General features: G+C 41.9%; 7 protein-coding genes across 10 annotated transcripts in view; 3 read left to right on the top strand and 4 right to left on the bottom strand.

Moving 5' to 3' along the window:
* The window catches only part of LOC112262754 (60S ribosomal protein L6), a 3,047-nt gene extending 1,595 nt beyond the window's left edge, over positions 1-1,452 (bottom strand). The window contains exons 1-3 of the mRNA XM_024438497.2: positions 1,277-1,452; positions 952-1,050; positions 531-674 (exon numbers count right to left, since the gene is read on the bottom strand). Of these exons, the coding sequence (XP_024294265.1) occupies positions 531-674; positions 952-1,050; positions 1,277-1,423 (390 nt within the window). The 5' untranslated portion in view covers positions 1,424-1,452. The remainder of the gene's footprint in view (positions 1-530; positions 675-951; positions 1,051-1,276) is intronic.
* A 2,435-nt stretch (positions 1,453-3,887) lies between these two features.
* On the bottom strand, positions 3,888-9,486 carry acaa2 (acetyl-CoA acyltransferase 2). Of its 2 annotated transcripts, XM_024438494.2 has the most exons (11): positions 8,952-9,486; positions 7,971-8,025; positions 7,149-7,315; positions 6,930-7,058; positions 6,510-6,626; positions 6,226-6,373; positions 5,832-6,007; positions 5,498-5,627; positions 5,304-5,374; positions 4,971-5,125; positions 3,888-4,752 (listed from the first exon to the last, which is right to left on the bottom strand). In XM_024438494.2, the coding sequence occupies exons 2-11, from the start codon at positions 7,984-7,986 to the stop codon at positions 4,668-4,670; spliced, it is 1,194 nt and encodes a 397-aa protein (XP_024294262.1). In that variant the 5' UTR covers positions 7,987-8,025; positions 8,952-9,486; the 3' UTR covers positions 3,888-4,667. The 2 variants fall into 2 exon arrangements, with proteins under 2 accessions (XP_024294262.1, XP_024294261.1); XM_024438493.2 differs by lacking the exon at positions 8,952-9,486 and having other exon boundaries at positions 7,971-8,115.
* On the top strand, positions 8,310-12,861 carry mrpl40 (mitochondrial ribosomal protein L40). 2 transcript variants are annotated; one of them, XM_024438496.2, is made up of 5 exons: positions 8,310-8,369; positions 11,167-11,250; positions 11,394-11,549; positions 11,925-12,006; positions 12,162-12,861. In XM_024438496.2, exons 1-5 carry the CDS (start codon positions 8,362-8,364, stop codon positions 12,387-12,389), a joined length of 558 nt encoding a protein of 185 aa, XP_024294264.1. In that variant the 5' UTR covers positions 8,310-8,361; the 3' UTR covers positions 12,390-12,861. The 2 variants fall into 2 exon arrangements, with proteins under 2 accessions (XP_024294264.1, XP_024294263.1); XM_024438495.2 differs by lacking the exon at positions 8,310-8,369 and adding an exon at positions 9,707-9,907.
* A 13,490-nt stretch (positions 12,862-26,351) lies between these two features.
* ufd1l (ubiquitin recognition factor in ER associated degradation 1) lies at positions 26,352-37,103 on the bottom strand. Of its 2 annotated transcripts, none has more exons than XM_024438491.2 (12): positions 36,947-37,103; positions 36,410-36,542; positions 36,146-36,178; positions 35,903-36,024; positions 29,307-29,437; positions 29,131-29,203; positions 27,889-27,957; positions 27,707-27,775; positions 27,568-27,618; positions 27,343-27,431; positions 27,109-27,193; positions 26,352-26,949 (listed from the first exon to the last, which is right to left on the bottom strand). In XM_024438491.2, exons 1-12 carry the CDS (start codon positions 36,947-36,949, stop codon positions 26,878-26,880), a joined length of 930 nt encoding a protein of 309 aa, XP_024294259.1. In that variant the 5' UTR covers positions 36,950-37,103; the 3' UTR covers positions 26,352-26,877. The 2 variants fall into 2 exon arrangements, with proteins under 2 accessions (XP_024294259.1, XP_024294260.1); XM_024438492.2 differs by having other exon boundaries at positions 26,352-26,946.
* Positions 37,104-37,250: 147 nt separating this feature from the next.
* cdc45 (CDC45 cell division cycle 45 homolog (S. cerevisiae)) lies at positions 37,251-47,520 on the top strand. The gene is made up of 18 exons (XM_024438490.2): positions 37,251-37,451; positions 37,670-37,729; positions 37,834-37,926; positions 38,044-38,181; positions 39,117-39,266; positions 39,837-39,895; positions 40,423-40,471; positions 42,266-42,327; positions 42,424-42,474; positions 42,613-42,732; positions 43,252-43,383; positions 43,641-43,739; positions 44,272-44,433; positions 45,822-45,960; positions 46,292-46,375; positions 46,533-46,651; positions 46,798-46,874; positions 47,148-47,520. Exons 1-18 carry the CDS (start codon positions 37,401-37,403, stop codon positions 47,210-47,212), a joined length of 1,710 nt encoding a protein of 569 aa, XP_024294258.1. The 5' UTR covers positions 37,251-37,400; the 3' UTR covers positions 47,213-47,520.
* A 13,915-nt stretch (positions 47,521-61,435) lies between these two features.
* On the bottom strand, positions 61,436-63,174 carry LOC112262748 (claudin-4). Its single transcript, XM_024438489.2, has one exon. The coding sequence runs from the start codon at positions 62,948-62,950 to the stop codon at positions 62,297-62,299; it is 654 nt and encodes a 217-aa protein (XP_024294257.1). The 5' UTR covers positions 62,951-63,174; the 3' UTR covers positions 61,436-62,296.
* Positions 63,175-64,705: 1,531 nt separating this feature from the next.
* Positions 64,706-70,422, top strand: part of zgc:63587 (septin-2) — a 44,503-nt gene continuing 38,786 nt past the window's right edge. The window contains exon 1 of the mRNA XM_024438487.2: positions 64,706-64,856. The gene's annotated coding sequence lies outside the window, so the exon portion shown is untranslated. The remainder of the gene's footprint in view (positions 64,857-70,422) is intronic.

Raw genomic sequence — 70,422 nt, 5'->3', positions numbered from 1 at the left:
AATGCTGCTAGTGTCCTCTGGCAATTGAGCCGCACTTAAAAGCTGACACCATAGCAGCAGGACCTGCTGGGTGAATTCAGTGTGTGGGCGCAGTCCTGTGTGTGGGAACTACTGTAGTATGCCAGCAGTATGCCTGTGTGAGGCTTGTATGTGTGCGTGTTTCTATGTGTGGGCAAAAGGTGAACTGATTTGTCAGTGTGGGAGTATCAGGCAGCTTATCACATGTAGGGCACAAAAGGGCAGCAGAGCAACAAGGGGTTTAAATTCATATGCACAGCACACAATCTGCAATATTATTGTTTGCAAGATAATTATACAGTGAGTAAGCTTCAGTGTGTGAAAGCAACAGATATGAGTAAGAGCATTGTCATGAGTTTGGCCATGAGGGTTCTCACCTTCCTGCACTGGCATCAAGTTAGCAGGACAAGGACAGTTTAAGGTGGTGGGGCTGGAGTGGGGTTATGGTATGATCCAACTCAATGACACATGAATGTGTGTGCATGCATGAGTATTAATGCATGCGATCTAACCTTTCCGCGGTGGCGTCCAGTGAGCAGTACAAGCACGGTTCCTGGGGTGATGGTGGCACGCAGGTTCCTCTTATGCTGGCTGAAGGGCTTCTTACCATGGTTCTTCAGTTTACGGGCCACATCCTCTGTGGGGTAGTAACGGGGCTGGGGGGCAAACGAGTCAAGGGATATTACACAACTTCACAAGTGTAGAATTAAGCAACGCCACATCAGACCCAACTGTATGCAGTATATTGAACCGATGAAAAGTAAAAAATCAGCCTTTTATGTATACGACAGACCAAATCCGTCTCAAACCGGAATCTTCATCTGCTGAATGTGGTAGTGAGCTATAAAATCCAGCAATGGTTACAACGACCCAAGAGAAACTTGATGCCAACCACAATATAGGAAAACATGTTTGAGTGAGCTAAAGACTCACCATTTTGCGCATCTTTACAACACGAGTGCCTCCATTCTTGTCACCGCCAACAGTCTTGGTGATGGTGGATGGGGTCTTGACCTTCAGCTTCTTCTCAATCTAAAACAAGCACCGACAGCACATGTTGAGGCTTTCCGTACACTACACAAATGACTTGACATTAACCAACATCTAGTTTTTAATAAACCCTTAACCTGTTAGTATTTATTAGGGATCCCCATTAGCTGCTGCCTTACTCTTCCTGGGGTCCAAACAAGTTTAACAGGTTCAATCTAGAGAACCAAAGTGACCGCTTCCCCCAGTCGGTGTGCCTCCCCTCTCTTACCTTGGTCTCAGTGGTCTTGGTCTTTCTCTTGTACATGGCCCTGCGGGCATACATGGCGGAGCGAGAGTAGCGACCGATGCCCCTGGCCAGGACAGGGTTCCGGCTGCAGTGAGCCTTCTTGGCCACCTTCTTGTCTCCCTCTGCCATCTGGGGAGACGGGGAACAGAATGGGTTAAACCCATGGATAGTTCAATAGAAATATTGCTCTAATATAGATTTATAAGATTATAGTAATTCCATGGTCGAACATTCATTACTAGTGGATCATGAATGACTCATGCTGGTTAGTTAGCTACTTTCAATATGGTGGTGAAACAGAACGTGACAGCTAGCCTGATGTTAGCACACCAAACCTATCTGCTAAGAACATTGTGGCTTCAGATAGTCAAGAACGAGTAACCAAAATACTTGGCTGTAAACTATGGTCAAATTATAGAGCAAAATCAGCAGGCCCCATCAATGGATGATTGCCTGCCACTACAACACTGGCATGCCATGAACATTTCTGCAACTTGGTAACATAACAGCACAAGTGTGCAAGTAAAAACGGACATTTCAACAGACAAGTTAATTAGGCATTTCACAGAATTGACAAAACACCTTAAAATGACTGGAGAAAGTGTACACGCAAGCATGAGCATATACCGGCATGACAAGTCGTAGCTAACGTTACGTTAGTTATACCATTCACCTTAAGCTAGAAACCAAGCCAAATGTGAGGGCCAGTGAATAGAAATTAAACATGCGTCAAATCTGAAATCTGCTCAATTACAACGCCTTGAGATATGTAGCAGGCTGTGGGCCTACGCTTACGAAACATAACGCTATTTATTTACAAATCGCACACACACAAAACAACCATATTCAAACATAAATACTCTTAAGGACATAATCAATAGCCCCGTATAAATTGGATGCGGTTATTTGGTGCATTTTGTATGGATGAACACCGATTTTATTTATGCAGTAGTGTGGTGAGAAGCCATTCTTACCTTTGCTATGAAAAAAAGACCGACATCCGGGGAAGTTACGTATATAACCACGTTGCATTTGACGTTGACGTAAACGCAAACAAATCTTGGCCCTTGTAGTCCTTTGAGAAACTCATTTTTCAATAAAACAAAAAAATGTATAGTCAATAAACATTGTAAATTAAATCTATGAATGCTGTATTTGTCTGGTAAGAGGAGTAATGTTCATATTTGTAATTTATGGACAAATCTACATTATTTCCAGCAATCATCATCAAGTAATGATGAGCTGTCTATGAAAATATTTGCATCTACAGTCTCATAGGACCAGTTTCTAGGACCAAGATTACGGTGGCGTTCCAGGTCACCTTCATTGCAGACACACTGCAGAGTAGCACATTGCTATATCGATGTGGATCCTGAGATACATTACATGACCAAAAGTATGTGGACACTTGCTCGTCAAAATCTCAATCCAAAGTCATGGGCATTAATATGGCGTTGGTCCCCCCTTTGCTGCTATAACAGCCTCCACTAATGGTAAGGCTTTCCACTAGATCTTGGAACATTGCTGTGGGGATTTGCTTCCATTCAGCTACAAGATAATTAGTGAGATTGGGCACTGATGCTGGATGATTAGGTCTGGCTTACAGTCCGCGGTCCAATTCACCCCAAAGGTGTTTGATGGGGTTGAGGTCAGAGCTCTGTTCAGGCCAGTTAAGTTCTTCCACACCAATCACAACAAATCATTTCTGCATGGACCTCACTTTGTGCATGGGGGCTTTGTCATGCTGAAACAGGAAAGGGCCTTCCCCAAACTGTTGCCACAATGTTGGGAGTACAGAATCATCTAGAAGGTCATTGTATGCTGTAGCACTAAGCTCTCTCTTCACTGGAACTAAGGGCTCCACCCCCAGACCATTATTCCTCCTCCCACCAAACTTTAGTGTGCACTATGCAAACCCTTTCTCTATGCACCCAGTAGCATTCTCCTGGCTTCCGTCAAACCCAGATTTGTCTGTCGGACTGCCAGGTGGTGAAGTGTGATTCAAGATGCCAGAGAATGCATTTCCACTGCTCCAGAGTCGAATGACAGCGAGCTTAACACCACGCCAACCGACGCTTGGCATTGCACATGGGCTTGCGTGTGTGGCTGCTCGGCCATGGAATCCCATTTCATGAAGCTCCCGACCAACAGTTCTTGTGCTGACGTTGCTTCCAGAGGTAGGTTGGAACTCGGTAGTGAGTGTTGCAACCAAAGAGAATTTTTACATGTTACGGCACTCAAGTTCCTTGAGATGGTGTGGCCTATATCTCGCAGCTGGGCCGCTGTTACCCATAGACATTTCCACGTCACAATAACAACACTTACAGTTGACCGGGGCAGTTCCAGCAGGGCAGACATTTGACAAATTGACTTGCTAGAAAGCTGGCATCCTATGACAGTGCCACATTGAAAGTCACTGAGGTTTTCAGTAAGGCCATTCGATGGCCAATGTTAGTTTGTCTGTGGAGATTGCATATGTGGCTGAAACAGCTGAAGCCACTACTTTGAAGGGGTGTCAACTTCAGGCAATAGACAGTGAAAGACCTAGTAACTACTACATGATACTCCATAAAGAATCACCAACAATCTCACATTAATTTGTGAATCCCAGGTTTTCACTTTAATCATTAAAAAAATAAGAGCTTTACAGGCAACCTTACATCATACACACACACGTCTCACATATATATCCAGTAGATAAGGCAATGGTGATCCATGCAAAGGAGTGATAATTCAAGCAAGAAATTCTGGATCAATTATGCAGTTACTTCTCAATCCACAGAAAGCAACATTGGTTACATCAACTCAATAACACTCACCTCAACTATTCATATACTACAGCGAGATGTAAATGGTATGTCCTGCTATGAGCTAGCATTGTCTCCAAGGCAAACAAAGACTTACAAAAACAGGAGTTAGCCCTTCAGATTCACAAGGCCTCTTTAAGCAGATTGTTCATGTATGGCAACCATACTGTCTTTTAGAAAAAGGTAACAGGAATATGAAACATCCAAGAAAGGAAGTTTAGACATTTATGTTCCTAAACATACAAATACCATTGTCTATGTTCAGAGAAACAGCAACCATTTTCTGGAGTAATTGAAGTCTTTGTATTTTTTCTGAGTGTAGATGCTGGAGTCATGTCTAATTTGAAGTGTGGGTCAAATGTACAAAGAGCCTAATTTTTATTTATTTTTTACATTGGAAAGTGGATATTCTTACATTAAGTCAATACTAAGAAAACTCTACCTTGGACAAAAACATAAGGTCTTACTCGAGTGTGTATATGGCATGTACTCTATTGAGTATATAGGGTGTGGTGTATGTTAAGAGTGTGGATGGTATTCTAATTGTGGATGGTTTGCTCGGTTCCTCAGTGAGTGTTCTCTATGATTATGGCGATACCCTGACCACCACCGATGCAAGCTGATCCCACAGCATACTTTCCCCCAATCCGCCTGAAGGAGAGAGCAAAACCACAAAATGGAAATCACTCACCTGTGAGATAATATGAATTGCTCAGCAATTGAATAGCGTTATTTAATGGTTTAGCTCCTGTATGCTGAGGTATAGAACAGCCCTTAGCCGTGGTATATTGGTCAGATACACTGTTTGTTGAACTACATAGAATGATAAGTAGTGCTCTGAGTAGTAAGAAGACTACTGGTGTGGTTACCTGAGCTCGTGGACCAGGTGAGCAGTGATGCGTGCTCCAGAGGCTCCCAGGGGGTGGCCAATGGCAATAGCCCCCCCATCAGCATTACTCTTCTCTGGGTCCAGACCCAATGCCTTGGCAACGGCCAGGTACTGAGCAGCAAATGCCTCATTCACCTGAGAGACAGCCAAGGTGAGAAAGAAGACATGAGAAGTCAGAGCAGGAGAAAGAGAAACAGTGAGAAGGAGGAAGTCAATTCTATAAGGTGCACTACAAGAAGGAGATTGAGTAAAGCAAAACAATATCTGCGATTTCCTGCACCAGTTCCTACTTCATGAACTTAGACAAGCATACCTCCACCAGATCCATGTCTTGGAGGGTGAGACCTGCTTTCTTCAGGGCTTCTGTGATGGCTGGGACTGGGCCTGAGGGGGAAAATGACAGAATCTTACCAACAAAAACCACTAGATGGCCATGCTGGAAAGGACTATATTTGGCTGTATCATATGTTTTCATTAGGTACATGAGATATGTTGCCAGTCACCCACCGATTCCCATAATGCTTGGGTCACAGCCAGAGACGTGATAGGCCACAATTCTTGCCAATGGGGTGAGCTTGTGCTCCTTCACAGCTTCCTCACTGGCTATCACCACGGCAGCAGCGCCATCAGACACACCCTGTTGAAAAGGAGCATATCTTGCAAAACAGTACATTCAAAACTAGCACAGGATTTAAACCTAGCACACAAAAATGATCTGCATGCCATTTAAAACCGGTGTGTTTGGGGACAGACTGAATGTGATACTCCGTTGGCAAGCGCTGGTAGGAACTGGGTGAAAGGGCTTGGACCCAGAAGTGAATCGGTTTTGTTAAGAACTCACTGATGCGTTGGCGGCAGTAACCGTTCCTCCCTTTTTGAAGACAGGGGGTAGCCTAGCCATCTGCTCCAGGGTGGTCTGGGGACGAGGGTGCTCATCCTGGGTCATGGGTACTTTGCCCTTCTTTGCCTTCACGTCGATGGGTGCTATCTCTGCCGTGTAGTGGCCCGCCTCATGGGCTAAGGTTTAGAGCGCACACAGACAAAGTCAGTGATGTAGTCAGCCTTCAGATAGAAATATGGAAAAACTGTTCATTGTCATGACAAGATACAGAAGTATTTCTGGTTTACCGAGGACAGATAATCAGGAATTCCTTATTAAAATCAGGACAGTCTTCATGCCTTAAGTAAGGATTGTAAACATGTAAGCTTAGTTATGGTAAGGGTTGACCTCTAACCTGCCTTCCACCTCTGCTGGGTCTGGTGTGCATATTTGTCACAGTCGTCTCTGCTGATCTCATATTTCACTGCCAGGTTCTCTGCTGTGATGCCCATGGGGATCTTAATGTGCAGGTCAGTAAGCCCTGCCCACAGAGTGTCCTCTAGCTGAGACAAAGAATACAGAACACATTAGTTTAGTCCTTGGCATTGGTTTAGAGCAGCTGTTAAAGGGCTCTTGCAGTCAAAAATTATCAAAACCACACATTTGGTTCTTACCGCTCCTCATTTATTAATTCAATACCTTGAGGTCGAGTCCGAACTTGGTTCCGAAGCGGATGTTGCGGACAGCGTATGGCGCCTGGCTCATGCTCTCCGAGCCGCCACACAGCACCACCTCTGAATCCTTCAAACAGATTTCCTACAGAGACATACAGGGTCTTAAAGGGGACAAACGCACAAGGCTGCAAATGTTCCTAAGCAATCAGCAGAGGAAGAAACCATGCACCTACAATTGACCTGCAAACAAAAGGGTAGGTGACACTGCAGCAGAAAGAACTTTCCTGGGGTCTCTGTGACTAAACTTTGTATAATATATATCTTTTTTAATTATAGTGTACAGTGGGCAGGAGTCCAGTTCAGACAGAGATACATTAAGAAATCCTCAGTGGAGAGTAACAGTGTAGACTATGTAGAGTCTTAGTGCTTAGTGTGTCTACTGTACCTGAGCACCATTGATGATTGACTGAAAGCCAGACCCACACAGGCGGTTCACGGTGAGAGCAGGCACTGGAATGGGCACCCCACACCTCAGGCCCACGTGACGGGCAATGTATGGAGCATCTGCAGAGCTCTGGAGAGAAAGAGAACCTGTCTTATTAAGTCAACTCTCACATTTCCTTCCTAGAGCGTTTATCCTTGCCCTTTGGAGTTTTAGACACACCTGCATTACGTTTCCAAAGATAACACTGTCGACAAGCTCAGGTGCAACTCCCCCAGCAGCAAGGGCAGCCTTGGAGGCATGCTCTGCTAGGTCTGTTGCACTGTGATCCTTCAGCACCCCACCGTAGGTTCCAAACGGGGTCCGCTTAGCAGACACAATAAACACATCTGGATGGAGAGAAAGAGAAGTCTGTGTGAGGTGACTAATCAAGCTTTCCTGCAGCTAGCTTTGGACATGGTTTGAGTGACTAAACAGTAAACATATTGGACTTAAAGGCTGTCTTGCCTACTCTCACTGCATAAACGTTTGAGAGTGCTATCATAAAACTCCACTGCAGTGTCATTGCAATTCTCATGCAACTATGAATAGTGCCACGGTCACCTTCACCCTACATTCATTTTCAACTCAACTAGCCTTTAGAAATGAAACGATAGAGGCAACTGTCAGTTGTTGAATATGTGCAGGGCAGACACTTGACAAGAAATACACAAGTTTACATGTAGAAACAGACTGACAACTGTCCTTTATTCATTCATTATGAATAACGATCACAGCTGGAGAGGCTAAACGGTGACAACTCTAAAGGGGAACACAATGTTTAAATTCACAAATGTAGGCTATAGTCAGTAGTGCGCAACTAGCCATGAACAATCGTTTGAACTTTGTCGACTGTCTGGAGCTTCTAGTTATAATTTGGCAGACAGACAAGCTATCCACGTTACTACGCAGACACCTTTGCAGAGCAAGATAAACATGTTAGCAGAAAACTAAAAGCATGCATTTCGTGGCGCTTGGTTTATGAAAAATAACAATATTACTTACTTCTGAGCAGTGACATAACGTTGATTCCTCCTTACGTCCACGAAGGTCAATGTATCTGTTTGAACCGGGAGTCAATTTAAGGGCGCTTTTATGACTAACTCTGGCAATCTTGGGTCGTCACTAGTTACCACAGTCACAAAGTCATAAACCCCGCCTATTTCTACAATTTATATTCTTAAAGGGTGCTTTAAAACCTAACCTTAACCACACTGCTAACCGTATGCCTAACCTTAAATGACAAAAAGCACATTCTTGTTTTCATGATTTTTTTTACCATATAGACCATTTATACATTGAGGCTGTGGTAACTAGTGGAAATTTGACCTTTTGCCTAAATAATGTGTATCTAATCATTGAGACAACAACATTCGACAAAATAACTCCGATCAACATGTTTCTGTAAGGAAATGTTAAATGGTTACTTGTACAATATTTATTCAGTTATGTAGCTATGTTTACTTGGAAAAGTGTCTAATGTTACTGACAAATTGTATCTCTGATGTAACCAGTGCAATCTGGTCTCGGAGCATATCTTGTTATTCTTTATGTAAATCAAGGACACTCCGTTTAGTATGATATTCTCCTTTCGTATGGTATGTATTAATTTGTGGACGTCGTGGATGTGGATGTTACGAATGACAATTCGTATTATATCTTACGAATTAGCAAAACGTACAATATGTTACAAATATACTAAGCACATGATATATTACGAAAATTCAAAATGTGCAATATGTTACGAACTAGCTAAAAGTGTTATATATTACGAATTTGAAAGACTCAATGCGTTACAAATTTGCAAAATGTGCAATATTGTAATGAAACAGCAGGGAGCCGGTCTCTAACCCTCGACCTTCTAGCCCGAGGTCCCCAGGGTCGTTACAATATGTTTCGAATTTGCAAAACGTATGATTATGTAGCGACCCGCAGAGACAGCTGTGTGTTATGTGTTAGGCTCGTAGGTGGTTGTGTTTTACTTACCAGTACCCAGTGTTCGCGGGGTCCGAAATGCCAATCAACCTGCCATATGCCAATCACGGGAATGCCTGGAATGTTCTGATGCCGGGCATCCTGGTGGTTGGCGGAGTGGCATGGAGGGGGGTTGGAGCATTGGATGTTAAGACCAGGTTTAGCTTTTGTTCTCTCTCTTATGTCTGGCCTTCACAAAAGAAGGCAACTGTGGATTATCTTTCATTTATTTTGCGTGGGCTACGGCCAAACAGTAGCCTGTGTAAAGTTGGGTTAATAAACCGTCAATTCGTAAACTCAAGCCTCAATCTGGACAATTGTTCCTTAATGATCTAGTCAGGTCATTACAATATGTTACGAATTCTAGCTAGGTGGCTAGAGGTTAGGGTTAGGTTTAGCCAACATGCTAAGAGGTCCCAAAGTTGGGTCCCAGTAGGTGGCTAGAGTTTAGGGTTAGGGTTAAATTTAGGATATAGGTTAGGTTTAGCCAACATGCTAAGAGGTCCCAAAGTTGCTGATTAGCAAAAATTTGTTGCTAACGTTTGCGTTATACACCCACCCACTCACCTCAACCAACCACCTAAGTAACCATCTGTTTTATGCAACCATACTAAACGTAACATATCATACTAAACGTAACATATCATACGAAATGGCGTGTATTTACGTGCATAATAATACGACATGCTCTGAGACCGAGTTGCAACGTAAAGTGAGCGAGGCGAGCTACAACAATGGGATCGAAAGTGTCCATCTGAAGCTCGAGCTAAATTTACGTCTGTTTCAAGTTGCACTTCCGTCCTGCGGCTGTCAAGGGGACCGCAATGATAAAATGTGTTGATACACATGAATAACTTTCATCTGATTTGATTGAATAGTAATCATAGTATATCGATCATGTCCATTGCTGTATCGCGTGCCCTGTGTAGGGTATTGTCCCGACAGACTGCAGTGCCAACTAACGTTAGGTGAGTTGTCTCATGCAATTCTGGTTAGCATAGGAAAGCTAGCTAACGTTAGCTACAGCAGTTGGAACATGTTTTCTTTTCTCATCCAGCTGTATGCTAAAACCTAAGCCAGTTAGCTAACTACGTTATCTATTCACTGCAGTGGAGTTCCACCAGGTTCGATTTAGGGTCTGGTAGTGTTCAGTTTATATATTTTACCTATTGGCAGTGTTATCAGAAGGCACAGTTTTGATTTTCACTGCTACGCAGACAATACACACATTTGCATTCCTGTGTCACCAGAAGATTTTAGCTCCACGGATAAATTATTAGACTGTATTAGTGATTTAAATACTTGGATGGCTCACAACTTCCTCAAGCTAAATCAACACAAGACGAGGTACTTATTGTTGGAGCCAAAGCACAGAGAGAAAATCAAGCTGCACATTTTAACTCACTGGCAATACAAATAAATACCAGGTACATAACCTAGGTGTTGTTTTAGATTCTGAACAAAATGTTGAATCACACATTAGGAATGTGACCAAAATAGCTTTTTTTACCACCTAAGGAACATTGCCAAGGTGCGACCATTTCTCTCAGGGTGATACAGAGAGACTCATCCATGCTTTTATTACAAGCAGGTTTGACTAATGTAATGCTATCCTGTCTGGTCTACCTTAGAAAGCCATTGGTCAACTGCAAAACATACAGAATGCAGCAGCGTGAATACTGACCAAGACCAGATGGAGAGGTCTCTGCACTGGCTGCCTATTAGTTTTTAAATGAATTTTAAGATAATTCTATTGTTTAAAAAAAAAAATCAATCCACAATTGTGCACCCCAATACATGTCAGACATGCATTTAAGTTATGTACCCAGTAGGTCCCTCAGGTCCTCTGGCACTGGCCTTTTAACTATCCCAAAGCCTAGGACCAAGAGGCAGGCAGCTGTTAGTTATTATGTCCCCAGCCTCTGGAATAGTGTACCTGAGGGGGGCTGAAACTGTAGACATAAAGAGTTCTTAAAACATATTTTCAGCTTTGCCTTTCCTTAGGGTGCTTTTTGGTTGTTCAGTTTGTCATTCCTATTGTTTTTTATCATGTTTGTTGTGTAGTAAATACTTCAGCTTTTATTTTCATTAGTTTTTTCCTGTAAAGCACATCACATTGCATGTCTGAAATGTGCTTTATAAAGCTTGACTTGATCTGTTACAGTAGCTAGCTTGAGCTAACTAGTAGTTCTCCCCTTCCTCTGATTTGGTATGTTGTTCTGCACAGCTCTTTGATGGGAGTGGACGGTCATGTCAGTCAAGGTCCTTGGTTTGCATCTGTCCTCACATTGAAGACATCTGCGCCACTAAGGTAAGTTGAAAATCCTTTTGTCTATAAAGGGTTTGTTCTCTAGTGCACTTTCAGACTCTCTTTGCAGTTCCCTTAGGCACCATTTGTTATAAATGCACTACAAGCTCAACTTTCACTCATTCTGCCTGCGTGTGCTCTAACAGAGCAGAGCCCAAGAAGAAGAAGAAAGTGGACCCTCGTAGAGAGCAGATGGTGAGAGAGAGACTGAAGAAGAAATTGAAGAAGCTGGAGAGAGTTCCTCCTGAGCTCATTCCCATTGAAGACTTCACAACCCCAGCCAAATACATGGACGAGACCAGGTATGGCTCACCCACCTTTAGTGTTTAAATTAATGGAGTGGCTGACATTCCCATACAAAATCTGGGCACCCCCATGAGTTACTATGGTGGGCACACCCTACCATTGAAGTAGGCACATCCATAAGCTTGGAATATTTACTGTTGCTTCACTCCCAACAGTCAATAGTGGCTTAGTTTGAACCCTGCTTACCATAGTGATCTCCAGCAATAGTCTTAGAAACACACCAAAATCAGCTGATGGATTGAAATTGAGTATGATGCTGTGCTTAACTGATTGTTCTGTTGAGTGACACACTATTAGTGCATTCCAAATTAATTTCTCTGTCCTAATGTACACCTGAATAGGTCCCTATTCTATTTGTTCATTTTTCCTAGGGTGCGTGGTGCTCCTCAACTTCCCTTTGAGGAGAGTGAACGTCGGGCTCTACTGCTGAAGGAGTGGTCCCGCTACAAACAGGTAAATGTGATCTTGTAAGCCATTGTTGGTTTAAACTATCACTACAGTCATATTTGGAAGCAGAAATCAGTGAGCAGCCATTGACAGTACCTTCTTTGTAGACATTTTGATATACCCAGTTTCTGTGCCACATTTTGACTTTCTGCTACGAGCAGACCCAACACCGGGCAGAGATGGAGGCAGTAGGCCTGGCTGTGGAGGCCCAGAGGGAGGCTCTGGAGGAGCTGAGGCTGGAGTCAGAGGAGCTCTACCAGGCAGCACTGAGGCCAGACCCCTTGCTCTTCCCCTTCAACCACCAGGGACCCAGCTACACACCGCCCAAGGCCCAGTATGAGGCACCTGAAGGCAAATACAACAACATCACCAAAGTCTACACCCAGTGAGAGGGTGGCAGCATTAACATTGTGGGCATAACATGTGTTGACATGGTTATTACATCCCCTGGTCTTTACATGATTTGGACAGACTAAATATTTGACGAGCATGTTCATGAAAATAGTTTAGACATGAAAGCTAGAACAACCTCCCTGCCACCAATAGTGGATGGATGTCTCATTCAAAGGGTATTTCAACCGCTTACCGACCAGAGGACCATGACCCGGTCATATTCATCGTATTGACAACTGCCCTGTCATGGAACAAGTTTCAATTCACACTCATAAAGTGATTCACATTCTGTACTGTATTGTTACATTCATAAACATCATAGTTTAAATACAACCAGTAAGTAAAACATACCAGAGGGTTGAAAAAGGATTAACTTTTTAATTTATTTTTATTATATACATTTGAATGTATATAACAGACTGTAGATGAGTTATCCTGTGAAATAATAAAGACAAAGAGCCCGTGTAATGGTGTTACAGAAACACTGGCCTCCATTTCAATAGGTAGAGAAACATACAAGCGCTCACTTGAGTCTTTCCACACAATGACCTAGACAGTATTAAAAAAAGTCAGACCACTGGTGCGACCCAGAATATTGTATGGTATGGTGCTGTTACCCTTATGCCAATACAGTAATTATTTTCACCAAAATACACTCACCGGCCAGTTTGTTAGGTACACCACCCCGTTCATGAAAATGGATTGCTCCTACTTAAAAAAAATATAAAAAAATATTTGACCTTTATTTTACTAGGCAAGTCAGTTAAGAACAAATTCTTATTTTCAATGACGGCCTAGGAACAGTGGATTAACTGCCTGTTCAGGGGCAGAACGACAGATTTTGTACCTTGTCAGCTCGGGGATTTGAACTGTTCGATTGAACGTTAGAATGGGCAAAACAAGTGATCTAAGTGACTGAGTGTGGCATGATCGTCGGTGCCAGGCGCGCCGGACCCTGTATCAGAAATGGCCGCCCTCCTGGGCTTTTCACACAAGTGTCTAGGGTTTACCGAGAATGGTGCAACAAACAAAAAACATTCAGTCCTGTGGGAGAAAACAGCTCAATAATGAGATCGATCGAAGAATGGCAAGAATCGTCCAAGCTAACAGGCGGTCCACAAAGGGACAAATAACGGTGCAGTACAACAGTAATATGCAGAATGGCATCTCGGAACGCACAACTCATTGATCCTTGTCACGGATGGGCTATTGTAGCAGACGGCCACACCGGGTTACACTCCTATCAGCTAAAAACAAGAAGTGGCTCCAGTGGGCACGCGGTCACCAACACTTGAAAATTGAGCAGTGGAAAACATTGCCTGGAACAGCGAGGTCAGTTTACTTGAGTGGCCTGCCCAGTCCCCAGACCTCAACCCAATAGACCATCTTAGGGATGAGCAGGAATGAGCTGTTTTGCAACATTAAATGTACCGCCGTCCAATCTGCAGCAACTGTGCGATGCCATCGCGTCATCATGGACCAACATCCCTGTGGAATGTTTCAGACACCTTGTAGAATGCCCCAAAGAATTCAGGCTGCTCTGGAGGCAAGGGGGGTCCTAATAAACTGTCCAGTGAGTGGATATCATTGCTCAGTATATTGCTCACGCATATCTTAATTTGTATAACTTATGGAAAGACTACAAAGCACATTTTCACAATCAATACTTGTGTTATTGATCTCGGTGTAGAACGCTGTGACTTTCAAGTGTAACAGTTTAGCTTCCGTCCCTCTCCTAGCCCCTACCTGGGCTCAAACCAGGGACCCTCTGCACACATCGACAACAGCCACCCTCAAAGCATCCTTACCCATCGCTCCACAAAAGCTGCAGCCCTTGCAGAGCAAGGGGAACAACTACTTCAAGGTCTCAGAGCGAGTGACATCACAGATTGAAATGCTATTAGCACCCCGCTAACTAGCTAGCCATTTCACATCGGTTACACAAGCAGTAGAGGTACACTCTCCTAATACCATTGGAGTACACTGGACACCTCTGGGAAGAAACCATTTATGACAGAGTGGTTCTGGTGGTCCTGGAGAGCAGGCTTTTCCCCAGCCAACTGAACTAATAGTGTTTAAAACAAAAAGCATTCACACCCTCTGCAGGGGGCATTTTCAGCTAAGTTACAGAACATTCAGATGTAATAAATTGTGTAGAACAGACATTCTGTCATGAACAAATACAACTTTTACCAGCTCTATACATAACAATTATAGATGCAATGTCAATAGATTAGTCTGAATAAGCCACGGTCATGGTTTACTAGCCACAACTATACTGTGATTTAGTTTGTAACTCTACTGTGATTTAGTTTACGTAACTAAACAGACCTTAGATGCTACATTGTGGTTGGTTTGGCCATGTTTAGGGCCATGGCAGTGTTAACTCGGGATGGTTAAGACTGGGAATCCAGGGGCTTCCCCTGGTGCAGGGCCATGTGCCAGTCTCTGGGTGGATCTCGTCTCAGGTCCCACACAGGGGTGAACTTTCTCTGCTCCACCATCCGGTTCCTCTCACTCTGCTGTAATGACTCCCGGGGTAGGGGGAGGACAGGCAGAGTTGGTTAGGGGACAGTGCAAGAGAGATCTTTCACAATATCCTGTTCATAAGCAAACTGTAGCCAATATTTCTGGATGTCGATGGCATTTTCCCTGTAAATGCAGGATTGCTGGTTCCTGTGCTGCTTAGGCCATTTCAAAGTGATGATTGAGTGCTCAACTGTACCTTGGTCTCTGGACTTGGGTTCTTCTCCCACTCTCGACATGTGTAGTAGTCTTCCTTCCACTGCCAGCAGGAGGGGATGTGCCATGCCTATAGTAGTTATGGAAACGGTTCCACAGGCTTTTGCAGGGTCTGAATTCAGCCAGTAGTCATCACAGGTCCGGGGTGGCTAGGGAGATTATAATTACAGGTAATTAGTAGCCTTGGGCGGCATACCGTATAACGAGGTATTTGGAAATAGCCATGGGATGGTTTTTCAATACCGTCAAAACAATTTCTTCGTTTTTGTTATTATAAATGTGAATATTTGTTGGTACTTTCTAAGTAAATACCTGAAGTCAAATTGTGCAATATGTTAGGAGATAAAGAAGATCGCGTTCATTTCACCTGTCACATAATTTTTTATTATGAATCTTACCGACCGAGGTAAAGACAGTTTCAAGTTCGATATTCGACGGATATTCGCGCTTTCAAACCACTTGAGCCACAGAATCCAAATAAGTGTCATGATGTTGGAAAAATTGCGCACAACATTGCACAAGTTTTATTTTAACGATTTAGACATGAATTTGCTTTCCAAAGCTAATAAACATGTGGAACTGTGAGCAGCGTTTCGTAATCCTAGTTGAATTAGTTAGGGAGCGTGAACAAAGTACAAACTTTTTTTACATTAAAATTTCAATAGCTCCTTGGTCATGTGACATACTTACTTCAAACAAGGTTCAGAATGTCCACTGACTATTCTTCTGTATTGCACACCCTTTAGTTTGTCAATTTTCATCTCACAAGATTTTGTGTGAATTCTTCAAAATGTAGAATTTCAATAGCTCCTTAGTCATGTGACCTGGTGACTTCAAGCAATGTTCAGAATGTCCACTGACTACCCTTCTATATTGCACACCCTTGTTCCATCTTCGCAATAGCTATCTTTCACATGGACACTGAAAAGATCTGCAAATAGCTGTATGTGGTATGGATCAAGGTCAGGAGAGGTGTTAAAACAGAGGTGCTTAAAGGAAGGCGCACAGGTAGGCCTCATGAAAAACAGTGTTTCATATGCTCTTTTTAATCACAGTAATAGGCAGTGATTTGTCAGTCACAGTGAGCTTGATAACGTGAAATAATCCTTTTTATAGCATCACTTTCATATACTGTACATTAAGACAAATCCTTCTATGTTGAGTATTAGAACGCAGTTTACATAACGTGATAATGACTTGATATTTGAGTGCAGTCACAACAAGCCACCTGCAGACAACTTACAAAATGCAATATTGCATTTGAGGGTTTGTTTTTTCTGATGAAAATAGTTATTTGATGCATGGTCTACTATTTCTAACTGGGAAAATAAATTCCTATGTCTTTTGTGAGTAAAATCCTTTTTCCAAAATTGATTTAGGTACATTTTTGTGAAGAGGTATGAGGGTTGTGATGTGGGTCATTTAATAGTACAATAATTTAAGGGATCAATACATTCCTATATTGCTTCCACAGTTTCTGCATGAACCATCAGGCCAAGTGTTTTTGGTTGACCCTGCTGGACAGAAAGAGAAGGAGGAATCAGAACACGCTGCATTCAAATTCAGGTGTTAGTTATTCCATTGTACTGGATCTAATACATATTAGCATTTTACATACATTCATAAGTGTAATACTTTTTTATGACATACTGTGAAAAACTCTCTTGGCTGCTGGCTCTGTCACTTTCAGACATGTGCAGAGCAGACTTGAACCACAGGGGTTCTCTGTAAAGAGAGTAATCCAGAAGGCACAGACACACCCCTTGACTTTCAATTGGCACTGTTGACCTGTATGTATCCTCTCTTCATTGTGGTGCACAGTCTGGCAGTCTGACTAAAGTGCCAGAGGTATGAGGAGAGACATTCTCCTTTGTATTTATGGGAACAAATATTTCCTAACACTTTGGATCCTATTCTTGGACAGTTAGAAGACACAATGCATCAATGCAAAAAAAAGTGTATTACTAATTACTGTCCATGAGTAACCTCAACCTTGTGGTTCTATGGGTGTTTGGGCCAATAAAGTGCCAACTCAATTCTACCACTGACTAGTCTCTCATGCCCCTATGAATGGGGACACAGGGCAATAGTTTTTCATCTAAACCAGCCCTTTTTTACTGGAGTACACAAACCCCTAATTGGGGCTCTTTTCTTGACACATAGTAGCAGTTTACCAGATAACAAGTCAAGAAGAACAAAAAGTAGATTGTTGTAAGGGATTATTACATCCTGTGCTGGCCCCATTGTCATATCCATTCTGGATTCTGAGTGGTAAAATCAGAGCTGAAAAATGTCTATGTATGTGTATACCTTTTCCGCCAAGACAGAACTGCCAAAGGGGGTGGAGTTGCAATCTACTGCAGAGACAGCCTGTAGAGTTCTGTCATGCTATCCAGGTCTTTTTAAAAGTAGAAGGTCGAACTGCCCAAACAGTTTGAGTTTATACTTTTAAAAATCCACCATTCCAGAAATAAGTCACTCACTGTTGATGCTTGTTACTACAGACCCCCCTCAGCCCACAGCTGCGCCCTGGACACCATATGTGAATTAATTGCCCCCTATTTATCTTCAGAGTTTGTACTGTTAGGTGACCTAAACTGGGATATGTTTAGCACCCCGGCCGTCCTACAATCTAAGCTAGATGCCCTCAATCTCACCCAAATTATCACTCACTGTTGCTAATTAGCATCGAATAGCCCCCGCAATATACAACTTTTCAGGGAAGTTAGGAACTTATCTGGCAGACTCAACAGCCTTGGTTTCTCAAATGACTGCCTCGCCTGGGTCACCAACTACTTCTCAGATAGAGTTCAGTGTGTCAAATCGGAGGGCCTGTTGTCCGGACCTCTGGCAGTCTCTATGGGGGTGATACAGGGTTCAATTCTCGGGTTGACTCTTTTCTCTGTATACATCAATGATGTCGCTCTCGCGGCTGGTGATTCTCTGATCTACTTCTATGCAGACGACACCATTCTGTATACTCCTGGCCCTTCTTTGGACACCGTGTTAACTGACCATACAACTCTCATTCCGTGGCCTCCAACTGCAAGTAAAACTAAATGCATGCTCTTCAACTGATCGCTGCCCACACCTGCTCGCCTGCCTAGTATCACTACTCTGAACGGTTCTGACTTAGAATATGTGGACAACTACAAATACCTAGGTATCTGGTTAGACTGTAAACTCTCCTTCCACACTCATATTAAGCATCTCCAATCCAAAATTAAATCTAGAATCGGCTTCCTGTTTCGCAACAAAGCATCCTTCACTCATGCTGCCAAACATACCTTCGTAAAACTGACTATCCTACCGATCCTTGACTTTGGTGATGTCATTTACAAAATAGCCTCCAACACTCTACTCAACAAATTGGATGCAGTATATCACAGTGCCATCCGTTTCTTCACCAAAGCCCCATATACTACTCACCACTGTGACCTGTATGCTCTCGTTGGCTGGTGCTCGCTTCATATTGGTCGCCAAACCCACTGGCTCCAGGTCATCTATAAGTCTTTGCTAAGTAAAGCCCCGCCTTATCTCAGCTCACTGGTCAGCATAGCAGCACCCACCTGTAGCACTCGCTCCAGCAGGTATATTTCACTGGTCACCTCCAAAACCAATTCCTCCTTTGGCTGCCTTTCCTTCCAGTTCTCTGCTGCCAATGACTGGAACGAATTGCAAAAATCACTGAAGCTGGAGACTCATATCTACCTCACTATCTCTAAGCATCAGCTATCAGAGCAGCTTACAGATCATTGCACCTGTACATAGCCCATCTGTAAATACCTCATCCCCATATTGTTTTTTATCTTATTTATATTTATTTTTTATTTTTGATCCTTTGCACCCTAGTATCTCTACTTGCACATTCATCTTCTGCACATCTATCACTTCAGTGTTTATTTGCGAAATTGTAATTATTTCGCCACTACGGCCTATTTATGGCCTTACATCCCTAATCTTACTTCATTTGCACACACTGTATATAGACTTTTCTATTGTGTTATTGACTGTACATTTGTTCATTCCATGTGTAACTCTGTGTTGATGTTTGTGTCACTCTGCTTTGCTTTATCTTGGCCAGGTCGCAGTTGTAAATGAGAACTTGTTCTCAACTGGCCTACCTGGTTAAATAAAGGTGAAATAAAAATAAAATAAGTTAAAAAATACTGTATGTGGAATGTCTTATGTCTGTCCTACATGTAGTGTTGGTACATGTCAAATCAAATCTAAATCAAATCAAATTTATTTGTCACACACATAGTTAGCAGATGTTAATGCGAGTGTAGCGAAATGCTTGTGCTTCTAGTTCCCACAATGCAGTAATAACCAATGAGTAATCTAACCTAACAATTTCACAACTACCTTATACACAAGTGTAAAGGAATGAAGAATATGTACATAAAAATATATGAATGAGTGATGGTACAGAACGGCATAGGCAAGATGCAGTAGATGGTATTGAGTACAGAATATATATATGAGATGAGTAATGTAGGGTATGTGAACATATAAAATTGGCATAGTTTAAAGTGGCTAGTGATACATGTATTACATAAAGATGGCAAGATGCAGTAGATGGTATAGAGGACAGTATATACATATGAGATGAGTAATGTAGGGTATGTAAACATTGTATGAAGTGGCATTGTAATATTCCTCAACTGCATATATCATAAATTCTATTGCAAATAGCAGTATTATGTTCAACAACTGACATTTTCAGATATTATTTTGACAAACACACTTTGGTTCTTTCATTCTCTATTGTCATAGATTTGGTGGGCACTGTCATCTGTGATCTTTGTGATATGACTTTCTTTATTAAGCACATACTGATGAAACTGTCACTTCATTTTTTTTTCTTGAAGTCTACAAACACTCTACATTTATTCACTCTGTGATCGGGTTGGATGTTATATGCTACTTTTGTTATTGTCCTGCAAATGGTTCAGTGCCTATAATTTAGGCTGTGTGTGTAGAATGGGGCATAAAGGAAATGACCTTTACTAACAGCATACACATTTGGCTTGTGTATCCATTTGCCTGTAACTAATCAGAATTCCATTATGTTTACATAAAAAAGAGAACACTTCAAAATGAGAAGATCCTGCCATGGAAAAGACGACTGGGCGGATATAAAGTGGAAAGGAGGGTAAATAACTCACACCATGCAGCAGGACACCTTCAGCTGCGGGGTCTTTGGAATGCAGGTTTGATAGTTATATTTTCAATATTGAATGGTTAGCTGTAATGTGACAATTATGTCAAAAACTCTATTTTATTTTTTGGTATAGATGGCCAAGGAAGTTGCACAGACCTTCCCCAACATTCCCTCCCAAATTGATATGGAACCTTCAAAAACACATGGAGCAATTGCGAAAAGAAATGGATGAGGACATACTAAAAATGTCTGGTGTGCAATGACATTTAATTCAAAGTAAATGTAAATTCTTTATTTTTATGTAGTTGTGTCAGACAGCCATATGTTCAGTTCATGCCTATGATTTCAGAGTTCAACAAAGCCAACAACTGCTTCATGTGTGCCACTGATAAAGAACCTGGATGCGGCCCAAAGACTGACTGGGTTAGTAACTTTATTTAACATGTTTATAATCTTTTGACAACAGTGACGGCATGTAAGACAATTTATGATATAACACAATGGATGGCTAATTCATCATACTGCATTGATATTTGATATTACTTATAACGTGTTCCGCTTTGTTTTAGATTGAATGTTTTGCCAACGGGGGTTCCATGTGCTGTGCCTCGGAATGAAGACCAAAGAGTTCACCAGAGTAAAGAACACAAACTGGAAGTGCAGTCTTTGTTGTGGAAAATGTCTGCTCTACCCCATCCACACTGAAGAGGCTCTGACATGTACATCAACCAGGGTTAATGTCTGCTCTACCCCATCCACACTGAAGAGGCTCTGACATGTACATCAACCAGGGTTAATGTCTGCTCTACCCCATCCACACTGAAGAGGCTCTGATTACATGGATTGTATTTATCATCATTAGTCAGGGTTAATTGTCTGCAGAGACCCTCATCCACACTGAAGAGTTTGCTCACTGACATGGGGCTAATAATTTTGCAACCCAGTTTTTGATTTGTTAAAAAAGTTTGCTATACCCCATCCACACTGAAGATTGTGTCCCACATGTATTCTTCATCAAAAAATACAGGGTTAATGTTTATGCTTGACCCCATCCACACTGAAGTTCAAGGGGGCCTCTGACACTGTACATCAACCCAGGGCCTTAATGTCTGATGTCTGCTCTACCCCATCCACACTGAAGAGGCTCTGACATGTACATCAACCAGGGTTAATGTCTGCTATACCCCATCCACACTGAAGAGGCTCTGACATGTATATCAACCAGGGTTAATGTCTGCTATACCCCATCCACACTGAAGAGGCTCTGACATGTACATCAACCAGGGTTAATGTATGCTATACCCCATCCACACTGAAGAGGCTCTGACATGTACATCAACCAGGGTTAATGTCTGCTCTACCCCATCCACACTGAAGAGGCTCTGACATGTACATCAACCAGGGTTAATGTAATGTGCTATACCCCATCCACACTGAAGAGGCTCTGACATGTACATCAACCAGGGTTAATGTCTGCTATACCCCATCCACACTGAAGAGGCTCTGACATGTACATCAACCAGGGTTAATGTCTGCTATACCCCATCCACACTGGAGACTCTGACATGTACATCAACCAGGGATAATGTCTGCTCTACCCCATCCACACTGAAGAGGCTCTGACATGTACATCAACCAGGGTTAATGTATGCTATACCCCATCCACACTGGAGACTCTGACATGTACATCAACCAGGGATAATGTCTGCTCTACCCCATCCACACTGAAGAGGCTCTGACATGTACATCAACCAGGGTTAATGTCTGCTATACCCCATCCACACTGAAGAGGCTCTGACATGTACATCAACCAGGGTTAATGTCTGCCAGGGTATACCCCATCCACACTGAAGAGGCTCTGACATGTATATCAACCAGGGTTAATGTCTGCTATACCCCATCCACACTGAAGAGGCTCTGACATGTAATATCAACCAGGGTTAATGTATGCTATACCCCATCCACACTGAAGAGGCTCTGAAATGTACATCAACCAGGGTTAATGTCTGCTATACCCCATCCACACTGAAGAGGCTCTGACATGTATATCAACCAGGGTTAATGTCTGCTATACCCCATCCACACTGAAGAGGCTCTGACATGTATATCAACCAGGGATAATGTATGCTATACCCCATCCACACTGAAGAGGCTCTGAAATGTACATCAACCAGGGTTAATGTATGCTATACCCCATCCACACTGAAGAGGCTCTGACATGTACATCAACCAGGGTTAATGTATGCTATACCCCATCCACACCAGAAAAGAGGCTCTGACATGTATATCAACCAGGGTTAATGTCTGCTATACCCCATCCACACTGAAGAGGCTCTGACATGTACATCAACCAGGGATAATGTATGCTATACCCCATCCACACTGAAGAGGCTCTGACATGTACATCAACCAGGTATAAAGAGAAAGTTAGCACTGTGAAATGTTTCATACTTATTTGAAGTTAAGTGTCTGTTGACATGCTGGAAAAGATTAAAGGTCTACAATGTCTGTTTAATTTGTCAATATTCCATTTTTATTCATTGATGTACTGGCCAACAATACTGTGGTTACATGTCCAGTATATGTATTGACCAGCAAACCAACTGCAGTCTACCTCACTAGCTCACTCTCCATCCCTGCTTTGGACAATTAATAGCATGACTCTTGTACTTTGCCCTTTTCCTTTATGGTTGATATTAACGACAAAAGGAAATATTATCTGTCTCTCTCCTATTGTGTACCACTGTTAAATACTGTGGAAAAATAAAAAACAGGGAAAATAAGTACTTAGAACTAACAATAATTATAGATAAATATTAAAGAAAAGGGTAAACACAACACTGGACTGAACCCCCTAACTGTCAAACTAATATTAATGTACAATATAGAAGAGACACAACTAGAGGTTATGCAATATGGGTGTATATCCACTGCACCCTTCTTAGGTGTGTAATTGACATGACCAAAGATCTATTGAAATTTAAAACTATGAAAAATGTATGTTAAACTGCGTGATTTTACTGCACACAAACAAGAGTGTGCAATATAGAAGGGAGCATTCTGCACCACGTTTGAAGTCACTAGGTCACATGACCAAGGAGCTTTGAAATTCTAAATTTTGAAAAATTCATGTAAAATCTTGTGATGAAAATGGACAAACTAAGGGGTGTGCAATACAGAAGAGTAATCAGTGGACATACCGAACCTTGTTTGAAGTCCCTAGGTCACATGACCAAGGAGCTATTGAAATTTTACATTTGGAAAAAATAATGTAAAAACGTGTGAGATGAAAATGGACAAACTAAAGGGTGTGCAATATAGAAGGGTAGTCAGTGGACATTCTGAACCTTGTTTGAGTCCAGTAGGTCATATGAACAACGAGCTATTGAAATTCAAAAATGTAAATAAATAATTTAAAATAGTGCGAGGTGTAAATCGACAAAAAATAAATGTGTGCAATGTGTGTCTGTGTCTTTGCAATCGGGTTAGCTAGAACCAGTTTTGAAAGTTTTCAGGAGTAATGGTTAAATAACTATTGTAATTTGTAACATGTGATTTGTCACTATGTTGACAGTCCCTAACTGCTGTTGATGGACGTAAGGAAAACTACAGGCGAATATCCAATCTGAAACTTTCTTTCCCTCGGTTCAAGTTAGGTGGTGTTTGTTTACAAGAGACGAGAGACCGGAGATTTGTTGTGAGTCACTCATACTGCTTACACATAGGATTCACGGTAGGTAGCCTGTAAAAACAACTGGGCTACATTTCTATTTTTACCTCTTTCTTTTCGGTATTCGCCTTTTATGTAGCCATTGTTTTTGTCAGGAAGGAGCAAAAGACATTCAACGTTGACCCTGTTGTGTGACTTTTGTCACGGTAACTTGACAGCTGCATGTTCTAAGTTCCTCATTTTAAATTCAGACCTTCCACTACTTTCCTTCCTTCACATTCACAACAGTAAGTTAGCAGCTTGTAATAGCCTACTTGTAAATAATTACCTTGTATTTTCCTGCTATGGTGAATAAAAAGTTGGCTACTCAAAACATTGTCAGAAAGCCTATGTTCTGGTAATTATATAAGTTGGCTGGACAGAAATCCATTAATGTTTATGCAGGTCCTAAGAAACATCAGACAAATACAATAATAGAATAACATAGGTGTTTTGTGTATGTGGACACAAATGTTCCCTCTATTTTTTTCCCTCACTGAGCAAATTTCAGGTCTGCTGAGCGCAAACTTGAAAGTCGCAATTATTTTTTCTTTATTTAACGAGGCAAGCCAGTTAAGAAAATTATTATTTACAATGACGGTCAAACTCCCCTAACCCAGACGACGCTGTGCCAATTGTGCGCCATGGGACTCCCGATCACGACCAGTTGTGATACAGTCCGGGATCGAACCAGGGTATATCGTGACGCCTCTAGCACCGAGATGCAGTGCCTTAGGCCGCTGCGCCACTTGGTAACCTACATTCCCCTGCCCTGATCACAGTAGGGGCAAATAAAATAAAGAACAATGAGCTCTGTGTAGCAGGTAGAACGTCACATTGACATAACGCTGATGACAAAGCAACGTGAAGCTTATAGTAGAGCTGAAGTGTAACGCCGTATTCAAAACAACTGGGAACTCGGTAATCTCCAACTTCCGAGCGTTGAAGAAAAGAACAAAAAAAACTCAGATTGGGAAAGATCGTCTTGAATTGTCGACAACTTGAATTCCAAGAGCTCTGACTTTCTGACCAAAAGGTCACTGAAGCCCATAATTTTACAAAAAAATGTCCCGAGTCCCAGTTGTCTTGAAAGCACCATTAGCCTACATTCCCCTGCCCTGATCAGTCAACACATATGGCCTATATTTTATAGTAAGAATGAATATAATAGAACAAAATATAAACAATATTTTTCCCACAGAACTTGAGTGTCATTAACATGTGCAACTGCTGTCATAACAAACCAGTTGTATTTTGGAACAGAGCCCATGTGCTCATTGAGGTAGAAGCATTAGAATATGCTCTTCCAGATCATATAAAAACATCTGCCCTGGATGAACCTCTGTATGAGCATTTCATAAAGTAGCTTTTTTGATCAACCTTGGATGTGATCACATTGCACACAATTTCTCTTCTCAACCTACTAGCCATTTGTAGTTTAAGTTAGAAACATGTGCACACTAACCCATCATGTATTCACTAAATATAGAGGGCTTTTAAATATTTATTTGTCAAAGTCAAGAAGAAAAAAATGAAAAGGAAGTGTGCACTCCAGTGGAGGCTGCTGAAGGGAGGATGGCTCATAAAAATGACTGGAACTGTGTAAATGGAATGGCATCAAGCACATAGAAACCATGTGTTTGATACCATTCCACTAATTCCACTCCAGACATTACCATGGGCGCTTTCTCCCCAATTAAGGTGCCACCTACCTCCTGTAGTGCAAATGCCAAAGCATTTCTGTGACAATATTCAAGAACAACTCAAAGACAGAACTGCATGCATTTAAATGGAGAGAATAAATGCATAAAATGCATTTCTGTAAAGCTTTGTGATTGACAATAAATAGTTTGACAGACAACAGAATGTTCATGACTTAATATGTGCCAATGAAAGGCAACATTTATACTCATGACTTTTAAATACATTACTGCAATCATAACTAGGTCGGTTGGTGGAAATAAAAGTACAGGCTTTGTTGCCGGCAATACCAGTCAGATACAAAGAAAAGTCATCAAAAAGTTGGTGTTTTTCAGTCATGCAAAATGTCTAATGATTTAATTTCTCTGTGTTGTTCTATCCCAGTCCATACTGTGAGACTGCCTCCATCCTCACCAACCAACCATGCAGCTCAGACTCATAAATCCCTAAATTATTCGCAAGTTGTTCTTGTATCCCTTTACTGTGTTTTGTTCTTGACTCCGCACACTTACCAATTACAATATGTAGCTATTTCAATACCTATTGATACACTTTAACATTAGGCTCTATAAACCAATATAATGGAAGCATCATTCCACACACAAATAATTTTAAGTAAAAAATAAACAGATCTATAGAGTGCACATTCAAAACACTGTACTTTACTTCAGAGTTGATAAATAAACAAACGAAATAGCATTTATCTATCACTCATCACTCAAAGTTCAAGTCCAACAGGTTCCAATGTCAGAGGAGCGTTTCCAAATTAATTTGATACATATTCCAAGAAAAATCAAACCCACTCCAACATTAACAACTGTCATTCCGTTGAAAGGTAAAACAATGATCTATGATATTTATCATATTGTAGTGAAAGGAAAGGGTTGCTGTCTTTGAATGGGCTCATACCAGCAACCCTGGACTCTAACCACAGTCCCAATAACATTCATTTTTTTAAATGTGCTTTTAACATGCTTACCATGGGCAAGACCATTACAATATGATCAAAGGAAAGTAACGCCTTGTTGATTCCTGCCAAGGGAAAGAAAAAAATGAACCCAGCTCTTTTCATGACCTGCCTTTATTGGTTGCTTATGGTGGGTGTGTGAGTATGTATGTGGAGTCTGCAGTCAGTCAGTCAGTCTCTGCAGTTGAATACTGTAGTGCCTCAAAGCTTTCTGCCACCCTTCTTGCGAAGTGACTTTCCCTCACCAGAGAAGGCGATGAATTCCGAATCCTCCTGAAAACATGCAACTAGCTTTAGCGTACATCATTCAAATCTGGCACATACAATTTGAACCATCTAAATACAGCTTTTATGCCTTCCTGGAATTTCAGTGTTTGCAAGAAAGGGATGAAGCAGTTTATGACATTTTCCTTCTTTAACCATCATACTTACATCCTCTGTTGTTTTCCTGGGCAGAGGCCTGGAGTTTCTGATGAAGGTGATCCTGCCAACCTTGTACTCATAGTTAGGAATCCCTCTGCATTGGGACAGAGAGGGGTTAAAGATTAAGATCAGAGCTGATTTCATCATAGCATGTCACATGTAGATGTGATCTGGATATACAAAAGTTGCCCAGATATGGGGAAAGGATTATGGGTTGTTTTAGGACTGATAATAGCTCCCAACCTTTTAATGTCACTGGGATCGATGGGGACGGGGCTGGGCTCGATGCCTTTCTTTTTGCCATCCAGGCGATTGCCTGAACCTGTGAAAGCCTATAGAGAGAAGTATTCAGACTAATTCATGGGTTGAATTGAAGATTGCATGAGCTTCGCATAAATGAAAGAGAACGTGAACCATATGGGTATGAACTGAGGTAAGTAAGGAAAAAATCCATAAGCATAAACTCACTCTGAATCTCATGTCCATTTCAGTCCAAGTGTTGGGGTCTCCTTCCTCCTCCTGTTGTGAGGAGTGATTAGAGTTCATCAAAACATACAGTATAAACACTGAGACCGGATTAGAAATACTCTACATGTGTTGTTCTTACTGTGGGCTCCTCTGGTGCTTTGTAACACCTCTCTGGTTCTTTGTAACCAAGCGGCGCATCAAAGTCCACCTGAGAGACAACAACAGGTATGGCTGGGTGAGGTAGAGCTATTAGGTACCATAATCTAAGTTAAAGTGTTGTGTCTCCACTTATGGTATGATAGATAGTACAGAAGATCTTACATTCATATCACATTCAATGATAGATACGGCCTTGTCTGGCTTAGTCTCCATCACTCGCAGTTCATAGATCTGAAATCAGTAAAGAGAAAGATAACAGGTCAGGCACAACTGTATGCCACTGCCGGGGGCACATTATTTGGGGAGGACGGGTTCATATTAATGGTTGGAACGGAATAAATGGAATGTTATCAAACACCATTCCCACCATTATTATAAGCCATCCTCCCCTCAGCAGCCTACTGTGATGCCACACCTTACATTTAGAAGAAACATTTCTGGTGACAAGTCAAATTCCATTACAGTTTTGCCTTGTGCATTGTAATACAGTCATCATACAGTATATGGCCAAATGTTTGTAGACACCCCTTCAAATGAGTGGATTTGGATATTTCAGCCACACCTGTTGCTGACAGGTGTATGAAATCAAGTACACATCCATACAATCTCCATAGACAAACACTGTCAGTAGAATTACCTTACTGAAGAGCTCAATTACTTCCAAAGTGGTATCATCATAGGATGCCACCTTTCCAACAAGTCAGTTCATAAAATTTCTGCCCTGCTAGAGCTGCCCCGGTCAACTGTAAGTGCCGTTATTGTGAAGTGGAAATGTCTAGGAGCAACAACGGCTCAAATGTGAAGTGGTAGGCCACACAAGTGACTAAAGCACATAAAACTTGCCTGTTCTCAGTTGCAACACTCACTACTGAGTTCCACACACACGCCTAAGATCACCATGCGCAATGCCAAGCATTGGCTGGAGTGGAGTAAAGCTCGCCACCATTGGACTCTGGAAACACATTCTCTGGAGTGATGAATCTCACTTCACCATCTAGCAGTTCGACGGACGAATCTGGGTTTGGCGGATGCCAGGAGAACGCAACCTGGTCCATACAGAAATGGTTTGTCGAGATCAGTGTGGAAGAACTTGATTGGCCTGCTCAGAGCCCTGACCTCAACTCCATCAAACGCCTTTGGGATGAACTGGACCGCCGACTGTGAGCCAGGCCAAACCGTCCTACATCAGTGCCCTACCTCACTAATGCTCATGGCTGAATAGATGTCCCCACAGCAATGTTCCAACATCTACTGGAAAGTCTTCCCAGAAGAGTGGAGGCTGTTATAGCAGGAATGGCGGGACCAACTCCATATTAATGCCCATGATTCTGGAATGAGATGTTCGATGAGCAGGTTTCCACATACTTTTGGCTGTGTAGTGTACCAATAACTTCAAACAGTTACCTTTTCATTGTAGTTAATTGCGACAACATCTCCTGTAGTTAAGCAGGCAAAGTTTCTCAAGGCATTTTCCAACCTATGAGAGTGAAGTGAAAAGTGAGAATCATTTGCCTATTTTTAATGACACTTAAAGACAATGTGCAGAGGTGAGTGATTAAAAGGTCTATAACTGTACATACACTGCTTTGGGGTTAGTGATATCCAGGAAGTCTGGGCTCTGTGGCTGGAACTTGGAGTATGTGGCCACCATGAGGTTCACACTCTCCACCTGGACCAGGCCCCCTTCCTCCAGCAGGAGATTCTGCATCATCTACAGGGGAAACACACAGGCAACCATGTCACTACAGACAACATACACACTAAAGTTCATGACCACAGAGAGGTGACGATTTTAATATATGATTTTAATACAGGGCCACTGACACGGCCCGCTACCACACTTGCGGGCTCTCCTTCACCGTGGCCAATGTGAGTAAAACATGTTAACGCGTTAACCCTGCCCAGACGGCATCCCTAGCCACGTCCTCAGAGCATGCGCAGACCAGCTGGCTGGTGTGTTTACGGACATATTCAATCAATCCCTATCACAGTCTGCTGTTCCCACATGCTTCAAGAGGGCCACCATTGTTCCAGTTCCCAAGAAAGCTAAGGTAACTGAGCTAAACGACTATTGCCCCGTAGCACTCACTTCCATCATCATGAAGTGCTTTGAGAGACCAGTCAAGGATCATATCACCTCCACCCTACCTGACACCCTAGACCCACTCCAATTTGCTTAACGCCCCAATAGGTCCACAGACGATGCAATCACAATCCCACTGCCCTAACCCATCTGGACAAGAGGAATACCTATGTAAGAATGCTGTTAATTGACTACAGCTCAGCATTTAACACCATAGTACCCTCCAAACTCGTCATTAAGCTTGAGACCCTGGGTCTCGACCCCGCCCTGTGCAACTGGGTCCTGGACTTTCTGACGGGCCGCCCCCCAGGTGGTGAGGGTAGGAAACAACATCTCCACCCCGCTGATCCTCAACACTGGGGCCCCGCAAGGGTGAATTCTCAGCCCTCTCCTGTACTCCCTGTTCACCCATGACTGCGTGGCCATGCACACCTCCAACTCACTCATCATGTTTGCAGACGACACTACAGTGGTAGGCTTGATTACCAACAACAACGAGACGGCCTATAGGGAGGAGGCGAGGGCCCTCGGAGTGTGGTGTCAGGAAAATAACCTCACACTCAACAAAACAAAGGAGATGATCGTGGACTTCAGGAAACAGTAGAGGGAGCAGCCCCCTATCCACATCGACGGGACAGTAGTGGAGAAGATGGAAAGTTAAGTTACTCAGCGTACACATCACGGACAAACTGAAATGGTCCACTCACACAGACAGTGTGGTGAAGAAGGCACAACAGCGCCTCTTCAACCTCAGGAGGCTGAAGAAATTTGGTTTGTCACCGAAAACACTCGCAATCTTTTACAGATGCACAATCACTGTCTGGTACGGCAACTGCTCCGCCCACAACCGTAAGGCTCTCCAGAGGTTAGTGAGGTCTGCACAACACATCACCGGGGGCAAACTACCTGCCCTCCAGGACACCCTCACCACCCGATGTCACAGGAAGGCCAAAAACATCAAGGGCAACAACCACCCGAGCCACTGCCTGTTCACCCCGCTATCATCCAGAAGGCGAGGTCAGTACAGGTGCATCAAAGCAGGGACCAAGAAGCTGTTTTTCAGTCTCTATCTCAAGGCCATCAGACTATTAAACAGCCATCACTAACAACTCTAGCCACTTTAATAATTACAAATTGGATGTAATAAATGTATCACTCGTCACTTTAAACAATGCCACTTTATATAATGTTTACATACCCTACATTACTCATCTCATATGTATATACTGTACTCTATACCATCTACTGCATCTTGCCTATGCCTTACGGCCATCGCTCATCCATGTATTTATATGTACATATTGTTATTCCTTCCTTTATACACACACGTGTACGGTAGTTGTTGTGAAATTTTTAGATATTACTGCACAGTCAGAACTAGAAGCACAAGCATTTCACTACATTCACATTAACATCTGCTAACCATGTGTATGTGACCAATAAAACTTGATTTGATTTTAAATGTTTTGACTGTTTGAGTACTCCAATATCGAAAAAATTTTTTTGAACAAGGCCCGCTTTGGAAAAAAATATGGGAACAGTGCGCAATGATGCCTAATTAATCACAAACATTACAGATAACAAATCCTAATTGCCCCATAGAGACAGTGTACAAAATATTATGAACACTTGCTGTTTCCATGACATAGATGAAAGCTATGATCTCTTATTGATGTCACTTGTTAAATCCACTTCAAATCAGTGTAGATGAAGGAGAGGAAACAGGTTAAAGAAGGATTTTTAAGCCTAGAGACAATTGAAACATGGATTGTGTACAGTGTGTGCCATTCAGAGGGTGAATAGGCAATACAAAAGATTTAAGTGCCTTTGAACTGGGTATGGTAGAAGGTGCCGGGCGAACCGGTTTGAGTGTGTCAAGAACTGCAAAGCTGCTGGGTTTTTCACACTCAACAGTTTCCTGTGTGTATCAAGAATGGTCCACCACCCAAAGGATATCCAGCCAACTTGACACAACTGTGGGAAGCATTGGAGTCAACATGGGGCCAGCATCCCTGTGGAACACTTTCAACACCATGTAGAGTCCATGCCGTGCCAGGCATAGACTGACCAGGTGAAAGCTATGATCTCTTATTGATGTCACTTCAAAACCAGTGTAGATAAAGGGGAGGAGACAGGTTAAAGAAGGATTTTTAAGCCTTGAGACAATTGAGACATGGATTGTGGATTGTGTACAGTATGCCATTGTTGTAAATAAGAATGTTCTTAAAATGACTTGCCTAGTTAAATAAAAGGTTCAATAAAATAAAACATGCTCAGAAGAATTGAGGCTGTTCAGAGGGTAAAAGGGGATGCAACTCAATATTAGGCAATGCCATTTTAATATTAATTCATTCAAACCGTAATATCAACTGGTTATATTATATCATGAAACACAATCTTTAAAAATTTCAGTAACCTTAGCAGTGGTGCTTGTTTGTAGAAGCCGATGGCTGTGCACTGGCATAGCCTTGTTTTGTTAATTTAGCAGACAAGATACGCTTAATTCCTGAGCCCTTAACACTGTCAAGACACATGTTATAGTAAAAAACACGATGTAATATAAACAGAATTAAACAAGATATTTTTTCCAAGTTAAATAAAAGTGATGCATCACGCATCTGGAACACAGAATGAAATTGTGTAATGGCTGTCTCGACACCAAGAAGTACCAAAAGTGTCTGTTCAGAAAAGCAGAGAGAGTCCGGAGAGACGCAGCTTATTCAGGGTCCCAGCCCCAGACACATATGACCAGCTGCTAGATATAGGAATTCAACCGCTACAAGCACCGTTTTTCTGTGCATCATTGGCTGCAAGTGACAAAAAAGTGATCACTACACGAAAGTAGTTAAAGTGCTCTACCTTCGAACAACATAGCTATGATTTTTTGTTTGTTTATTATCCCAGTATTAATCATTACCCTCTTCATTGACTTATCAGTTAGTGTTGCACATGTCCTACAGGCTCACATTTGTAGGCTACATTTAATAATATATTCAGTTGATCATGATGACAATTGTAGCCTAGATCCTTTGTACCGATTTTCCCCACTTAACAATGAAGTAACTGATAGGCCCATTTTATGTGGCACATGCAAATGTGTTACATAATGCATTATGACAGTCTCAGATATTAAAACCTTATTTTCCTTTTATTTAAGGTCAATTTTACAACTACTTCTGGTAAAGTAACATATACTTAAGAGGTCCTTTGGAAATAATTGGTACATGTCTTCAAAGTAATCAGCCCAGAGCAATACCAAAAGTATTTGATGCAAGAACTACGGACACAATGTGCACCTCACAAAAGACCTCATCCAACATCAAGGTGCCCAAGTCCAGTTTGACATTGCACAGAAATTCAGCAGGACCATAACGAGAGAAGACAGACCTCATGCAGCGATTTGATAAAGACTGAGCTGACACCAAAGTCTGGAAAGCACTCAATCTCAAGTAAATCTGAGGCCATCAACCATATACTAAGTGTGCTTCTTCATCAGAAGGAGTTTGCTTTGACACCTGGCAGGTTCTACCCGAGCTTCCAGAACTCCAAAATAAACCTGCTGCACAAATTGGACTATGAGGAACAAGTGTAATGGATCAGATTCAGCAATCAAACTGACCTTACACCGTGAGAAGAACAAATGGTCTGCCCTTTTGGCACGCAGACAAAGGCACAAATGTTGACTGTTGATTTCAACTGTGGTGCTGAAACTCTGGAATGGAAACTGTCATCTTAAATGCCACAGTAATTTAAGAAAGAGGAAAACCGTAATACTGAAACAAATGACAACGTAGACTGGCAAAACATGTATTTACTTTTAGAACGTTACATTCTTTGTTGCATTTATTTATGTAATTATTTTCACTTTCTCCACATATTGTTACATTACAGCCTCACTCTAAAATGGATTTGAAAAAATCCTCAATCTACACACAATACCCCATAATGACAATGCAAAAACAGATTCAGAAATGTTGGCTAAAAAAAAGTAAATACATTTCCATAAGTATTAAGACCATTTACTCAGTACTTTATTGAAGAACCTTCTTGGGTTTGATGCTACAAGCTTGGCACACCTGTATTTGGGGAGTTTCTCCCATTCTTCTCTGTAGATCCTCTCAAGCTCTGTCAGGTTGGATGGGGAGCGTCGCTGCACAGCTACTTTCAGGTCTCTCCGGAGATCAAGTCCGGGCTCTGGCTGGGCCATACAAGGACATTCATAGACTTGTCCCGAAGCCACTGCTGTGTTGTCTTGGCTGTGTGCTTAGGGTCGTTGTCCTGGAGGTGTACCGTCGCCCCAGTCTCAGGTCCTGAGTGCTCTGGAGCAGGTTTTCATCAAGGAGCTCTCTGTACTTTGCTCCGTACCTCCCCTTGAGCCTGATTAGTATCCCAGTCCCCGCCGCTGAAAAACATCCCCACAGCATGATGCTGCCACCACCACCACCATGCTTCACTGTAGGGATGGCCAGGTGATGAGCGATGTCTGGTTTCTAAAAACCTGTTTTCGCTTTGTCATTACGGGGTATTGTGTGTAGATTGAAGTTAAAAAAATTTTTTTTTAGAATAAGGCTGTACTCTAACAAAATGTGGAGGTGAAGAGGCCTGAATACTTTCCGAATGCACTGTACATCCTTGCAGTTGCATGAGGTAGTAGCACAATTGTCACAGCAGCCATGTTTGGGTGATATTGGTTGCATGCCTTAATCATCAAAGAGCTTTAAGAGTTTCAACTGCCTACAGCTGGTTCTGTTTGACACATACAGTCCCTTCTTATATGAAACTCAAACAAGCTGTCTTCCACGGTACAGGATAAATTCATTTTAGCTCATGACATTCCTCCCTGCTCTTCCATATGCCTGCATGTAGTAGGACTCAAGGTCTTGAGGTGGTCCATAGTTGACTACATGACACGCTTAAAGTCTATCCCCATTCCCAGTGCTGAAGTAGCCATCACAACTCTGAGATTAGATTACTCATTTTTCAAGGCTGCGATTATGTGCAATTTTATGCCCTTGGTTGTCTCTGAGCGGTGGATGTTGAAAAGCCAGTTTTCCAGTGTGTCCTCTGCTCCTGCTGGATGCACAGATTTCTCCCCAAGGAACTGCTGAAAAACCTTGTTGTACAGCAAAGAACAGTCTTCAATTATCCTACAGTATATGACAGTCCTTGGGGTCTCAGGCCCTGAGCAACCATGAATTCTAAATGGCATCAGTAGTTCACAAAGTAGCCTAAGCGGAAAATATACGGGACGCAATTATTCCAAAACTGCTGCTTGTTGTTGGAACACATTTTCCTACTTCAATCAACCAGTCCATTTTGAATTTGTGACAAAACTGATGCCATTTGGCAAGGAATGTAGGTTGTGTGTCTCATCAGTTAGATAAGTTTTTATAGGCATTTATTTCTGTAGGCCAAACGGGAGCTTGCGTGCGCCCTCAGCACGCGTGTGTAGAGGGAGCGGTCGGAATGCAATTGAGTGAAAGAGACACGGAGGGGAAAGGGAATTTAGGGAGAAGAATTGTATTATTTTTTGTTGTGCCCCACAAATGCACATGTACAAATGGAACACTAGAGTCAAAGCAAATTAACGTTTGTTTTTTTAGGGGTAAGGGTGACAAAATTTCACTTGCCCGTTCAGGCAGCCACAAAGCACATTCCACCAAATAGTTTTGCAGTATTTGAAAAAAAAAGTGATCTCTGGTTAAAGTTGGAGTTTTAAAGTAGTCCATTAGAGTACTCATGCCCATCCCTAACTTTAATGCACGTGACATAACATACACGGTTCCCAATTTAAAGCATCCATCCATACACACACACACACACACACACACACACACACATATTTTTTTTTTTTAGGTGTTCTCACTTTATTTAGACAGAAAGGAAATCAGAGGGGGAAACAGGCAAGAAGGAGAGAAACAGTGGAAAGGGTGGGGATCAAACCCTGGTCTCTTGTGGGGAGTCTTATATATGTGACTTGTGCCAGGGAGTGTTACCACTTCACTACAGCTCTGCAGTTAAAGCATCCTTTGATAGAAATATGGCACAAGGTTTATAAAAAAATAAGTGTTGAAATAAAACAACCCTGCTCACCCAGTGTGGCAGGTAGCAAATCCCCTCATCTGCTACAAACTCCAAGACACCACAGTGTGTCATTCTGTCGGAGTTCTTGTTGGTAAGTTTGAACAACATGGGGTAGGTGATGTTAAGTCTGCCTTTGGGGGAAAAGAGTGAAGGGTAAGAAGAAGTCATCTGTTGGGTATAAAACTCTGGTTCGGAAAAATTGCATATGTAGATCATCAGAGTTTAAATCTGGATAAAGTAGGAGTTACTTACTTAGTTGGTCAAGTGCAGATGGCGGCATTATAACTATAATGAGAAAACAGAGCAATATGAGCACTAAAAAAAACACTTACAGAGCAGGATAAGGCAGAATCAATTGACAGTAGGATGACAGTGACTGCAATCTCTACAGTCACTTCACTTGTGTATAGGACACTGGGGCAAAGCTTAGGTGTCAAACTCCATACATTCCTGGTATAGTTATGATATATTTAAAAGTTGGCAATTTATAGAATTGCCATCATATAGAATAATTACTTTTTCCTCCCTTCTCCACATCAGACCGGTCGTTGGGACCCGCCAGCATGGACACAGAGTAGCAGCGGTATTGAGTGGAGAAGCGGTTTTGGAAAGTCCGTGGCATCGGGTGGTCAAACATGTTGAAGGAAAACTGTGGCAAATATTTTGAAAAACAAAAAGTAGTTAGGTCAGGTAAAAATTAGTTATTTTTAGACAGTTGGTTAGACAACGTTACCCTGACTGATTTCAAATCCAACTTTAATTTCAAACATCATCATCATACCAACTAGTTAGCCTACTTCATGTAAAACTAGCTGACAAGTGACACCATTTAACTTTTTAAAGCTGTACGATTCACAAGTAAAGTTGCTGAGCAAGGTAGATATAAATTTGTCAGAATGATGGTGCATATTTCCTTTGATTTGAATGGCTAACTATTTCCTACTATCAAGCTAACAGTTAACGGTTAGCTAGTGAATTCCGATACGATGTGGCACTGGTTATGTTAGCATTTTTCATAAGCAACAGTCAAAACCAGTGTTGTCGAGTACTTACCATGATGAAAATTAGCACTCCAAACTTTATATCTCAAAATGTATCGAATAAAGCTATACTAAATAGCGTATTCTCCGACAAACTGCCTGCTGAAACTCCAATGTTATCTTCCGCTTAGCCGCAACGAAAGCAGGAAGTGACGGATTACCCAAAACAAAGCATGAACACCAATCAGAATCCTAACACCAACATTCTATCCTTTGTGATTGTCTAAACGCGGTGCCGCCTACTTGCATGCAATTTCTATTGGTCAGTTTTACATAAGCCTACAAAGTGGAGTTTTATTGGTTGTTTAACATTCGGCAGCTGAAGTGCGAATTGGCGCCATATTTCCAACAAGGACAATTTGACCATACGACAGAAAAGCTCCTGGCTGCATTGAACAATAATAAAGTACCCGTAAAGTTATTTTATATTTTTCTGTTTTTATACAAACTTAGGAATATATTGTAAAATGTTTATTACGGACATAAGAAAGGAATTCTACGACGTTGTTGTCAACCAGGTAAGAACTTCTGACACTGGATTTAGTTTCCTGTTAACTAGCGCGTTATCTAACCGCAGAGAGGGGTGAAAATAGGAACACCACCGACATTTTTCAGTCAACTAAACGTTAATTATTCGCCTGCTATTTTTGCTAAATAAAATAGGATGTTAACGCTAACGTTACTTTTTACAAACTTCTGTGACTTGACTATTGACCTGTTCCTCCATTACTTTCAGAGAGTTGCCCTCCTGGTGTCATCTGATATCGATGCACTCTGCGCCTGTAAGATATTACAGGTAAGTCAAGGCCCCATCTTTTGCTGTCATAAGTTAACTGATCTGCTACATGTTTGTCTAATTCACATGTTTTCTTACTGCCTCTTTCACCCCCATCTACCCAGGCACTGTTTCACTGTGACCAGGTCCAGTACACCTTGGTGCCAGTGACAGGTTGGCAAGACCTTGGTACCGCCTTCTTAGAGCACAAGGAGCAGGTAATGTGAGACACCTGTCCACACCTGAATTACCCTGGAATTCACCTTATTGTGTCTAACATGATTATCAAAACTACAAACATCCATGAAGGTGTCTGTTATTTGCTCTCATTTCAGTTCCGCTGTTTTGTCCTGATCAACTGTGGGGCCAATGTTGATCTCCTGGAGACCCTTCAGCCAGAGGAAGATTCCATCTTCTTCATCTGTGACACACACAGACCTGTGGATGTAGTTAATGTCTACAATGACACCCAGGTGAGCAGTCAATGTCTATCCTAAATGACAGCCTTTTCCCTACATAGTGCAAAAGTAGCACGCTATATGGGGAATAGGGTGCCATTTAGGACATAGTCAATCAATAATTGTAGTTGAGTGCACTGGTCCATCACAAGCCCAGCTTCTAGACCAGTATTGTATTCTCGGTCTAGCCTTATAAAACTAGCTCACTGTGTGACTTATTTACTAATCTTTGTCTGTGCTTGTTTGATGCTTTTCCCACATCGGGAGGTATATCCGTGGGTGGTTCTGATTCAGAATGCATCGCCACGCTATGCCCAGGAACAAATTCAATTATTAGATGCTACTACCCTCTCCAAATCAATACCAAATATGGATGTCAGTGTTTGTTTGCACACGCTCCATTGTACTTCCTGTCTGTGTCAGCATGGTGCCCATGTTATGAGGCTGATTAGCTAGGACATACAGGTGTGAAACACAGGTGTGCGTGCAAAGCGAGAACACAACATGGGCACCATGCTGACACAGACATCTTTGGTTTTGATTTGGCGGGGGGTGGTAGCATCTAACAATATAATTTAATAGTTTCTTAAGCACTGCTCGTTCATGTAAGGGATGACATTTTAAGGACTGTCTACCAACTATGGATATACATTCCGACGTGGAACACGTGCTGTTACATAGGTAGTCATTTGATCGAGAGTTATCTCGAACGCATTCACTATGTAATACAATTAAACCTCTTAAGTTCAATTATTAATAAAGAGGTTTAAGTTTGGGCTAGTCCTTCACGGGGTTGCTTCACTTTGGCAGCAGTTGGGTGACTTCAGAGGAGGAAAGTCCTTTAGGGATACTGCCTTTGAGATGATAATGAGCACAGAAGTTGCTGTCCAGATGAAGAGCCAGTGTCAATCAGGGTTCTGAACTCAATCTCCCACAATCCAACCCCCCAGGTGAAGCTGATGATAAAGCAGGATGATGACCTTGGAGTGCCCTCCTATGATGACATCTTCCGCGATGAAGAGGAGGAAGGCGGCGATGACTCTGGGAATGAGAGTGACGGAGGCTCTGAGCCTTCTGGGAAACGGAGGCGATACGATGAGGTATACTATGCTGTAGAGCTGAGACGATAAACCAAAAATGATCGACACTGACCACACCGATCACTTATTGCAGGCATTTTGAATATATTGTTCAGTACGATAAGTAGCCAATACTAAAGAAATGTAAAGTTTGATATGAAATAAGTTTGCTAATAAGGGTGATTGTTAATAGGACAATTGATGACTACAACCATCAAACTAGTAGTAGTTTAAAGGATAAAAAAATGGTACATACTATTTTTAGAAACTTATCATTCTATTTATTGTTATCGCATCAATTAAATCCATATTGTGATAAATTGCCTTTTGTCCACATCGACCAGCACTACTATGCTGTATTGATGTCACAAAAGTTGATAATAAAAAATAAAAATGATCTTGATCCCATCCCACCTCTACTTAACCCTTTGATCCAAGGTGGATACATATTTCTGATTCTTATTCATGTTTATTTTGCCAGGTGTAATTTTATTTGCATATGACAATGTTGATTTCCACAAAAAGTAGACGAAGCCGATCAAGTTTGCAGTGATGTATTGTTATTTATACCAACATGTTCCCATGTTTTAGGGGGAAGTGGAGAGGAGGATTGAGCGACAGAGAGCAACGAGAGAGTGGGAGGCAAGGAGGTGACGTTTAAAGCCCCCATGCAGTCTTTTATCATTTAATATTTAAATCATCACTGTTTGGTTAATAAATCACTGTTTATTTATTGAAAATTACTCAAATATATTTGGTATAATTTATTTCCCTGGACCAACTTTGGCCCTTGAAATGCTCTGTCTGATCAAGTGGGCGTTAACAGACAAATTTGAAGATGTTTACATACACAGCCCTAATTGGCTGATAGGATGATCTAGAGCCCACCCCCGTACCCAGATGAACAGTCATTGACTCTTTATAATCGGATCACATTGTCATGATGTGGGCCAGAAGTTCCATCCCATCTGAACAGGATGAATTTCCAGGCATTTAAAAAAAAAAATGGCTCTTACACAAAAAGGGCAATAACACCAAAATTATGATATTTTGATCTCATTGTGTGGCCTTAAAAATTTAAAAAAATTACAACTGGTAAATCACGTTTTGAACCACACTGCCCCTTTAAAGGTTTAAACAGTCTTATAACTTTGACTTTTGAAACGTTTCATTTCAGACGTGAGATCCTGTTTGACTATGAGCAATATGAATACCATGGGACTTCGGTGAGTATGCATTATATATTGGTTATGTTGAAACTTGCTGTGTGTGCGATACATATATTATTGTAGAAACCCTTGAATCAGTAGGCATGTCCAAACTTTTGAACGGTTATGTGTGTGTGTATATGTTATATAAATAACATGGACATTTCTAAGTGACCCCAAACTTTTTTTCATTTTTATTTATAAAAAAATATATATATGGAGGTCACTTAGAAATGTCCAACATGAAAGGAGTTGCAAAATTAATAGGAAATATAGTCAAGACGTTGACAAAATTATAAATAATCATTTTTAATTGAAATAATAATTGTGTCCTTCAAACTTTGCTTTTGTCAAAGAATCTTCCATTTGTAGCAATTACGGCATTGCAGACATTTTGGCATTCTAGTTGTCAATTTGTTGAGGTAATCTGAAGAGATTTCACCCCATGCTTCCTGAAGAACCTCTCACAAGTTGGATTGGCTTGATGGGCACTTCTTACGTACCCTATGGTCAAGCTGCTCCCACAACAGCTCAATAGAGTTGAGATCTGGTGACTGTGCTGGCCACTCCATTATAGACAGAATACCAGCTGACTGCTTCTTCTCTAAATAGTTTTTGCTTAGTTTGGAGCTGTGCTTTGGGTCATTGTCCTGTTGTAGGAGGAAATTGGCTCCAATTAAGTGCCGTCCACAGGGTATGGCATGGCGTTGCAAAATGGAATGATAGCCTTCCTTCTTCAAGATCCCTTTTACCCTGTACAAACCTCCCACTTTACCACCACCAAAACACCCCCAGACCATCACATTGCCTCCACCATGCTTGACAGATGGCATCAAGCACTCCTCCAGCATCTTCGTTTTTTTCTGCTTATCACAAATGTTCTTCTTTGTGATCCGAACACCTCAAACTTAGATTTGTCTGTCCATAACACTTTTTTCCAATCATCCTCTGTCCAGTGTTTTTATTATTTAGCCCATCTTAATATTTTCTTTTTATTGGCCAGTTTGGGATGTAGCTTTTTCCCTGCAACTCTGCCTAGAAGGCCAGCATCCCGGAGGCGCCTCTTCATTGTTGATGTTGACTGGTGTTTTGCGGGTACAATTTTATGAAACTGCCAGTTGAGGACTTGCGAGGCGTCTGTTTCTCAAACTAGACACTCTAATGTACTTGTCCTCTTTTTCAGTTGTGCCCCTGGGCTTCCCACTCCTCTTTCTATTCTGGTTAGAGCCAGTTTACGCTGTTCTGTGAAGGGAGTAGTGCACAGCATTGTACGAGATCTTTTAGTTTCTTGGCAATTTCTCGCATGGAATAGCCTTCATTTCTCAGAACAAGAATAGATTGATGATTTTCAGAAGAAAGGTCTTTGTTTCTGGCCATTTTGAGCCTGTAATCAAACCCAAAAATGCTGATGCTCCAGATACCCAACTAGTCTAAAGAAGGCCAGTTTTATTGCTTCTTTAATCAGAACCACAGTTTTCAGCTGTGCTAACATAATTGCGAAAGTGTTTTCTAATGAACAATTAGACTTTTAAAATGATAAACTTGGATTAGCTAAAACAACGTGCCATTGGAACACATGAGTGATGGTTGCTGATAATGGTCCTCTGTAAGCCTATGTAGATATTCCATTATAAATCAACCTTTTCCAGCTACAATAGTCATTTACAACATTAACAATGTCTACACTGTATTTCTGATCAATTTTATGTTATTTTAATGGACAAAAAATGTGCTATTCTTTCAAAAACAAGGAGATTTCTAAGTGACCCCAAACTTTTGAACATGTGTGTGTATATGTATGTATGTGTGCAGGCTGCAATGGTGATATTTGAGCTGGCATGGGTCCTGACTAAGGACACTAAAGATATGCTGTGGTAAGTGATCTTATGTTTTTTGTAAAATTATATAAATGTAATTTATTGCATATGCAGACTATGACAACAATCTGTTAAACATTTGATGTTGGACAGGTGGGCCATCATTGGGCTGACTGACCAGTGGGTTCATGATAAAATCACTCAGTAAGAATATTTCACTCCAACTCTCTTCTATAACACTTCAAATCTGATGCAACATGATGCCTACAAAGTTTTTGAAAAATACAAAGCTCATGTCTTACATGAGCACTAACTTCCTTGTGTTGTTCCTGTGCCTCCCAGTATGAAGTATGTAACAGACATCGCTACTCTGCAGCGCCATGTCTCACGTCACAACCACCGGAACGAGGATGAGGATAATTCTCTCTCTATCGACTGCATGAGGATCTCCTTCGAGTACGAGTATCCTTTAACTTCACTGGCCAAAGGACCAGGGGAGCTCAGACTTGTGCTTGACAACTAGTTGAGACCTAACTTTTTGAGACCTTTGATTCAGCTATTTTGTTGCTGTGGTGTTTTCTAGGGCTGTGACGATACCAGTATCATGGCAAGGAACGAAGACACGAAGTGGATTTAACTTCAGGAAAACAGCCCTAATGTTGGAAACAAACATAATTACGTTGTCATCCAGAGTCACATTTAGTTTATTTTCCAAGGTATAGCACACTAGTTTACGTACTGCAGGATTTTAAAGAAATTAAAAGGGAAGTTCTCATTTTTGCCTTGGTTTTGCCTCGATATTAACGAGTATCGCACAACTGGTATTGTCCCGGCCCTAGTTTTTTAAATTTGGGTCCGACGTGTTGTTAGTAAGCGTTGCCACATTCTTGTGGCTGTGTGTATGCTGTCCTGACTGTCACCCTCCCGTTCCTCCCTGTCATGCCTTTCTCTGTGTGTCAACCCCTTGACGCCCTGTCTCAGTCTGCGTCTGGCCCTGTACCAGCACTGGTCTCTGTTTGAGAGTATCTGTAACTCCTCTTACACCTCCTGCAACTTTAAGCTCTGGTCAATGCATGGCCAGAAGAAACTCCAGGAGTTCCTCGCTGACATGGGGTATGCTATCCCCAAGTTATGACTGTCAATTAGAATAGGATCTCCATCAAATGATCACTTTAGGAACATGCATGACTCTCTTTCTTGAATATCAATTACTAATCAATTAGTTAATGTAAGCTACAATTAGTCTGTAGCCTCTGAAGGACAAATGTCACTTCATCAAAAGTAATGGGCAGCAGTTTGTTTTGATTTATTGATAACAATGGATTGTTTGAAGGCATCATCAAAGATGGTTTCTGTTTGTGTTGTCCCAGCCTGCCCCTGAAGCAGGTGAAGCAGAAGTTCAACTCCATGGACATGTCAGTCAAAGAAAACCTGCGAGAAGTTATAGAAGAATCCTCCAACAAATACGGGTAAGAGTGTTTGTCTATTCTAGTGCATCAAGATATCTGTAATCCCCATTATCAATCACTCTGTGTATATGATGAATAAAATATGCCCTTCTCCTAATATGCCCAATATACTATTTTCAAGTACACAACACTGATGTCACGTACAGATGTGCGCAACTCTTGGCAGCATTAAGAAAGCCATTGCCATCTGCGCCCGTTCGACATTCACCTAGATTCACTTTTCTATTACTACAAAATACCTTTGGTGTTCTCATACGCATACAATGTTTTGATTCTCACTTTAACAGTCGCTAAGATTCCATTTGTTTGCAAGCTTTGGAAAGTAACTGTTTTGGGTACAGCAGTTGTAGTGTGAAATGCACTCATAAGCAACATGTAAATAGAGGCTTTTTTTTTTGCTGGCTTTCTAAATTCTAAGAACTCCCACTTGTTCTGCCACTAACTTGTGCGCATCGCCCTTGTGTGGCAATGTTTGTAAACACAGAAAAGGGTCTATAGCCCTCATTTAATGCTGTTTTCTCTGTCCCTTCAGTATGAAGGACATCCGTATCCAGACTTTTGGTGTTCACTTTGGCTTCAAGAACCATTTCCTGGCCAGTGATGTCGTGCATGCTACTGCCTCCCTGCTGGAGAGCACTGAGAAGGACGACAGCCCCGGCGACAACTTTATCAAGGCCCTCGACTGCCTCTCCAGGTACAAGCGCACACAAACTCTCCATAAGAAAAGCCTTTGACTGCCTGTCCTGGTGTAGGAGGAGTACTGGACAATCCCAGAAAGCTGGATTGTTCTCTTATTCCTTGTTGAGCTCATGATGAAATGTATAATGATTAACAGAGAGCACAGGGTCTTGGGCCCTCACGATGCTCGCCCCATGTTTGTGTTCACTTGGGATCAAACGGGAGAGGGACAAGGGTTGGGCGATATTACGATAGGAACGTTTATCGATGACGATTGACAGCCATCGACGATTGACAACCTCGTGATGTGACAAATGATGGTTTAGCCTATTTGAACTTGACTGGTGCTGCGCCATAGGCCTGAAGAACGAGGGTCGGACCGGGCAGCACACGAGTGACATTCAGAGTAATCTGCCTATTCCTGTTTGCTATAGCCTATTTCAATAAATAGCCTATGTTGTATAGGGCAGCAGAACGCAAGAGAGGAATTTAGGCTACACAGAATTCCACCAAAGCAGTGCAAAATGTCCATTCAGAAAATGTTTCTAGCTCTGTCGGATGGACAGACGTTAAAGCTTAAACTTATTACGTTTTATAACTGACACTCCTTAACTATATTGTCTAGCTGTTTAAAAAAAAAAAAACTTACGCTATATTCCCTTCTCTCCATTCAATATGACCTTTGGGCTAGGCCAGGGGTCTCAAACTTTTTGGGGCCGGGAACCACTTTTGTGATAGCAAATTCACCAGGGACCCCCCTCATTTTTCATAATTGATTGGATTTATAAAGCACCTTTCTACCAACCAGAAGTACTCAAATCAGTTTACATAGTAGGGGGAATCTCACCTCATCTACCACTAATGTGTGGCACCCACCTGGGTGATGCACAGCAACCATTTTCTGCCAGAACTCTCACCACACATCACCTATCAAGTGAGGAGGCCAATTAGGAATGAGGGGGATGATTAGGTGGCCATAATGGAATGGGGCCAGGTTAGGAATTTAGCCATGACACGGGGTTTAACACCCCTACACTAATGATAAGTGACATGGGATTTTTTAATGACTACAGAGTCAGAACACCTCTTTAACGTCCTATCTGAAAGATTGCACCCTCGTCGGGCAATGTCCCCTTCACTGCCCTGGGGCATTGGAATCTCCTTAGACCGGAGTGCCCCCTAGTCGTCGTCCCTCTCCCCAACACCACTTCCAGCAGCATCTGGTCTCCCATCCATTATGAGTATATAATCACGATATGACAAAGGTTCGCCCAACCCTAAGAGGGACCTATTTGAATTCTGTCCAATAGTAACACATTGTATTTGCAAAAAGTGTTACGGTGTGCACTAATGAATACACCCCAGGTGTTGGAATGATCCCATCCTGTTTTCTTTCCTCTGAAGGAGTAACCTGGAGCGTCTCCATGGTGGCATTGATTTGGCTAAGAAGAAGTTGATGGCCATCCAACAGACTGTAGCCAGTTGCATCTGCACCAACCTCATACTGTCACAGGGACCCTTCCTCTACTGCTACCTCTTGGAGGTGTGTGTTATACAGTATACTGTTACCACTGTAATATCACGGTACCAAAATGTCATGATACTTATGATGCCAACATTTTAGAATACCATAGTACCACTTCATATGATACTACCAAATGTTTTGGCCCTACTGTTTAAGAAGCCAGTGGCACCTGTTATAAAATGTCTATAAAGTCAGACATTTTTTATGAATTCTGTATAAAAAAAAAACGGGAACAAGTTTCATGGGACGGGGTGAACCGGACACTAGGTCACTCTGAATTGGCCTGGTATCGTTTGTAAAATGTTGGTATCGTGACAACACTAGTGTGTGACCATCCATCTCTGTGCAGGGAACTCCTGATGTGAAGCTGTTCTCCAAGCCCATGGCCTTGACCCTGCTCTGCAAGTACCTGCTCAAAGCCTTTGTCCGCTCTGTGAGTAACTCAGTATTTCACTTACCCATTGTCCAAGGCCCTGTCTAGCTCTTGCCCCTGGTCTTCAATTAGTTTCAAACAAAAATGACAGTGTTTTTAGATGTTGGTTTATGGTATTTTGCATTGCTCTTGCTTGTCTGCCTATGCCTGTACATAGACGAGGAATAAGCGATGTAAGCTGCTGCCCTTGATCATAGCTGCCCCCATGGATGTGGAGAAGAGAACTGTCATCGTTCTAGGCATCCCACCTGAGTCTGAGACATCCGACAAGAAGAAGTGAGTTCATAAGTTGTGTGCCTGTCTCTGTGCAAGCACTTGAATGTTCTTTATGTTTTGGGCAAAACTAAAACAAATGCTAATTTTAATCTTTCTTTTGTTCTCGCTCTCTCCCTAATTTCTTTGTTTCTCTCCCTCTCCAATAGTTTCTTTGGCCGTGCGTTTGAGAAAGCAGCAGAGAGCACCAGCTCCAGAACTCTCCACGACCACTTCGACACCTCTAGTAAGTAAAATGTTATTGTAATTGTATATATTTTCCACAAGAGGGCAGACATGACACACTACAGATGGGCCTTGTTTAGCAGTACACTGGTGTCGTACATATATTTCAGTACTTTATTTGGCTCTCATACAGGTGCTTTCTCAAGTCATTGTTACAGCTTTAATCATTACATCATGAGGTGTTTAAAAAAACATTTCCCTTGCACCTGCTAGCCATAACAGCTCAAATTGAGCAATACACATGCTCATACTTACCTATGTTTTGCCTTTGCAGTCATTGAGCTAAAGATGGAGGACAGGACTAAGTTTCTGGATGCCCTCATCACCCTGCTGTCCTAAGGAGTGAGCTAACTAAGACACACTGATGTATGGATAAAGTTCCTGAAATTGATATGTGAAATCTGTAGATGCTGGAAGAGACTGTATGACATTACAACTAGGTTCATGCCCAATGTGATGGAGAAATCTCTATTTTGTGCTTCACCTGTTTTGGCCAATGAAGAGTATTTTCCAATGTTTTGTATTTTCATTTCAGGATACTTTGTGATGCCTATATGTATATTGTACTGTTTTTCTAAGTGTATTGTGAGGGTTTGTGTTTTTAATCTCATGTAAATACATTCATGTAACACTTTTATTAAATGATATTTTATTGATGTATAATTATTGAAGGTACCATCTACTAAGAGAAGGAATGATACACTTGAAACATTTAGTTGTAATAACATTGAACTTTGGCGCAGAATGTGATATGGACCGTAGAAACTGCTTAACCATCTCCCTCAGTATACTGATCTGGAGCATAGGTTAACACACAGTCCGTGGCCCATATAGCACAGTATAAATACAGTTTCATGGATGGGTGGGATCCAAGTCCCTCTCTGTTGGCTAATTGAGCCCCATGTCTCAAATCAGTATGAGGTCATGACCCACAGAGAAGAGGGTTCTGGGGGGTTTCACAGGAAAGGCTGATCTGCTCGCCATGGTGAAAGCTAAACGTGCCAGAAGGAGCTTACTGAGCTAGGGGAGGGGGACGGGATCCTAATAGCAGACGTGGTGTGTCTGTGTATATTATTTTATTGCCTTGAACACAAATGTGGATGTGTAACAATCTGACTTCCTGCTGATTGAATGTTTGGATGTACAGTATTATTGTATGTTCTCAACTAACTGGAAAATGGTCAGATGAATTTGCTATGAAGATAAAACTCATACTGTTTACTGGTCTGGTGAGAGACATCTTATGATGTATAGTTCTAACGTTTACTATTTCATATCCTCTAAACACACCCCACTAGTTACTGGGTGGGTCCTGTTTATTTTTGAGTGATGTTATTACCTAAAGTGAGCTGATTGAGCCAAATTGTTTACTTTACTTGGAGTTTAGGAGAATGTCTCTAGATTGTAAAGAATTAGAATTTGGCCACTGGGATTCTTAACTTTGCAGCCATAACATCCCTAGTCTGGCTACACTATTCCACTGTTCCTTTACATTGTGAACTTCTTATCAAGGAATGTTCTGGCATCTGATGACGTCCTGTCTGCCTTTTCACCAAAAGGCAGCATGGTTGTGCCCCATCCCCCAATATCACCCTCACATAGCCTCGCCCCTAGTACCTATACCCCAACCATACAGAGGTCACATCTTTCAGATGCCAGTGAAACGTGGAGAAATTGTGAATTCCAGTCTATTATGGTGTCTGTCCCCCCCTGCTGGCATTTCTCTCAACCAAACCACTTCACCCCTCAAACCCCATCCTATTCTTCGGTCCCCTCTCACCTTTCCAACCCCCAGTGGTGGGGGGCCACTGGCCTTTCTGCTGCTCTGCCCCGGAGGAATGCAACACTACCCCCTGGTCATGTCACAACTACACGAACACACATGTGGCAGGAGAGGGGTAGTGTGTGGGACAGAGGGTATTTGAGGGCCTCACAGTCACACATGTTGCCTTTACTCCTTGAGGTTAAGCTACTTTGTTCACAGAAGGAGCCCAGTGACTACTTTACCCAAGAGCACTGTGTGAGAGTGTGTGTCACTGTCAATACAAGTATATCTCTTTATTTGTACAGGACTGGATATTTGTTAATTAGTTAGAAAGATTTAGAGATTTGAAAGTTCTAGGGAAAACATCCAACTTTCTTAATTTTACTTAATGATTAACAACTGCAACATCCTTCCAAACAAATCCACTTTCAGAGTGTAGGAAATTAGTTGTGATCTCTTCTACAGGTTACTCTAATTAAAAAATGTGGTCAATAAACTATGTTACAGTGGCTGTGAAGCATTCAGGCACATACATACATACAGCATGTCTCAATGACTTCTTGCACAGTAACCCTCTTTCTATCTAAAGCCTTTTCACTTGTTTTCTTCCTCTACCTAACAATCCAGGATTCCTGATAGGATTAGCCAGACTGGACGACCGGGAACAAAAGCCCACAGCTGACTCCCACTGTTGACGCCTGTCTCACAGAGACGCTATGCTGAGGAGGGTGAGTGGGCTACACACACATACATTGCCCTCCCCCAGTCATGCATTCACTGTGCCATCATCAGTAGCTCCCCAAAACAGCTGGGGTCTAAAGATGCCCCTCCCACTGTGACCTTTAACCTAAGTGACTGCCAACCTCTGTGACCTCTCACAGTTGTAGGGTCAGCCCATAGAATTAGAATATTAGGATCTCTATGGGTCAACCTCTGAAGCTGGCATTACTGTGTTCTTTCTAAAAGCACTCTTGAAAAAGATTTGAGTACAAATGTTCATGTGCAGTTTTCTTATTTTTTTCATTGGTAGTTTAGCAATGAACCTGACTACAGTGTATGCATGTATTCTTTCCTTTCTTAAAATATAGATACCATCGAACTACAGACCACATTGTGAACAAAGGACCCGGCGCTGCTTTCTGAACGTCTAACCATATACCCACCGTCATGGATGTGTGACTATACTGAATGTGAAGACACACTCATACACGCAGCATGGAGAGGCCAGTGTCTCAGATGAGTGGGCAGCCTCATTCACGGCCAGACCTGGGGCAAATTAAAGCTTTTCATGAGAAGGGACTCGCGCTGCACTTCCTTTAAACCTCAGAGAGGGAAGGGCCATTTTTTTTTACACTACCCTAGTTTCCCTTGACACCAGAGAGACATAGGGTGTCCAGCCCTGAGAGGTCTGAATCATGCTGTTTGTGCTACTTAGTACAAAGATAAACTTTGAGAATGATAGAATATGCTCACACACTCAAGAATTAGCTAAACACTCATTTCATCCTAAACAACTAGTTTGTTGTTTATTTTTCCAAAGCTGTTCTGTCGTTTGCAGAGCAAATCCACAGCAGTGCCTGGAATAGCAACACTGAATTTCCTGCAAGATGCAATTAATGTCAAAACAATGCTCTCCTCAGGATCCTGTGTGTGTGTGCTGTAAACATGTGGGCCAGCAGGCACAGCTGATACTAAAACCAACCTCCTCCATTAATTACAAAGACCTTGGGTTGACTAGACTGGGTAGATAGAGTACCTCTGGCATGGCATACACCCACACGTTAGGGGCAGCTTTTCTTAGGACATTAACTGTTTCTCTATATTATGGGTTGTAGGTAATTCCTGGGTTATAATTTGGTTTATTTGGTTGATCAATACAATCCCCCCTTTTAGCTGAAAAGTTAAGACAGACATACAAGCAGAGAGAGACTGACAGTGTTTTCAGTGAGCCATGATACCCGTGATAAATAAGAAATGTCTCTTCATCTGTCTTTTGACATTCCACAACCTGCAGGCCCTCTCCTTCATCTCATCTTCATTTCCTTAATCTCAGCCTAGTGCTTTCATGCCTTCTTTTTGGCCCGGTCTGTGTGTGTGCATGGCATGTTGTTGATTTCATGTCAAGTCTGGAACATGTTTTGGATTTTTTACACACCTTGTGGTTTCTTGGATGTGTTATCCGTTCTGTTCCATGTTTGAGTAATTGAGGGGTTTGTTGTATTTGTGTTGTGGGCGGCCTGACGTTATATTGGTGCACTATACAGTAGGCAAAATGGTGTTTAGAATCTGTTCATCTATTCTGGATGATTGGTGGGGTGTAAAATGGGATAGAACATTCGGAAAGTTTTCAGACCCCTTCACTTTTTCCACATTTTGTTACGTTACAGCCTTATTCTAAAATGGCTTTAAAATATATATATATATAAAATATATATACAGTACCAGTCAAAAGTTTGGACACCTACTCATTCAAGGGTTATACTTTATTTTTTTTACTATTTTCTACATTGTAGAATAATGCCAAGAGTGTGCAAAGCTGTCATCAAGGCAAAGGGTGGCTACTTAAAATAATATCAAATATAAAATACACTGCTCAAAAAAATAAAGGGAACACTAAAATAACACATCCTAGATCTGAATGAATGAAAAATTCTTATTTAATACTTTTTTCTTTACATAGTTGAATGTGCTGACAACAAAATCACACACAAAATATCAATGAAAATCAAATTTATCAACCCATGGAGGTCTGGATTTGGAGTCACACTCAAAATTAAAGTGGAAAACCACACTACAGGCTGATCCAACTTTGATGTAATGTCCAAGTAAAAATGAGGCTCAGTAGTGTGTGTGGCCTCCACGTGCCTGTATGACCTCCCTACAACACCTGGGCATGCTCCTGATGAGGTGGCGGATGGTCTCCTGAGGGATCTCCTCCCAGACCTGGACTAAAGCTTCTGCCAACTCCTGGACAGTCTGTGGTGCAACGTGGCGTCGGTGGATGGAGTGAGACATGATGTCCCAGATGTGCTCAGTTGGATTCAGGTCTGGGGAATGGGCGGGCCAGTCCATAGCATCAATGCCTTCCTCTTGCAGGAACTGCTGACACACTCCAGCCACATGAGGTCTAGCATTGTCTTGCATCTGGAGGAACAAGGGGTCTGAGGATCTCATCTCGGTACCTAGTGGCAGTCAGGCTACCTCTGGCGAGCACATGGAGGGCTGTGCGGCCCCCCAAATAAATGCCACCCCACACCATGACTGACCCACCGCCAAACCGGTCATGCTGGAGGATGTTGCAGGCAGCAGAACGTTCTCCACTGCGTCTCCAGACTCTGTCACGTCTGTCACATGTGCTCAGTGTGAACCTGCTTTCATCTGTGAAGAGCACAGGGCGCCAGTGGCGAATTTGCCAATCTTGGTGTTCTCTGGCAAATGCCAAACGTCCTGCACGGTTTTGGGCTGTAAGCACAACCCCCACCTGTGGACGTCGGGCCCTCATACCACCCTCATGGAGTCTGTTTCTGACCTTTTGAGCAGACACATGCACATTTGTGGCATGCTGGAGGTCATTTTGCAGGGCTCTGGCAGTGCTCCTCCTGCTCCTCCTTGCACAAAGGCGGAGGTAGCAGTCCTGCTGCTGGGTTGTTGCCCTCCTACGGCCTCCTCCACGTCTCCTGATGTACTGGCCTGTCTCCTGGTAGCGCCTCCATGCTCTGGACACTATGCTGACAGACACAGCAAACATTCTTGCCACAACTCGCATTGATGTGCCATCCTGGATGAGCTGCACTACCTGAGCCACTTGTGTGGGTTGTAGACTCCGTCTCATGCTACCACTAGAGTGAAAGCCCAGCCAGCATTCAAAAGTGACCAAAATATCAGCCAGGAAGCATAGGAACTGAGAAGTGGTTTGTGGTCACCACCTGCAGAACCACTCCTTTATTGTGGGTGTCTTGCTAATTGTCTATAATTTCCACCTGTTGTCTATTCCATTTGCACAACACCATGTGAAATGTATTGTCAATCAGTGATGCTTCCTAAGTGGACAGTTTGATTTCACAGAAGTGTGATTGACTTGGAGTTACATTGTGTTGTTTAAGTGTTCCCTTTATTTTTTTGAGCAGTGTATATTTTGATTTGTTTAACACTTTTTTGGTTACTACATGAACCAAGAAGTGTTATTTCATAGTGTTGATGTATTCAATGTTATTCTACAATGTAGAAAATAGTAAAAATAAAGAAAGACCCTGGAATGAGTAGGTGTGAGATGGGGAAAACCTTCCAGAAGGATAACTACCTTTGTAGCACTCCACCAATCAGGCCTTTATGAGAGAGTTGCCAGACGGAAACACTCCTCAGTAAAAGGCACATGACAGCCCGCTTTGATTTTGTCAAAAGGCACCTAAAGGACTCTCAGACCATGAGAAACAACATTCTCTGGTCTGATGAAACCAAGATTGAACTCTAGCCTGAATGCCAAGCATCACATCTGAAGGAAACCTGGCACCATACCTACGGTGAAGCATGGTGGTGGCAGCATCATGCTGTGGGGATGTTTTGCAGGGACTGGGAGACTAGTCAGGATTGAGGGAAAGATGAACTGAGCAAAGTACAGAGAGATCCTTGATGAAAAACTGCTCCAGAGCGCTCAGGACCTCAGACTGGGGCTAAGGTTCACCTTCCAACAGGACAACGACCCTAAGCACACAGCAAAGACAACCCAGGAGTGGCTTCGGGACAAATAGCTGTGCAGCGATGCACCCCATCCAACCTGACAGAGCTTGAGAGGATCTGCAGAGAAGAATGGGAGAGTCTCCCCAAATACAAGTGTGCCAATTTTGTAGCGCCATACCCATGAAGACTTGAGGCTATAATCGCTGACTCATTTGCTTCAATAAAGTATTAAGTAAAGTTTTTTTTGCAAACATTTAATAAGAATTGTTTTTCTTTGTCATTGTGGGGTATTGTGTGTAGATTGATGAGGGAAAACATTTAATCAATTTTATAATAAGGATGTAACGTAACAATGTGGAAAAAGTGAAGAGGTCAGAATACTTTCCGAATGCACTGTATTTGATAACCTCCTCACTGGAAATGTAATTCTAGTTTAAAGGAACAACATGTTCCTCCATCTTGATGACAAAAGCAGGAATGTCTTGGGTGGGATGTCAGCGGGAGTAGCCTCTGGTTTTGCTGACCAATTCCAAAAACAACTCCAACACAAACACTACTGCTTTAGGACGGTGTGGTGCAGGGAAGATGAAATTAATGATTTGGCATGAGCGACTTTGTGTGCACGCGCGCACATCTGTGTTTGTGCTTGAGGGCTAGCCAGTGGTGTGAGACAACAACCAAGGAGCATTTCACGTGTGATGGAGCAGTGTTTAAGCCCCCCTCTTCTCCCACACCCCACTTGTTCCTTCCTGTTCCGCTGTCCACTGGACAGGAAGTCTGTGCTACTGGGCTGTGACAAAGCTCTGAGTCATTCCACTGGCTTCAGCCTCAGGGGTCCACCACTGTCTAGCCATGCTGAATTATGAGACTTTCTTAAGTAACCTATAGGTTTTTACCACTTCTAACAAATATCTTATGTACTTGCTCATCACTTAAGAAAAAAAAATACAATTTGTCCTTTTATTGTAAGCATGGGAATGGTGTGACTGACTCACTCTTTTATTAGAGACTATCTGGGTGCACATGCTTTGCCTGAGTCATGTATTACTCTGTCTCTCTTTGGCTGAATTCCAAACACTTAAAAGACACACCCTATCCTCAGCCCTCAAATTAAGTGGGCACTTCTGATGACGGATCATGACGTCTGACGAATAGACGCTTGCAGGGCAAGGAGCGAGGGAGGAAGGAATGATTTTTAAATGGACCGCCCTTGCCTGGAAATTCGTCACTCGTTCAACCCGCGATGATTGTTTCAGCCACCGGTAGCTTGTGGGTGCTTTATATGCGCTACAGTCAATTATGATTGCATGTCTACTTAAATTATCTATATAATTATTAATATATGCCTACTGTATGACAGCTAGCAAATTAATTAGCTAACGAATGTAGGCCTGCCTAGCTGGAACTTCTGAAGAAGGAAAATGTTTTATTTCTACAATTTCCAAAAGCTAACCAAACAAAAACATAATTACTTTTACGAGACGTGTTTGTGCCATCATGTGCATTAGTAGCACAATAATTTTTTTTCACCCCTTTTCCCCCTTGTCCCATCGCTGCAACTTCCGTACGGACTCGGGAAAGGCGAAGGTCAAGAGCCATACGTCCTCCGAACGCCCGCTTAACCCAGAAGCCAGCCGCACCATCGTACACCAGGTGACCGCGTCAGGGTGCATTGCACCCGGCCCGCCACAGGAGTCGCGAGTGTGCAATGGGACAAGAACATCCCTGCTGGCCAAACCCTCCCCTAACCCGGACGACGCTGGGCCAATTGTACACCGGTTGGCTGCGACAGAGCCGACTGCGACAGTGCCTTAGACCGCTGCGCCACTCACGAGGCCTGAGTAGCACAATTTCTAACCTTTTTTACTTACACTTGTATGTTGACTTATCCATATTGACATTGAGGTTTTACATTTCGGCAGACTATTCTTAGCGGATGTACAATCATTGCGAATTGAATTATGGGGCCGAAGTAAACATAATTGTACACTCGCAAACTCGATCAAAAACGAGGGCTGAAGGGCTTAAGTTGCGAACTTCCCTTGTTACAGTTGAAGTCTGAAGTTTACATGCACTTAAGTTGGAGTCATTAAAAATCGTTTTTCAACCACTCCACAAATTTCTTGTTAACAAATTATAGTTTTGGCAAGTCGGTTAGGACATCTACTTTGTGCATGACAGATAATTTTTCCAACAATTGTTTACAGACAGATTATTTCACTTATAAATTCACTGTATCACAATTCCAGTGGGTCAGAAATTTACATACACTAAGTTGACTGCCTTTAAACAGCTTGGAAAATTCCAGAAAATGACGTTATGGCTTTAGAAGCTTCTGATAGGCTAATTAACATCATTTGAGCCAATTGGAGGTGTACCTGTGGATGTATTTGAAGGCCTACCTTCAAACTCAGTGCCTCTTTGCTTGACATCATGGGAAAATCTAAAGAAATCAGCCAAGAACTCAGAAAAAAAATTGTAGACCTCCACAAGTCTGGTTCATCTTTGGAACAATTTCCAAACAGGGGTGGCAGCATGATGTTGTGGGGGTGCTTTGCTGCAGGAGGAACTGGTGCACTTCACAAAATAGATGGCATCATGAGGCATGAAAATTATGTGTATATATTGAAGCAACATCTCAAGACATCAGTCAGGAAGTTAAAGCTTGGTCGCAAATGGGTCTTCCAAATGGATAATGGCCCCAAGCATACTCTGCATACAACAGAGTCAAGGTATAGGAGTGGCCATCACAAAGCCCTGAACTCAATCCTATAGAAAATATGTGGCCAGAACTGAAAAAGCGTGTGTGAGCAAGGAGGCCTACAAACCTGACTCAGTCACACCAGCTCTGTCAGGAGGAGTGGGCCAAATTCACCCAATTTATTGTGGGAAGCTTGTGGAAGGCTACCGAAACGTTTGACCCAAGTTAAAGGCAATGCTACCAAATACTAAAGTGTATGTAAAGTTCTGACCCACTGGGAATGTGATGAAAGAAATAAAAGCTGAAATAAATCACTATCTCTACTATTATTCTGACATTTCACATTCTTAAAATAAAGTGGTGATCCTAACTGACCTAAAACAAGGAATGTTAACTAGGATTAAATGTCAGGAATTGTGAATAACTGAGTTTAAATGTATTTGGCTAAGGTGTATGTAAACACTCGACTTCAACTGTATGCTCCTACCAGAATCCTGTTATAGGGTGTAGAAGCTTGATATGAAACCAGGTACAGTATTTGTTTATTCAGAATGTCAGTGCTCTTTCTCCCCCCTTTTCCCCTTTTTCTGCACCTGCCTGCCTGCCTGTCTGTCCCTGCCTGTCTTTGTTTCACTGCAGGGCCACAACTTTGGTTTTAGAATTGGGGGGGACATATATACATCTTTTTTTATCCAATTGAATAAAACCTCAGCCTCCCAGACAGCTCGGAGGCGTCCGCATGGTCGTACATTCCAATGATAAAACTGGGGGGGGACAAAAATGCAATTTACAAAAGTCTGTTGCATTATGGGGATAAAAATGTAGATTGCATGAACTTTACAAAAATCGTGATAAAAGGAATGCAGTCGACAGCAAGTTTCTGAAGTTGCTCTTCACCAACTTCATCCTGCAGCCATAGGTATGAGAGTCTTTAAGTGCCTTTTGGCAACTTTCAAGCAGGCTGTCATGTGCCTTTTAAGGAGTGGCATCCATCTGGCCCCTCTACCATAAAGGCCTGATTGGGGGAGTGGTGCAGGGATGGTTGTCCTTCTGGAAGGTTCTCCCATCTCCACAGAGGAACTCTGGAGCTCTGTCAGAGTGACCATAGGGTTCTTGGTCACCTCCCTGACCAAGGCCCTTGTCTGCCGATTGCTCAGTTTGGCCGGATGGCCAGCTCTAGGAAGAGTCTTGGTGGTTCCAAACTTCTTCCATTTAAAAATGATGGAGCCACTGTGTTCTTGGGGACCTTCAATGTTGCAGAAATCTGTGCCTTGACACAATCCTGTCTCGGAGCTCAAAGGGCAATTCCTTTGACCTCCTGGCCTGGTTTTTGCTCTGACATGCACTGTCAACTGTGGGACCTTCTATAGACAAGTGTGTGCCTTTCCAAATCATGTCCAATCAATTGAATCTACCACAGGTGGACTCCAATCCCGTTTTAGAAACTTCTCAAGGATGATCAATGGAGACAGGATGCACCTGAGCTCAATTTCGAGTCTCATTGCAAAGTTTCTGAATAGTTATGTAAATAAGGTATTTCTGTTTTTATTAATTCGCACAAACATCTAAAAGCCTGTTTATGCTTCCTCATTAGGTATTGCATGTAGATTGCTGAGGATTTTATAAATCCATTTTAAAATATGTAAGTGTAACGTAACGAAATATGGAAAAGTCAAGGGGTCTGAATAGTAGCAGGCTACAGTGGAAATGTACAAATTAATGAACGTGATATTTGAGTCTCTCTCTCACCAATTGATTGTACAATGTAGTTTACACATATATTTAAGTTTGTGGGTGTGTGATATGGGGGTTGGAGACATGTTTATTTCGACATAAATAATTTAAAAAATAAACAATGACAACACTGCCATGTTGCACTGAGACTTGCCGTTGGAAAACCACATCAGTGTCTGACTTTCGGCTCTCGCAGATTCACCTCCCGACTTCACTTCTCGACTTTCATATGTACAGCCGGTTGCTTTCGCCTTACCAGTCAAACAAGCCCAATAACTCAGCCCAATTGCCAACCACTGCACTGGGTTGATGTAACCCTTAAATACAGATCTTGGATCAGCTTACCCTCTCCAATGTCTAACCTTAACCATTAGGGCGATAATTCGAAACTGATCAGGGGAATTTTCAACTCCCGCGCCCACTCAATCTCTCCCAGTTAGGTCAAATTTACCGGTCAACACTGTGTTCCCAATGATTCTACTGAGATTGATATTGGCATATTGTATCACATTGGGCACATGTTGTCTTTATGATAAGAATGAATTGTGTTTTTGATTGAGTAGGATATTAGTAGTGCAATATGAGTAATTCAATAAAGTTTAATATTTCTTATCTGTAAGTTTTTATTGTCAATATTTTGGATTGTTTTTTTTCTTTAACAAATGATGGCTCAAACACAGAATGAACCACTGAGATCTTACATTCAGTGGTGTAGTGGATGGTATATGCCATATGTCCACTTATTTTTTTAGTGGACATTGCATATACTCACTTCCTAATCCCCACTGATACGTTTCAAAGTAGTGTAGTGGAGGTACACACTGTATCAATTAATAGTGCAGATGGACCAGATCAGAATGTTTAGTTTAAAATGTACACATGCTGGAAGGCCTACGGATGAATGTTCCAAAATTCAATTTGCGGGAAAATAGCGTTCACATGTGAGGGGTTTCATGGACAGATATTGAAATATCCGTTCGAATTTTAGAAAGAGGGGTAATTTAAAGATACAACAACTATCATAGGTTGATAATATGACTAGGATAATGCCCTTGGATGCTAGACAATGAAATAAAGTTGAAAGAAAACCAATACAACAAGGCATGAGGAACTCTATAAAAATAATTGCCTCCACCTTTCTATGGTGGGATTTTGGCTATAGGCTACTTTGAAGCAAGGAAAGTTGAATAAAGGTTCAATAAAAATACATTTTAAAAAGCAAGGAAAGACATCCATAATATGAAGTAAAACACCCAGGTTTCAAACAATTAAGGAAAAGGGAAAATATAGTGATGCTAATGATAGGCCTAACCTTCTTCTGATAGATGAAAAAGCTTTCCCAAAAACGTTATATTTTACATGTTAAACGAGTTACAAAGTAGCCTACAAGTCAAAATTATTATTTGCACCATTGTAGACGATGGCATGGCGACGTTGGTCTTGAATAGAAACACTTAATCCAGTCTAACGGTTGTCTCGCGCCGAATTGAGCATGTGCAGGCCATCAAATCAAAGGGACTCCTTCGATATAAAATAGTTTTTGACGAAAATGAAAACGTGTCAGTTTGTCAATTTCACGAGGTTTTAGTAATAATAGATTCAACTACTTAAGACATTGTCTCGAATCTAGGTTGGGCCATTAGATTTCGTGAAAATTAACAAATAAAGAATAATGTTTCACTTCTTTAATTGACTTCTCAAACCCTAAACCCAGACCTGGTCTGTTTGGTTTGTTTCGCAAGCTTTCCCGGAAGTCTTGAAATCTAAAACCGGTGAAATTCTGACTCAGTTGACAGCATAATTTATCAGTTTCAATTAGCCTACTTGCACAGTACAGCTTGGGCTGGGCTAACTGTGAAATACCAAAAGGCGATTGATCATTTTAGGTTATTCAGAGCGTAGTCTATGTCACTGTTTATCATATACTGTTTCACACAGGGCACCTGTTCTTTTCCCCGGGGGGCAGTTAGGAAAGAAATAAGTAAAATGATTGTATACCCAATTCTCCTGGCACCTCTACACCACTGCTTACGCAATAACACATAGTTATTGTTGCTGTGGTCATTGCTGAATTACTGTCTTTTCGTAAACCCATTCTCACTGTCCTTAGCCTATGCAGATGTTCCGGTTTTCAGGGGAAATGGAAAAAGAGCCTGTGACGCGACTTCTGCTTTTGGACATTAACAAGGCGACACTCCATCTTAACTCCTCCACATTTACCGGATTGGTTGAACAGTGCAGAAGAGAACCTCCCCCAACAGTTTTTTTTCTTCTCGTCAAGACCAGCATATAGGTGGTCTAGTTGCAGGCGTTTCTTTTATGACTGCTACGTTAGGTTACAGGCGGGGAGTCTGTGTCTGGCTGGGTGTGGGTCTTTGGAATGTCCCCAGGCCGGGCCTTTATGAGGCTCATCCATACCACCACATTATAGACCCTGTTGCTAGGCAACAGCAGGTCCTAAACCGTTACCATGGCAAGGGCCCATTGAGTGACGTTGCTGGTCCTGTTTGCCTCTTTTCTCTCTGGAATGGGGGTCATTTTAGAGGTGCACCCCCAACTCTACACCCCAGACAGTCCCAAAACAACAGCCCAGCCCATTCCCGACAGACCATACTGCTTCTTTGTGCAGAAACACCAGATACACATCAGAGTCTGAATGCCTATAGAGGGGGTTATGGGAGTGATGCGATGCCTAGGTTGTCCTCAGCGAAAAGTTACAGTGAAAGTTTGGGAAGGTCATCTGCAAGTGCACACTAAGATGTTTATTCACAATAGAGTTCTATCAAGTGGTTCTTGGCCACTTTTGGCTAAAATGTCAATTGCATAGCCTACATGCAGTTGTTGGACATCATTTCTCTCTACTAATAATGTCGTTGTCTTTTTTTAACCAAAATATAATCAGCCCAACTCATATCTACCTCGATTCAGTTGAGCTGGGGAATGACCTTTACATGTTCTAGTTATAAGTGGGCATATGACCCACTAAGACTCTTATGTGGCCAGCTAAACTATAAGTAAGCTTTGAAAATCCAGCCAAAGCTTTGAACACGGGGCATTCATAATCAGCTCTGAGAATACCAATAGCTTACATGCCAGATGTTTTTGTTAATTAAGTTAAACCTGAATTTTAGGATTTGCATAATGTAGGCCTAGTATTTTAAAACAATAATTACAGGAAATAATTTTATTTGAACTCAAAGATGCCGAAAGTTGGGAATATATTTTAAGAGAAAAGGTCCGAACTTTTTTTCATCTCACAAAAAAAGTTGTTTTGTCATCATAAAAATCAGCCAATTTTACAACCCACAATCACAATCACACAGACAGGCCTACAAAAGCAAACCCCTCCATTGGCGGGAAAGTGCGATAGTGGTGGAAAGACATCCGAATTTGCACGCCTTTTAAACAGCGCGGTGGATTGAGAAAGAGCTGTCTGAAAGGGGGATGGGTCGGGGAGTATTGTGTGTTTAACAGCAGAGCCTCACTCGCTGAATGGGTATTGTCATCTAGATTTCTATAGTTCACCAAAATACTTTCTCCTGCTGGGGACCTCAACGCATCACGCAGGCGTCAGGCCCAGACATAAATAATATTGAAGATTTGCAAACTACATGTTCTGATGCCCTATTTATTATATTAATTAAACTACATTTCGATTTGTTTAAATAAAACACGGTAGAACAAATACGTTTAAGACGATATCAGTTTAATCTCAGTTTAACATTGGAAAGAATATTGCATGAAATATATAATGGATCTTTACATCAAACATCAACAAAACCAGTTAGTAAAACAGCAGTGTATTCATACAAATCCATGACAGGAAACACATCCAGCACAGCTTCTACATACAGATATAAAACTCACATTTGCAAACTTTTAAAAGTTTCATCTGGACATCCTATATTTGGCATCTAAATCTATGGTCCTAATTTTTGTCAAATAGATTATATTCCACTATTATAGACACATATAAGGACGCCTGAGTTGTGTTTCCTTAAAAATAGGCCTAGCCTACATGTATTTTTTTTAGCTCGTCCCACAGTGCCGTGAAGCAAAAATCCACTGTCCAAAAACCTTTTAGGTGGTTTGGAGTGCTATCACTCCGAAATCACAGTAACTGAAGCCTACACTGAAGTAAAACAAAACAGTGGATATATTCAGTCGTATAATCTTCATAATGGTAAACATTTCAAAATGCAAGGGATTATGAGCGATCATAGAAAATATAGACTAGGACATTTAAAAATACAGGTACCTAAAACAAAGACGCTCATTTTTGTCATTGGCTATCACTTTATATCCAGACGTATATGCATAGTCTCCAAAAAGTTTATTTTCTGCTGTTTGCAAAAATGATGAACCAATATGTTATCCAATATTGTGTTTAGTTTATAGTCAGTGTAACAAAATGATGCTTTAATTGATTTCAAAGTTCAGAGTAAACTGCAGGTGCAAAAAATACGTTTAAAAAAATAGTTTTTCAAAAGATCACAGCACATTTACGCACAGCATAGCTACCCCATCCCGAGGGTGGGAAGCAGGGCTACACGTAATTCCTTTTGTCATAGTCTCCGGTCCCGTTCGGTGTGGCCCGTTTGGTCGGGGAATATTTGGCCGAATAGCCCGAATTCCCGTCAGAAGGACAAGAGCAGCAGAGTAGCGCGCCCCCGATCAGCAGGAGCGCCGTGGCCGCCCAACCGATGTAGAGCGCGGCCCCGATCTCCCTCTTTTTGGACGCGGGCACCTGTGGGTTGTAGAAGTCAGAGATGATGTTGTTGGCCATCCAGCAGAGAGGAACTAACACAAACAACCCACTGGTGATGTAGATGACCCCTCCGGCGTTTACCACCCGGGTTTTGACGTTCTCGGCGCTAATGCAGTTTGTGCACTGCGCCCCGGCGATCACCACCATCAGCCCCAGCACGCCAAACACACACGAGATGACGGTGAGGGCTCGCGCCGCCTGCAGGTCGTGGCCGAGCGCAAGGACCGAGTCGTGCACCTTGCACTGCATCTGGCCGGTGCTCTGCACCACACAAGACATCCAGAGCCCATCCCAGATGGTCTGAGCCACCACAATGTTGGCCTCGATGAACGCCGTTACCTTCCACATGGGCAGCCCGCACACTACCATCACCAGGAGCGAGCCAATGACGCACAGCCCCAGCCCAAGGATCTCCAGTCCAGCGGACACCATCTTCGCTATTTTTTAATGGATATTTGTTATAATTTGTGCCCTCCTCTGTGCGTGAACAACGCGTCTTTATGTGGATGCTGCGCTTTGGAATATCTGAGCTTCAGACAGATTCAGACAACGTCGATTTGTTTGAGACTCCTTACATCACTCTTGCTACAAATAGTCTACAACAGGCTGTCGTTTTGACTGTAAAAACAACTGGACTCATAGAGCGGCTTGACCAATTATATGTTTTGAGTGGGGTGGGGGTGACTCCACAAGCGCTAAAGCCAGAGGAAAAACTTTCACCCAATCAGAAGTCACCGCATCCTCTCAGCACCAATGAGGAGGCAGGGATGTTGGATGAGAATGAACAAAGCCAGGAGACCGCATTTTGTGCGTGCGTGCGTGTGAGAACAGTTAGTCGGTTGAATATAGGGTTGGGAACAAACGCAGAGGACTTGTAAGACCCTAGGCTGTAATAAAACATATTCTAACCAAGTTGCTCATTACTGGAATAGCCTTCACAATAACTAAATTATATGACTTTGAAGCAAACATAATTGCTGGGCTCTTATTTCCAATTTAGTCGAATTTAAGAACATACAATTAATTGGTTATACCCATAGCCAGACCCATGGGCTACTGTATATGACTCTGGTTCTAGACAGAACTGCATCATTTAGTATGACATTCGATGTTATTGATTTTTTTATTTTTAATATTGGAGCATTGTAATAATAGCCTAATAAAAAACAAAAACACCACATAGCCTATGTAAGGGCCCTAGACATAGCAGTTAGGATTGCCTACTGCTGTCTACAGTATGCTGTTTCCAGGCTACAGACTGGACTCACTGGACCATAAGCAGGTGTAATGTTAGTTGCATTACAAATGTAGCCTATGTAATGGCCCCGACCAGAGCAATTAGAATTTCCTAATGCTGTGACAGTATGTTGATTGCAGGCTAAAACTGGACTCACTGGACCATAAGCAGGTGTAATGTTAGTTACATTACAAATGTTGTTTTTGCTTCTGGTGGGTTCAGGGCATAATTAAGCATATACACATTTTCATTTACGTCATTTAGCAGACGCTATTATCCAGAGCGATTTACATGAGCAATGAGGGTTAAGTATTTTTCACCAAATGTATGTCAACTTAGTTTAAAGTCAGTTGCCTGTATATCTCTAAATGTTGTCTATCACTAGCAGCACCATACCACCAAGTAACATTCGGAGTAGTGTATGTGTAAATGTAGCCTACTTGGCCAATAAAGGTGATTCTGATTCGAAACAGCGACCTTCAGATTATTGGCCCAACGCCCCTAACCGCTAGACTAGCTGCCGCCTGTTTCAAATCTAGACTAAGTCTATATGTTAGAACATTTCTTGAAATATATTTCATTGGGAAAAAATGTTTAAAACGATGCACGCTCTCCTTGACTGTTTTGTTTTCCAAGTTTGCATCGACTTCAATTTAAAGTTTTAATTTAGGATACTTTCCGTAGGCTACATTAGCATAGACAATGATTGTTACAATGTTACTTTTGACAAGCGTAGAATCACAGTGCTACTTCCTACACAATAATGTTTGCGAAATAATGTATCCTCCCACGAACTCCCATATAATAACGTGTAACAACCAATGCGTGACATCATCAAGAACGATATGCGCCTCGTATAGAAACTGAGAAGTATGGCTGCCATCTTGGATCTTGAATTACCTTCGCATATTGTGATTCCACCCTGGTTTGAGCCGAAATGAACCCAGTTGCACTGCCTCCCACCCGTGAAAAAAGACAAACGGGCGTCATGGGATGAGGGCGGGACTTTGGAGCTGTTTCCGGAGTCCCTTCCCTGGCCTGGGATAGAAAGAAGAGGGGGGAAATACTTCTGTTTATTTACATTTCATAGGTTACACACAGGTAAGGTCTCAAACGGTCGTATATGAATGCTTGTCTACAAAATGAGTGAGAGAAAGAGAGAAAAGGGATGAGCTTTTAGCGAGATCAGATAGTTGAAACTTGGCAACATGACACCACTCACTCACTGGAATAGCAACCTTTTCATGCTAAAGTTTGACATAAAACAATGAGTTTCATAGTGCTTCGGAAGTTGAATTGATAGGCCTGTTTCCTATTTACAATAAGATACACTGTTTCCATGTAAAGTATATGCAATTATGCCTAACATATTCGCCGTAAATTCTTCATAGAGTGTCGTGTTTGGAATATGTCAATCTTTCCCAAACTGGGTGTGGACGTCAACTAGTAGACAACAAAAGGCCAAAACATTTCCGCTACATTAAACATCCTAATTTAGAATTCAAAGAAGTAACTTTTTGTTGTTGAAAAATACAAAATCTTTATAAAAAAATCATGAATCACACATTTCACTTGTGACAATATTGACTTTGACACTGCAGTATGTATGTATGTATGTATGTATGTATGTATGTATGTATGTATGTATGTATGTATGTATGTATGTATGTATGTATGAATGTATGTATGAATGAATGAATGAGGGGTAACTATCCCCAGAGGTAAGGTCCAATTGTTCACACAAAAAAGTTAAGTTTGGTAAAAATGTGGTATATGGATGATGGTCATGCTTAGGCAAACAAACTATGAAGGAAAATAAGTACAGTTTACACTTTTTTAGCTCTTTACTGAAAAGAGGAGCAACAATTGCTCAGCTGCGAAGTGGTAAGCCTCACAAGCTCATGGAGCAGGACTGCTGAAGCGCGTAGTGTGTAAAAATTGCCTGTCCTCGGTTGCAACACTCACTACTGACTTCCAAACTGCCCCTGGAAGCAACGCTACCTGCCCCAATGCATAGTGCCAATTGTAAAGTTTGGTGAAGGAGGAATAATAGCCTGGGGTTAGCCCTTTAGTTCCAGTGAAGGGACATCTTAATGCTACAGCATACAAAGACATTCTAGACGATTCTGTGCTTCCAACTTTGTGGCAACAGTTTGGGGAAGGCCCTTCCCTGTTTCAACATGACAATGCCCCTGTGCACAAAGCGAGGTCCATACAGAAATGGTTTGTCGAGATCGGTGTGAAAGAACTTCACTGTCCTGCACAGGGCCTTGACCTCAACCCTATGGAACATGTTTGGGATGAATTGGAACACCGACTGCAAGCCAGGCCTAATTGCCCAACATCAGTGCCAACCTCACTAATGCTCTTGTGGCTGAATGGAAGTAAGTCCCCGCAGCAATGTTTCAACATCTAGTGGAAAGCCTTCCCAGAAGAGTGGAGGATGTTATAGCAGCAAAATGGGGACCAACTCCATATTAATTCCCATGATTATGGAATTAGATGCTTGCCGAGTAGGTGTCCACATACTTTTGATAATGTGGTGTATGTATGTAGGCTACTGTATGGATGTAGTCTGTGACCAAAACATGTGTTGTTGTACTGAGTTCATTTCAATTCCTAGAACCTGACATAACCGTTAAACATCAGATTTATCATTGACCTCTGACAGTTTAGCACGTCCTGATAAAATACATTTTATGTTTAGACAACTCCACAATAACAGTAGGAAACAATAATAAGTATTCTCATTGTGTGTGTCTCTGAGCTAAGAGATGGCGGAGGGCCACTATTGAACAGCTATCATCCATCTTGGCTCATATCTTTTGGCTCAGGGAGTCTATGAACATTTCATTTCCCTCTGTTTGAGTGGATGGAGATTATAAAAGGGAAGCCTTTATTGTGAATGTTTAGGTCGTGATAGGAGACCCTTTATATTGAACTCAAAGATGGTGGTAGTTTAGGTAGAGGTTGTCCATGAGCACAGATCTTGGATCAGCGTACTCTCTAAATTCTGACCTCATCCATTATCGGGGGAAACATAAAACTGGTGTTTTATCAGTGTCAAGTGGCAAGTTCCTCTTACTCCTGAAAAATGCAGACTGCCTCCCAAATAGCACCATATTCCCTCTTGTAGTGCACTACTTTTGACCAGGGCTCATAGGTCCCAGATGACACCCTGATACCCATTGGCCATTTGATTAACCTCAGTGTGAGCCGTCTCTTTCTCTAGTCTTATCTCATAAGGACAGAGCTGAGAGGGAGCCCTCTGACACCACTCATCAAGTAGGGACGTTTCCTTTTGTTTTGTAGTGTGGTGTGAACGGAAAAACAACATGAATCAGACTGACATGTCCAAGTGGAGATCCAGAGTGGTGCTCTCAGTAATTGTACTGTACAGGATATGTTGTAATCCTCAATACTGGCAAATGGACAGTGGCATGGAAGAGGATTTGTGTCCACCCATAGAACAGTCTAGTTCTAACCTCGTAGAAGGATGTCATGAAGATATGCTATGTTTTCTTTCTGTTTTCTTTCAGTCTTTCTAAGGATCTTTGGTGCTTTGGTAATGGACACAGATGCTAAACTTAACTACCCATACATTATGGAAGTTGGGTCAGTACTGAGATGTTTATGCATTCTAGGAGTGGTGTAGTAAGAATTTCATGGTAAGGCCTACACTTGTTGTATTCGGCGCATGTGACAAAGTTTGATTTTAGTTTTATGATTTCACAACATAAATAGAAAAATGTGACATTCTATTTATATTGCTCTGCCATTTAACCCTGTGATCCCATGTTGGTCATACAGTAGCTAGGCCTTTGTGCATAGTGAAACAATGTTATGATAACATTTTTGCTTTGCCATCAAACCCTTCTGTTGCTTGACTATTTCCGCTTCTGTCCGCATCATAATAAAAGGGCCATCCTGTGCTCTGTACTCTGTCTGTGTTATGAACAGCCCTGCTGGTTTCCGCTGGCTTGAAAGGCTTTCTCATTCCGCCCATTGTTGTGGTTATTCTTTTCATTGCTTGTAGAGAGCTCCTGAAACAGAGTATAACAGCTTTTATTATTGTTGCCCACATCACCTCGTGACCCCCAAAGGACCACTTATTACAGTCAAGCCTCAAACCCCCTACTGTGTATGTGTGTACATGTGAGTCTGCCAACTTTCTTTTTATGAGGCTACGTTCAGTTTATTAGTTCGCTGCCCAGTCATAGAATAGCTCAAATCAGAGTGGACATTTCAGGAAGAGGTTCTTAACCAAGAGACCAAATTAAGCAAAAAATTGAATTCAAAATAATAACTCATTTATATAGATTTTCATAGGTCTCAATAATTATGTCTGGCTTAAATTTGTTGTTTTAAGTTACTGTGTGACTAAGAGGTAAGGTGTATAGATTCACTGCCACCACAGCCCCTCCAGCTAATAAATCAAGTGTAAACCTCACATGCCAGGATTTTGGCTTAACGAAGGTGGCATTTTTCCTTCTTTGCCAAACTTTTTAATCTCCCTCAGGTCTCCCTTAAATGGGTATTATTAAGTGAGTATTATTGCCGCCTGCCTCCTGCCTGTATCTCCCGTAGTGTTGCCTTTGTGTTAATACCACAGCGATAATGGAACAGCTTAATTAATCTACTGCTGGTTCCCACAGAGACAGTCCAGGAATAACACGTGTGTGTGTGTGTGTGTGTGTGTGTGTGTATACGAGTCAGTGGACGTGTTTAACTATACTTGTGGGGACCAAATTTGGTCAAACAAAAATTTGACCAACTGGGGACATTTTGTTAGTCCCCACATGCTATTTCTAGGGGGGTTAGGAGCTAGGGTTAGGTTAGGGAAAATAGGATTTTGAAAGGGACTGTCCCCACTAAGTTAGTTGTACAAGACTGTGTGTGTGTAGGGCTAACTCATTTTGTTGCGGGTAAAATATATATTTTTTAAAATACAGACATAAGAAACATATTGTATTGCTTTTGCATATTTAATAAATGCATTGTAACTTGTATGGTATGAAGGCCACAGAACGTAGCCGTAGATAATAGATTAATAATAATAATGCTGTGAAATAAATGTACAGTGCCTTGCGAAAGTATTCGGCCCCCTTGAACTTTGCGTCCTTTTGCCACATTTCAGGCTTCAAACATAAAGATATAAAACTGTATTTTTTTGTGAAGAATCAACAACAAGTGGGACACAATCATGAAGTGGAACGACATTTATTGGATATTTCAAACTTTTTTAACAAATCAGAAACTGAAAAATTGGGCGTGCAAAATTATTCAGCCCCCTTAAGTTAATACTTTGTAGCGCCACCTTTTGCTGCGATTACAGCTGTAAGTCGCTTGGGGTATGTCTCTATCAGTTTTGCACATCGAGAGACTGACATTTTTTCCCATTCCTCCTTGCAAAACAGCTTGAGCTCAGTGAGGTTGGATGGAGAGCATTTGTGAACAGCAGTTTTCAATTCTTTCCACAGATTCTCGATTGGATTCAGGTCTGGACTTTGACTTGACCATTCTAACACCTGGATATGTTTATTTTTGAACCATTCCATTGTAGATTTTGCTTTATGTTTTGGATCATTGTCTTGTTGGAAGACAAATCTCCGTCCCAATCTCTGGTCTTTTGCAGACTCCATCAGGTTTTCTTCCAGAATGGTCCTGTATTTGGCTCCATCCATCTTCCCATCAATTTTAACCATCTTCCCTGTCCCTGCTGAAGAAAAGCAGGCCCAAACCATGATGCTGCCACCACCATGTTTGACAGTGGGGATGGTGTGTTCAGGGTGATGAGCTGTGTTGCTTTTAAGCCAAACATAACATTTTGCATTGTTGCCAAAAAGTTCAATTTTGGTTTCATCTGACCAGAGCACCTTCTTCCACATGTTTGGTGTGTCTCCCAGGTGGCTTGTGGCAAACTTTAAACGACAGTTTTTATGGATATCTTTAAGAAATGGCTTTCTTCTTGCCACTCTTCCATAAAGGCCAGATTTGTGCAATATACAACTGATTGTTGTCCTATGGACAGAGTCTCCCACCTCAGCTGTAGATCTCTGCAGTTCATCCAGAGTGATCATGGGCCTCTTGGCTGCATCTCTGATCAGTCTTCTGCTTGTATGAGCTGAAAGTTTAGAGGGACGGCCAGGTCTTGGTAGATTTGCAGTGGTCTGATACTCCTTCCATTTCAATATTATCGCTTGCACAGTGCTCCTTGGGATGTTTAAAGCTTGGGAAATCTTTTTGTATCCAAATCCGGCTTTAAACTTCTTCACAACAGTATCTCGGACCTGCCTGGTGTGTTCCTTGTTCTTCATGATGCTCTCTGCACTTTTAACGGACCTCTGAGACTATCACAGTGCAGGTGCATTTATACGGAGACTTGATTACACACAGGTGGATTGTATTTATCATCATTAGTCATTTAGGTCAACATTGGATCATTCAGAGATCCTCACTGAACTTCTGGAGAGAGTTTGCTGCACTGAAAGTAAAGGGGCTGAATAATTTTGCACGCCCAATTTTTCAGTTTTTGATTTGTTAAAGTTTGAAATATCCAATAAATGTCGTCCCACTTGTTGTTGATTCTTCACAAAAAAATACAGTTTTATATCTTTATGTTTGAAGCCTGAAATGTGGCAAAGGGTCGCAAAGTTCAAGGGGGCCG

The sequence above is a fragment of the Oncorhynchus tshawytscha genome, linkage group LG12, assembly GCF_018296145.1.
Source record: "Oncorhynchus tshawytscha isolate Ot180627B linkage group LG12, Otsh_v2.0, whole genome shotgun sequence".
Classification (NCBI taxonomy): Eukaryota; Metazoa; Chordata; class Actinopteri; order Salmoniformes; family Salmonidae; genus Oncorhynchus; species Oncorhynchus tshawytscha.
The sequence above is the reverse complement of the archived record's forward strand: the minus strand, read 5'-3'. Positions and strand labels throughout refer to the sequence as shown.

Excerpts from the sequence above, each read along its gene's own strand:
- acaa2 (XM_024438494.2), bottom strand. Across the intron at positions 6,008-6,225 it reads CCAGCAGAGGTGGAAGGCAG|CCCATGAGGCGGGCCACTAC; the intron begins GTTAGAGGTCAA and ends TCTAAACCTTAG. Across the intron at positions 5,126-5,303 it reads AAGACATGGATCTGGTGGAG|GTGAATGAGGCATTTGCTGC; the intron begins GTATGCTTGTCT and ends GCTGTCTCTCAG.
- mrpl40 (XM_024438495.2), top strand. The coding sequence starts at position 9,837 with ATGTCCATTGCTGTATCGCGTGCCCTGTGTAGGGTATTGTCCCGACAG. Across the intron at positions 11,550-11,924 it reads AAATACATGGACGAGACCAG|GGTGCGTGGTGCTCCTCAAC; the intron begins GTATGGCTCACC and ends CATTTTTCCTAG. Across the intron at positions 12,007-12,161 it reads AGTGGTCCCGCTACAAACAG|ACCCAACACCGGGCAGAGAT; the intron begins GTAAATGTGATC and ends TGCTACGAGCAG.
- ufd1l (XM_024438491.2), bottom strand. Across the intron at positions 36,179-36,409 it reads TGTGGAGAAGGGAGGAAAAA|TTATAATGCCGCCATCTGCA; the intron begins GTAATTATTCTA and ends TTCTCATTATAG. Across the intron at positions 27,776-27,888 it reads TCATTGAATGTGATATGAAT|GTGGACTTTGATGCGCCGCT; the intron begins GTAAGATCTTCT and ends GTTGTCTCTCAG.
- cdc45 (XM_024438490.2), top strand. The coding sequence starts at position 37,401 with ATGTTTATTACGGACATAAGAAAGGAATTCTACGACGTTGTTGTCAAC. Across the intron at positions 38,182-39,116 it reads ATGTCTACAATGACACCCAG|GTGAAGCTGATGATAAAGCA; the intron begins GTGAGCAGTCAA and ends CCAACCCCCCAG. Across the intron at positions 44,434-45,821 it reads GCCCTCGACTGCCTCTCCAG|GAGTAACCTGGAGCGTCTCC; the intron begins GTACAAGCGCAC and ends TTTCCTCTGAAG.
- LOC112262748 (XM_024438489.2), bottom strand. The coding sequence starts at position 62,950 with ATGGTGTCCGCTGGACTGGAGATCCTTGGGCTGGGGCTGTGCGTCATT.